General features: G+C 40.0%; 1 long non-coding RNA gene across 2 annotated transcripts; it reads left to right on the top strand.

The window, feature by feature from the left end:
- The first annotated feature begins 11,914 nt into the window (after window positions 1–11,914).
- Window positions 11,915–32,648, top strand: LOC134564304 (uncharacterized). 2 transcript variants are annotated; one of them, XR_010083511.1, is made up of 4 exons: window positions 11,915–12,141; window positions 15,439–15,526; window positions 20,969–22,575; window positions 25,195–32,648. It is a non-coding gene; the product is annotated as an uncharacterized LOC134564304 (long non-coding RNA). The 2 variants fall into 2 exon arrangements; XR_010083510.1 differs by lacking the exon at window positions 25,195–32,648 and having other exon boundaries at window positions 11,916–12,141; window positions 20,969–22,722.
- Window positions 32,649–52,618: the final 19,970 nt, after the last annotated feature.

Below are 52,618 nucleotides of genomic sequence, written 5' to 3'. Positions count from 1 at the left end.
ATACTCATGTCAATTTTGGCCAACTTTAGAAGAGCACAAGCACAAACATGCAAATCTTGCAGCAGAGACCTTTAGCACAGATGTGATTCTGTATCTCTGTCTAATGAAGTTTTCAAGTTGTTTTTGATGTTTACCCCTCCATGCAGCATAGGGGAGGTTTTTCAGAGGCTGTTTTTCAAGTGGGAGATTGCTGAAGAACTTCTGTAAGTATAAACCTGTGAAAAGGTGATTTCTTGTAACAATTCCTAAGGATATTTGTAAAGGTATCACCTTTTTTTCATAATAGTAAACTTTGCGGATGAAAGTAAGGCATTATCACTGAATAGTGTTCACACTGTAACACAGAAATCTGTGTGTTTGGTTTGCAATTAGATTTAATAATTTTGAGCAATTTTTAAAAAACAACAAGAAAAAGCCTTTCTTTATTTCCTATTGGTAGCAGACTCAGGAACAAGCAGTAAATGAAATATTCTGTATCCCATGAAAAGTTGTTAACAGACTTAAAAGCGAGAGTAAAATGGCTTCAAACTTGATTAATTTTCTGATGTGGATTTTAACTTTAACACTTCTGTCTGTAACCTATCAAGAACTCTTACATTGGTATCCTGAATCTTGGAGACATTTGGCTTTGACTTTATGGCCCTGTTCCATCCATAGTTATATGATTCAGGAAAAACTATTCCTATAAAACTAATGGTGAATAGATCTAGAGTTCCTAAAAGAAAAAGGGGCCAATTGATTTGATTTATCATCTCATTGTGCAGAATTCTGTCAAAGCTTTGGACCAGCCAGCTGATTCTGCAAAGTGGCCATAGTATGCTCTGTCAATTAAATTGGGAATACACAGTGCTGCAGAGGAATAACAGGTCCAAAAACACTTAACAGCTGCTTCTGAGTTAACTCAGGAATTTTTCATGTACTGGAGTAAAAGGAGATATAACTTTAAGGTTTCAGGAAAAAATATTTCATTTTGAGAAAGTGATTTCCAACTGTCTTTGCATTGTGCATGTGTGAACAAACGTAGCTATGGCCTCCTCTGTAAAACAGGGAAGTACCTCACAGAAGTAATGGAGAAAGCAGGTAAGCTGGTTTTCCAAGATTGTGTTGGCTGTTTTTAATACAAAGTTACATGGAAATCTCTGTTATGCCTGGGGTTTTCAGTGTTGACCACAAAAACGTGCTTCTTGTTAAAGAATGCACCATGATACAAGTGAATGTGAATTTTTTTTTTTTACGAAAATTCTGGTATTGGAAATGATGCAGATCAAAACTTTCAAACTTGTTTTAATCTTTGTTGTCAAATCAGTGCAAACTGCCTGTATTTGATAAAGATCAGACTAAAAATTAGCTACTGCTGTAGTTTTGTTGTGAATAATACATTGAATCACTCAGTCGAGTTCCTCTCTCAGCTTAGTTTTGTAGTCCATCAGGTGTTCTCTGAGTTTTGAAGGTTTTCACTTGCCTTAGCTTGAATATTTGCACATTCACACCTTGCAGTTGAGTTCACCACTGTGAGAAGGACACTAATTTATTTTTTCTTGAAGTATCATCTGCTTTCTCTGCTTTTACAGTAAGACATTGAATGCACAGTACACAGGGGATTAGTCCTTACATTTGCAGGACCAACTATTGCAAACTGTGTGCTGAATGTTCTCAAAGTTCTTGGAGAAGTTTTGTGTGTTTTGACTGGTAGTGGGAGTCTGAATAGCTGTGCCATCCAAGAAGAGGTGAAAAACAGTATCTGTCACAGCAGCAGGCTTAGAAAGAATTCCCAGGCAAACCAGTTACATAATAACAGTAATACTATTATAAATAATATATAATTGTTACAGATATTATTATTCCTATTGTTATACTATTATTAGTGGTAGACTTGAGATGTTGCTCTTAGATAACAGAGTTACATGCAAGGCAGATATTGAAATTAGTTCTTTTGATAAAATGCACTAAAACTGAAAACCAACAAAACGGTGTCCGAAAAGGAAAGGGCAGGAGAATATTTTTAACATAATGGTGTGGGAGCCCCAGAGTTCCCCACAGAGGGCAGCACTCTCCCTTGGAGGGAGAGTGAATTGTGAATCAAGAGTGTTTCCCTTGGAGTGTCCCCCTGGTTCATGTACCCCGTAGTTAGGGTGACCGCCCTGAAGTAAAAACCCATGAGCCCTTGCCCCCATGCTAGTTCTTTGTCTCCTGTTGGTTAATGTTCCTGGTTTTCTCGCACCCTCATTTTGGATCCTTCCCCCAATAGGTTTGTTCCCCATTCTGTGCTCTCATTGGCCCGAGTGGCAGGCCCTGCCCCTTTGAGTCCCCATGTAAGCAGGGCATTCAGAGCCCTCAAGGTCCTTTGAGTTGACGGATCTGGGGAATGAAGAAGGTTCTGGAGGATCTCCTTGGCTCTCGCCTCTCCTTTCTTGTGCCACCTGAAGGAAGCTGCTGTGCAGCTGAGCATTTTTACCTGCTTCCCTTCAGAGAGCACTGCTGGCCTCTGGGCTTGGTTTCCCCAGCAACCTCACAACTGAGCTGAAATCACTAGGGAGTGCCTGTGCCTCTGGAGCGGGGAGCGTCTTTATCAAGATGACTCACCGTGGAAGGACACGGCAACCCGAACAGTCACCGTAGCTGACCAGAGGTGCTCAGTAGCCTTCGGTGGTCAGCGCTGACCGCGTCATAATGGGAGTTGCTGTAATCAGTAATTGCACCTGGCTCTTTTTGTCTGAGATTCTCAGAGTATTTGCAGAATAGAAGACTTAGAAGGTTGTAATTGTGATAAAGTAAGTATTGTAAGATTTGTTCCATTATCTGATGCACATGAAGCAGTATTGGCGAAGTCCACACATTAATTGCCTAAAGTCATGGGTTTGAATGCACACTTTTAGACAAAGGAAGCAGAAGGAGTGCTGCCTTTTCTTAGATTCATTTCTAGTAGTGAAGTTTCTCTTGCTGTGGAAGAGGAAGTTTCATCATTTTTCCCAGAAAAGACCTCTGTTGCATTTTTGAATTACCTGTTTAATTTATTCTGCTAATCTTAGTTTCTTCTTACTGCAGGTTGTTTATATTCCATATACACAATTTGCTCTCCGATTCCTTCGTAAGGAAGTCCACCACTCACTTTTTTGTTGAATGAAACATGACTGGTTTTAGTCAGAGTCTTGAGTCTTTGCTAGTATAAATCAGTGTTGTTTATTAACATAAGTGAAAACAGCAATTCTTCTGGGATGATAAGGTAGCTCCATGTTTTCATGATTTTATTTCATTTAAAGACAGCAAGTCATGAGAATTTTTTTCCCAAGATCTGCAGAACTCTCTGACACCAAAGCATTGCTCCCATACACTTAATTGAAGAGGAAAAAAGTGTTTTCTTCACAGTTTGTTTTGACTTTTGAGTCATGGCAAAATAAACAAACTGGGTTTGATTTCACATCTAAAAAAAGTTTATTGAAGCCTGCAGAAACCTAAGATTGCAGATTTCTCTTAGTTTTGAGAACTGAGAGTTCAGAAGCTGCCCAGAATTTCCCCAGAAATTAATCTGTCTACTTATTGGCTGTGATCAAAGCCACCCTTCTTATTGGTGCTGGATGAGCTCATCTGGAGCTGAAAGAGCTTAATAAACACTATTCTGTCAGAGCAGATCCTTCCAGACAGTGTTGACACACGGTTTCAAGATGGACTTGAGCAGAATGTCCTGCCTCTGCCGCATCTTTCCAACAGCTGGGTTGCCTAATAGCCTTTAAATGTAGTTTTTAATGAAAGGCATGCTGTTGCTGAGGGTTTTTTGAAACCAAAGTACCTACTCAGAAAACTTCTGCTTGTGTGGGGAGATTCTAGCAAATTTTAATAATCTGGTGTGAATAAAACTGATAAAATACCGATGTTTCAGTGCATATTTTTTCTGAAGTTTGTATAGTAGGAGGAAAATGTTTCTTGGTAAAGGATGTAACTGTGTCTTCTACACATCTTCTTTCTGTGTTTGCACTTAGCACTATTCATAATCGGCTTTAGTGCTATAATTCAGTATTAATTTTATGCATATGCCACGTACTGGGCCGAAAGCATTTTGGCATTCTGGATGTGTAATCCTTGAGTGTGTATTTTCTTCTGGATACTTGTCTGAAAGGGATATGAGCTGCCCTGAAAGCAGTCCTGTAATTACCGATTTGAGGGGTACCGAGGCCAAAAACCAGGAAAGGGAAATCACAAGAGGTGCCAGACTCCTGTGCAAGCTGTGCAGATAGAACAGCTGGGTGTATCTGGTGTGTCTCTGCTGAGCACAAACACCTGCATAAATCTGCTGTGTCCTGCTTCAGCCAAAGCAAAGCGCAGCTCTTCTGCCATTGCACAAGCGGAACTGTTGAAAATTTAAAAATAAACACAAAGCATGTGATATGTCTAGGTATTAGGTGAACAAAGACTGAAAACTTCCTTGCAGTGGGGGTGGTGGACCCCAGACTCCTCCAGAAAGCCTGTTCCAATGCCTGACAACCCTTTGGGTGAAGAAATTTTCCCTAATATCCAACCTGAACCTCCCCTGTCCCAGCCCGGGGCCATTCACTTTCCTCCTGTCCCTGTTCCCTGGGAGCAGAGCCCGACACCCCCGGCTGTCCCCTCCTGTCAGGGAGATGTGCAGAGCCAGAAGATCCCTCCTGAGCCTCCTTTTCTCCAGGCTGAGCCCCTTTCCCAGCTCCCTCAGATGCTCCTGGGGCTCCACCCTGGCCACACTCCAGTCCCTCAATTCCCTGTTGTGAGGGGCCCAGAGCAGTCCCAGGATCCAAGGTGGTCCCTCAGCAGTGCCAGCACAGGGACGGTGCCACACCACGGCAGGGACAGCCCAGGGGCCATTGGCCTTCTTGGCCACCTGGGCACCCCTGGGCTCATGTCCAGCTGCTGTCACCAGCACCTCATGGGCCTTTCCCAGCTTTCCGGTCCCTCTGCCCCAGCCTGGGGCTGCAGGGGGTTGTTGTGACCCAAGAACAGGACCCAACACCTCATGCTCTTGGTACCTCATCTCACTGGCCTGTGCTTCCCCAGATCTTTCAGCTGGGCCTCTTGGAGATAGGTGTCACATTGGCCAACTTCCAGTCATATGGGGCCTTCCTGGGTTGCCAGGACTGCTGGTAAACAAAAGTGGCTCAGTGGGACCTTCCACCAGCTCCTTCAGTATCCTGGTGTAGATCTCATCCAGCCCCACAGATCTGTGGTTCTCACAAGTTAAACACAAGTCACCTAGCACATTACCGACCCCTTCTCTTTGGTTATGGGGGTTTCATCCTTTATTCTATTTCATGAGGATAGGTACCCCACCTCAGCCTTTTCCTACTCCTGTGTCACTGTGTTTCTCCTGCATCTGATTGAGATTCTCCTTGGCCCTCCTTTGGATGCTGAGCTGTTTGTAAAAATATTTTTGTTCATAACAGCAGTGCTCATTAATTTCTGGTTTTGGCCTTGGCCCCTCTAAATCATGAGGCAGAGTACAGGATGGCATAAACCCATGACACCTCTGAGTATGCTGTGCTTGAGCCTCTTCCTCAGTTCTGTTTCTTTACTGATTTAAGTGCTGCCCAGAAACTAGTTTACGGATGCTTCTTTAACAAAGAATCCCCTTGGTTTATTCACCATGGACACAGTCTTGAGGACCCAGTAATTGCTGGCCTGGTTTAAACTGATACTGTTTAAACTGGCCCACCAAATGAAGAGGCTTTAGTTGCCCCACCTGTAGAAGCTTAAGCAAAACAGGGCAGGAATTGTACTCTCATCAAGAAGCCTGGCTGTTTCTATTACTTTGATCACACGCACATACGTATAGACCTTATGTATACATGATCATGATTATTAATTTTTAATGTATTTTCTATAGTATATTTAAAAGTGTATGTATAAAGAAGGCAAGTCAGCCTTCTCATTTGAATGCTTTGCCCTTTTTTCCCTCCTAAACTACAAGAGCTGTGTAGAAGAGACTGTGTTGCAAGAACAGTTCTAAGCTGTAACACACAACCATTCATAGTGCCTTGGGCTTCAAGAAGAAAAGTTTCTGCAAAAGGGAAGGAAAGATGGCTTTGGTGTGCTTTTCTTTTGCTAATCCAGATTAGTAAAAAGTTTTTTGGCACAGCAAGTCCTTAAAAGTGTCAGAGTGGTTTGATTAGGACTTTGCTATATGGGGTGATAATCTGTTTGCTTCGGACATGAAAGATGCTGTCAATGCTTCCACATCTGAGACAAAATATGACAAATGTAGAATTCCTGCTTCTCTGCTTGTTTCTGCATGTTTTGCACTGTGGTTTTATGCATTTGGGGGAGCATTTCAGAATTTCACTTCAGATTTCGTTTCTCCCAACATACAGACCTGATCCTAATTAATTTCCTGTTTAATTAAAAGAGTGCCTGCCAAGGTCACACAGCAAATTGTGGTTACTTCCTGGGCTCTTAATGCTTGGTGAAACATGACCACTGGTTTTCTTTGGTTTATATCTCCACACTGGATGTTTGAGCTGTTGCAGTGAGACAGACCAAAGGGTATCATTTTGAATAAAGTTAGTGTGCTGTTGCTATCCTCAGTAATGGATTCTGATAAGCATTGTAGATGTGCTTTAAAGAAACACTGATACCCTGCTTGTTTGAAGGTCATTTTGACCTCCCTAGAAAACCTGCTGTGCCAAAGCTAAGTGTGTTTGTTCTCTAGCAGGAAGCACGTGAGGCAAAAGGAGTCAATGCATTGCAGCACCTGACATTTGCTAAGAGGACACTCACCTGTCACATGTATTGTTTGTCTGGATGTACAGTTTCTGACAATTTGGAAGTGAGCACAAATTGTTTGACTCCTTTGTTTCTGCTTCTTCACATGGATTTGCCTTCAGGCCAAATCAGTCTGAAACCTATCAGAGTGGAGCTCCTGTCTTAGGTGGGTCAAAATGTCTGGTGACGATAAGAATATCATCTCCCCCATGCTCTATCTCAAGGTTAAATATTTTTATGTTTTTTTGTGTATGTCTGCATATGAGTATGTGTGTATGTGTGTATATTTGTATATGAATGAAAGATAAAACTGATTTCCCTTTTTCTTCTCAGGAAAAGTTGTTTTGTCCTTAAGGAAAGAGAGTGAAAATTTTTGTACCAAATAAACTCCAGTGGATGATGCTTTCAGACCATTTTAGAATATTAGAGGAAAAGTGATTCTGACTGTGTTTTAGAAAAGATTCTTTTATTTTAACACAGGCAGAAGTCATGGCAGCTAACAGTACAGATCTGAGGCATTATTGTGGCTCTTAATAGCCAAGTGAATTTTAACTGCCAAACACCTTATTAGTGTGATTTTTTTTCCCAAGAAAATGGATTTCATTGTTGCAAGATAATAAGCAAAGTAATTGCAAGGTTTTAAGTAAATTTAGTTGTTTGTCCCTAGAAAAAACTTCTCGCAGGAATCCAGAGAGTAAGAATTTGTGTCTCCATATGATGGCACCGGATGTCAGCGGACTAGAGTACAGCCCTGAGAATGAAAAATAACTTTAATTAGCCAGCCATAGGGAGATAATCTGCCTGCCATGTGACCCATAAATGATAGGCATGGTTTGAAAACCTGAGCTCTCCTGGTCAATCATGAATCTGAATGGAAGAGCTCAGTAATTGTAATTAAGAAGTATATTTAGCTGCTTTCAGCATTAGCAGTGCAGTAACTAAAAGATTTTGATGTGTTCCAAAAATCGTTTCCCTCTGGAAGTGCTGCCCTTAAGACAATACCTCAAAGAAAACTGAGGTGTCTGCTTCCTGTACCTTGGTCAACTCCTTGTAAAAAGTACTCCTGCAGTTTGATGGGGCTGTCATAACATCCCAATGAATGTTTCTCTTAATTAGATAGGAAATGTTCAAAGAGTAAGTTTTGGACAAAAGAAACATGAAAATACTGAAAGTATTTGGACAGATAATTTTAATCTGACTATGGAGGTATCATAAGTAAAATTGGCTTAGTCAGTTTTGCTTTATAACTAAAACCAAAAAACTCTAATAAAAAAATCAAAATAATCATTACTCTGAGATGATGCACCTTCCAGTCTGCAGGATATCTCTGAATATCTTATCCTTCTTCCTGTTTCTGAAGATATTTCTTTAATTGAAACATTAACTTCTTTTCAAGGTCTCAGAAATATCTTGCTCCTTTTTTTTTTTCCTTAGGTGGATTTTTTGCATGTAGTTCCAAAGAAAGGAAAAACTCACTAGATCGGCTGTGGTAGACAGGTATTTTTAAACTGAAGAAATTAACTAAAACTGAAGTCCTTTGTATTTCACATTTAACCCACTCAGTGGAGATCCTTAGATAGTTTAAATGCATACAAAAATTGGAGAAGCATAATTACTTCCAGCAGTATTTAGCTAATTGTTTCAGACTTCTGGAGAAAATTCTGGAAATAATGCTTATTTAATAAAAGGTCTTCAATAGAAGCTGTAGCAGATAAAATTCATGCTCATAACTTCCACTAGCCACATTTATCAATATCATCTTTCCCTGTTCGAAGTATGACTCCAAACTATGTCAATGTCAGCCTTGCTGCATTGATAGTGCTTCTTCTTCTGTCAGTTAAATAATCTGAAGAACTCTTCTCCCTCTAATATAGCAGAGACTTCATTTTCTTGACTTTTCAGCTAGATGGAAAATAAAATACAAATTTTCAGCATTTTTAAAAAGAAACATACGGGAGAAAAGATCAGCCTGTTAAGTATCTTAGTTTTGTGGATCTTTGCAAAGACATTTATTCAACAGTGTGCATTTGGCCTGAATGTTCCACTTGATTAGATGTAGGTGGTGATGTTTTTCAGAGCTCAGTTATCAGCCTTGGCTAGTTATTTCTCCACTAATGAAAAAGCAAACATCAGGTTTCTTTCTGTCCCTATCTGTCCCTACTAACCCCATCCCTATTCCTGTTCAGGAATGCATGTCTGGATACAAAACTTCCACTTCCTCCAGAGGGCACATGAACTCTTGGGAAACAACACCAACAAACAAACAAACAAACAAACAAAACCCACCAAAAACCAACCAACCAAACAAAAAAAAAAACCACACAAAAAAACCCAACCCAACCAAACAAAACCACAAAACACCACAAAACCCCCACACAAAACCAAAACAAAAAAACAAAAGCACAAGAAACCAACCACCACACACAAAAACCCCACCCAAACCAAACCAAAAAACAACAATAAAAATATCAAAGCGCCATTTACTCTCATCCTGTCACTGCTGTGGAAATACAAGTTATGGTTCACAAACAGCCACAGTGCAGCCACTGAAACAAGAGGAAGCACCTGCATCCCAGCACAGCTGGGAAGGAAGCATGTGCCTCGTGTCTGTCCACTCCAGTGAATGCTGAGAGGCTGACTGACCTCAGGGTGAGGAAACCCTGTTCCTAACACCATCCTTATGGGCAAAATGTCAGTGATCACCTATTTAGGAAAAAATTTCCCCAGAGGGAGCACCCATGCCCACCAATCCAGCATCTTCACAGTGCCAAATTTTCATCTCTCCACTGACTGCTCTATGGAGTTATAAAATCAGAATAATGTACTATCCTGTATCCTGAATTTTATGTTGCCTTACTTTTTACATATTACTATCAAACCAATATGAATTTCAACCACTTTTATAGGTAAAAGCTGGGGAAATCAGACTCTGGGATCAGCAGAGACACCTAGGATAGACTGTGGAACTAGAGAGGATGGTTCTCTTCTAAAGCTAAAATCGTGCTTGTGCTACTTTATTAAATTAGAGCCATGTAGAGCTATGTTTACACTCAATCATCTTGTGTTTTCCAAGCGCTGCATTCTGTGGAATATGTAAATAATGAAAGATCAGTGTAGAATCTGACAGGGCTTAGTAGTGCACAGCTTTTTCTTGTTTGTTTAACATCTTTTTCCCCAAAGGAATCAGTAAGGATTTAGTTGGGTAATGTTATTGTTCACATAAATATCTTAACTATCTTTTGTTGCTGGGCCCACCCGTGACAAACTTACAAGGGGCTTATGAGACTCTGAGTTTCCTCTGTGGTCTCTAGAGATGGACAGCAATATGAAGGCACATCTAATTAGTCTAATTTATGTGCTCCAAGTCATTATCTGGAGTCCTTGTACTCATCTCCTGGTCAGATGCATACTTCCCTTCACTTTTTAGTCAGTTTTCAGCTTGAAACAGAAGTGTGCATAGCAGGTGTCTGTATTCTAAAATTAAATCAAGATTCAGTTATTTGTGTCCTCAAGTTTACTCACTTCTATAAGACACGGTGTTCTCTCTTCACAAATATCTTTGTGCTCTCTTATTTTATTTTGTAAGTGTATTAAAACTTTTGTATCTTCACTGTTTCTCTTCTATATACAGACTGGAGAAAAAAGTATCAGCATGCTCAAGTTGTTCCTAGGGCTAATGTCCAGATTTATTCTTTACCAAACACTTTGACAGCAAAAGGCCACTGTACTTGCACTTGTCTTTAGTAAGGGCAGAAGCTGAAAAGAAAAAATCACTTCCAATTTCTTCTGTGTTCTTCTTCCAGATCTTTCAGTTAAATCTAAGAGACTTAAGGCCTCAGGTAGTCCGTCCATTGAGAAGGTAAAGCTTACCACCAGCCATATCACATTCTCATTGTGCTACTTCTGCTTTTTTTCCTCCAGGAAGAAAATTCCCTTGGAGAAAATTATTTCACTTGGAGATCATCTTCTTTGTCAGTCCTCCACAACATACTTAGGCTTGGCACATTCTTCTGTAGCACTAGGGCCTTAAAGTCCTTTTTTGTTAAAAGGCCATTTTGTGTTGTGGTCCCTCTTGAACCTTTTCCTGCTCTGTTCCTTTTGAGTCCTAATCTCCATTTGTCAAAATCATAGGATCATTGAGTGGAAGGATCATGGAATGGTTTGTGTTGGGAGGGACCTTAAAGCTCATCTCATTCCACCCACTCCACCAACAACTTGTACTATCCCAGGTTGCTCCAAGCCCCATCCAACCTGGTCTTGGACACTGCCAGGGGTCCAGGGGCAGCCACAGCTCCTCTGGGCACCCTGTGCCAGGGACTCCCACCCTCCCAGGGAACAATTCCTTCCCAAGATCCCATCCATCCCTGACTTCTGGCACTGGGAAAGACTTCCCCCTTGTGCTTTTAGTACATCTTCTTATTCAAAAGTCCCTCTCCTGCTCTACTGGAATCCCTTTAGGCCCTGGAAGGGGCTCTGAGGTCTCCTTGGAGCCTCCTCATCTCCAGGTGAACACCAACAGCTCTCCCAGCCTGGCTCCAGTCCTCAGAGCAGAGGACTGTATTTGTGGTCATGCCTGAGCCTCTGATAGTATTTTAGCTTACTCAATATGCTTATATGGAAAATCAGTTTTATCAGGTACTTGATGAAGGTTGACATATATCCTGCTGGATCTGTATCCAATTAACCTCTCTGTCATGTGCTGCACAGTCCACACTGGGTTGTTTTTTTTCCTGAATTTCCAAGAACCTATGGCATTTTCTTTAAGGATAATACGTTTTCAACATTATAGTAATTTTCTTTTATAATTGTTACTTTTATTCATAAGGACACTGAGAGAACAGATAACCTATCCACAAATGTCTGGCGGATATTTTAGCAGAGAAAACACAGCCTTTTTCATCACAGCATTACAGCTGCACCTTAAAGTCAGTCAGCCAGTCACAGATGTAGTGATTTGTGGTCAGTTGGGCACAGTTCTTGTTTAAACAATTCTGTGAAGCTTTTGTTGGTACTTTGAGGGGCATTTGATGTGGAGTTCAAAGCATTTCCAAACAAACCTGTGTCAGAGGAAGGAGTGTAAGAAAGTTGCACAACATGGTGCCTGTTTTTCTTGGTGGCTAAGGACAGAAATGACAGTGATTTATGACACTGCTCTTCTGAAAACCAGTGCAGCCCCAGGACTGCCAGATTAGAATAATGTGCACAGAGAAGCTCTCAAAACAATGTCGTGTGTTTTCCCTCTGTGTGAGTCAGAGTTCCACTTGAGAGCCTCCAGCTACTCAAAAACTCGCCTGCTTTTCTCTCTCAGCAAGTTCAGGCTCCAGAAACGGTTATGGCCGTTTGACGTTTTAAATGTGACTACGTGAGAATTTCAGCTTCCATTTGGAGAAAAATAAAGATTCTGGCTATCAAAAGGTAGGTTTTAAGGGCAAATGGGACCTAAACATACACAACCATCTGACAGAATGAAGGAGGAGGAGAAGGAGGAGGAGAAAGAGAAACATTCTTTGTTGCATGTCAGACAAACATCTACCAGAGTAATTCTGCTTTAATTGCTTTTGCCCTGGGAAAAACTCATGTTGGCTTCAAATAATGCACTGAAAAAACATTGATTTCAAGTTTTGTTTGTAATGACAAGAATAGGCTCTGGATGGGACAATGAGATTTTCATTCCTATTTTTATGTTTTAAAGAAGACATCACTTTGGTATTTTTAGTTGCTTAATATGAAACTTTTCAAAAATGTTCAGAGAAATGCCTTTCATTGGAAGATGCAGTATCTGCAGGATCAAAATCCTCTGCAGGGGACCATGTTTTTCTGAAGTGGAACCGGTCTCTGAAATTTTTTTACACAATTAAGAGCTTATTGTAAATATCTATCAAAAAAGAGTGTCCTTTCTTGGTGAAGAAGCCCTCTATGCTTAACATTTTGGTAATATGTTGTGCAGAAAATTAAAATTGTTCAAGTCTACCAGCACAGCAGGTTCTTCTGAACTGGAACAGAAAGAAATAAAAGAGAGTGCGATAATACGCTTCCCTTAATGGTTCTGACGAACCAGATGAATGCTGAAAACAATAAATTTAAGCTGAAATATTCAGGTTACCATTTAGAATTCTCTGAAATGAAATACACTTAGGCAAATGGCATAGCAGGATGAAGGGAGAAATAGCTGATTTTGCAGCTGTTCCTAATATTATTGCAGCAGTGACAAAGCAAGGCTGTCTTGTGGTGTAAGGGCATTGCCTTGCTGAAAAAACCAGCACCTTTGCATTCTAGGCACCCTCAGTGCCTCGCAGGTGTGGACGCAGTGCTGATGAACAGGGACTGATCAATTGTTTATAGGTTGGGTGCTCTGTATTAAGCCAGGGTGACTTAAGTGCAGCTCTTTGACACACGTCCTTGGTAGATGCCCAGATAAGAGGATGCTGAGGTGTTTCTGCTGACACAGGCACAATCACAAGTGGTGAAAGCCTGCAGAGGGTGACAGCTTTCTGATGGGACCTGTGCCAGGAGGGGCTTCTGAGGTTGCAAGGGAGTTGGGACAGCAGGGTGAGACAGGTCTGTGCATCCAGATTTTCAGAATGGCTGGGCATGGAAAGGAAGTAGAGAGCAAGGTTAATACATGTATTGCTTTGAATGAGCAATTGCCAAATCCATGGAGGGCTGGTCATAGAGCAGGTCGACCTAGGAGTGGGGAAGCTCTGCCCTTCATGTGCTGGGAGCACAGGAGATGAGGATGTGACACATCACCAGGCACTGTTAGGCTGTGAGTTTTTATTGCTCATCCCTTCTAAAGGAAATATTTCAAATAATGTGTCAGCAGGAAAAAGGTAAACTGGATTTGTTAAATAAACTCTCTGACCAGTGCTATCAGCAGAATTGGCTTGCTGTGTGTTGCTCTGCAGTATATACTCCAATTAATAGTTTAAATTAAAAAACCTGACATCTCTATTTGAAGTAAAATGAGGATTTTTAACAATATCTCTTTTGTCTTACAGCTGACTGGCAATAAAGGAGTGAATTAAAGTTAATGAATCAGTATTAGCTCCCACCAAACCAGAGCAAGTTACCTAGGCAGGCAAAAGAGAAAAGATCTGCCATACCACTGAAAAACCTGAGAAACAAAAATTAGGAATTTCCAGTTCTGATAAGCCATTTTCTCTCTTAAATTTCACAAGTGTTTCTATGTTATTTTATATCTTGGTTTTACATGCATTTCATGTGATACTGATAAAGTTTACTCGTTTGGTAACATTTGCAGTTTTCACTGCTGCAACCTTTAGTTAGAAATCACCCCAGTACCTTTCCTGAACCTGCCTCCAACAAGGCTGAATGTCGAGATACTTGGAAGGAGGTGAAACCACTTTGAAAACCAGTGGTTGAATTAATCAGAACAATTTAAGAGTAATGAAAACATTTTTTCATCTTTATGAAAAAGATCTCCCAGAACAACGCTTATTGTTCCTCTCTTTTTTTTTTCTTTTTTTAAAATTTTGACAGATCAGCTATATCAAACAAGTCACAGAATCACAAGATAGACCAGGTTGGAAGATTCCTTTTGTGGGAAAGCGGCATCAAGGAGATTATCTAGCTCCTTGTTCAGCCCATCTTGAAAACCTCCAGAGGTGGAGACCCCACCACATCTGCAGGGAGCTTGTTCCAGTGTTTGTTGTTCTCTCTGTGAAAAAATTATGTCTTATTTCAAGATGAAATGGTTGCCATTTCTTATTAAAATAATTTAAGAAGGATAGAGAACACGAGGAAGACCTTTAGATATTCCTTTTTATTTTCTTTAGGTGCTTAAACCATTAAAGTGGTTAACCATTAGAAGCTTTAGCTTTATCACATTAAATTTAAAACAGTTCAAGCACCCTTTTCAACCTGCAAGTGTGTGATAGATAAACAACCCCCAGAATTTTGGCCCTTGTTTTGTCTCATGGTCTCACAACAAGAACATAAGAAAGGTGTCTGCTGGTGGAGTCAGGGGGTGTACAAAGAGCTGTGTAGAGAAGTGTGGGTATGGATGGCTGAGACTCATGCAGTTTGCCGTTAATAATCTGCTCCTTTACCAGATATGCCTTTCGTTTATGGCATGATTACAATCTTAACACCTTAATATGTGTCTTCAAGTATGCACAGATCCTCTGAGCTGGTGTTTGCTTGTGGTTTCTTCCCAGGTGTTTTGATATGCAGGAAACTTCTGCCCCTTCCTTTCAGCCATTACACTTTTTTATTGCTCTCATGTACACTTAAACAATGGTTTTGCAATTCTCTGTCCCCCAAATCTTCTCTGCCTTTAGCCTTTTTTCCTACAGCTTCTCCCTATCCCCACCAACAGCTGCTTTTCCCCTCTCTCCATGCTCACAGACTTCTGAAATCACTGTGTCTATCTGCTCCCTTTTACCTTGGTTCTGCTCCCATCCTGCTGCAGGTCTGGTACCCACACTCTGCCACACCCGTGGGTACTCCCCTCTGTTCTAACCTCTTTGTTTCTAAGAAGAGGTGACTGCATGGTCATTTTCCTCCCCAGCTCTGCACCAAGGCTTAGGATGCACTTTAAATCTGCAGCCTAAGCCAAGTTAATAATCAGCTGCTGCTGGAAGAGGCAGCCCTGCTCCTCTGTCTTCAGTTTCCCCCCTCTGTGCCCATCTCTCAAGATGCTAACTGGTCTGATGATAATGTCTTTGTTTTGCTTCATTTTTAATTCCTCAGGTGAATTTTCCACACCTGATTTATGCTGCAGTTGCACAACAGCTATGTCTGATGCAAAGGGAGTGATGGCAGCCTTTGGGGCTGGAAGGTAGGTTGGAAGTGAGTTCACCCCTTTTTGTCACACACACTGACTTCTGTTGGACTGTGAAAAGCCTCCCTCAAACCAAGAAGCAGAGAGATGAATGGCTAGCTGCAGATTTTTCCAGCAGAAAAGGTCCTCTGTTCCTTGGTAAAAGTACCAAAATTTGGACAACCTGGAGGAGGTTGGAGGAAGGAGTGGAAACGGAGTGAAACTTCTCACTGCTGCCTGTCTAAAAGCATTCTAGAGTAGCTTAGGCTCTGTTTATTGGTTTGGTGTTTTTTCACTAACGCTTCAATGCAAAAAAAAAAGGCAGAAAAAATAATGTCATTTGAGATCATTGCGGATTTTTTGAAATATCAGCCTAAACAAAGTGAGGGCTGTATAACCAATTGTATTTCAAAACTGGAATGTACATGGGCTTTATTGGCCTATTAGAAGTTATAATATGATTATAGTTAATAGTTATATATTTTAGTGTATTTTTATTAGTAGATAAAAGATTTTTTAACATGGAAAAAATAGTATACAGTGAAGCTTTGCTTCTTTTGAAATATCTTTTTCAATGTTGCATACTTTTCCTTTCTCTGTCACAGTTCAAGAGTATGCTTCCTTTAGTACAGAATCCTTCAGATTAATTTTAATTAATGTATTGTGGGCCTATCAAAGAAAAGTCATTACATTTATTACTATCTTTTAAAACACAATTAAGTCAGTTGTCCCAGTGATGGAAAATGTGAGCTTATCTTGAATATAAATTAACTGCAGTAGTAAATACCTCTGTCTGTGTTTCTTTATGTGGGCTCACATGCTTTTAGCTTTAATTAAGGACATTAATTTTATTTTTGGAGAATTATAAATTCTATGAGTCAGGACATTAAGTGGTTAGCATTAAGATATGCTAGTTACTATTCTATTTGGAAAAAAGAATTGCACAACTGTTCTTTTGTCATGGGAAATCCTTATGGTCCCAAGCTGAAATGTTTGCAGCCTTTGTTCAGGTAGTATTCTTTACACTGAATAACTGCTTTTATGACCATTTTCCTAAATTACCTTACATTATATTCAGTTATTTCCTGCTCCAAATGTAGTGTTTGACTTTAGACTGGTGACAACAGCTAACTGTGAGGGGAAAAGTCCCAGTTTGGCTGTGTCACCGTGAGCTATTTCATTGCTGGGTGGGTAAAACATTCATCACGGAATTTCCATGGGTTTCACTGAGAAAGCACTGCCACCTTTGAGACCTCTGGGTTAGCAAGCAGGGTGACTTTCATTTCCTTAAGGCCCCAGTTTAACCAAAACAGTGGATAAGAATCACTTGGGCATTACCAGCTTCCTTGTCTAGGATTCTATTGCGCATTGTACAGAAATTTTAGCTGTATGGGTTTATTTAAGCTGCCTCTTCCTTTCATGACACACTCTCAAAGGATGACATCATTGCAAGAAGGGGCACTTTTTTGTAAAGGAAGCAGGATTCTTGAAAGAGAAAAACATACTCATCATTCCAAATCGCTCCAAAGGTCAGCAATTGTGTCGCTGCAACAGCCAACCTTTCTGCTGAGACAATCCTGCCTCACCTCTCAGCAGCAGCTCTCATCTCTGCAAAGTTATTGAAAATCCGTGCAAAATCAAACTGCAGGAAAGCCAGCAGCCTGCTCATTAAGCTTTCACATATCTCTTCATCCTCATTATTTCGAAGGCCTTTATGTTATTTCAAGATGACTTTTAAGGCAAGCTAACTAATGTGGGTTAGGTAGTTGTTATAGTTTCTTACTAAAATCTGTTCAGTGATGTAATTCTAGTTATTTAGTTAGAATTGGACATAAAATGTGTCTTGGCTGACGTTACTGAACTGCATTACACCAAATCACAGTTTCTATATAATGCCTTTTGGAAGTCATCCTTCTTCAGTCTTTAGAATTATAGGAATAAAATTGCACATTGCTTGTTTAATTACCAGTAAGCCTATGGATTAACGATAGATCTGTCTGCACACATTATTCTGCTTTGTCCATGCAAAGTGTAAGTTTAAATCAGTGTTTTTCTGGAGCTGTCAGCCACCAGGTATCTAGTAATCTCTTACAGTGCAGTACCACTCAAATTTTAGTTTATACAGCTACCTGTATAAACCAGCTAAAGGAAGAGAAGCAGAATCTTTTACAACTCTTTATATTTTTGGCAGAAGAACACTACTTGTGCATCCAATGTCACCTCTGAGTTAAGATGATTTAAAGCTGCCTATATCATACTGATGGTTTAGATTCCCCCACCTTGTTGTGTCATCCCACAACTTATCCTTATTTCTTTTTCTTCCTTCCTCCTGCAGCCAGAAAAAACAGCCCTCTCTGCCCCAACATTTGCTGTTTTCACCTTGTTCATAGCCAGATTTTAGGAGTCTCATTAAGGATTGTATAAACACATCAGTCTTGACCATCAGATTATGAATTATATTTACACTGAGTGCAAAACAAAACCCCTCACATCTTTTTCTGGCCAAACAAGGATTCCAGGCTGTCTGCCTTGTGCACAGGCTGAGGCTAAGTTACAGCAGTGGATGTGAAGTGAGATGATCACTTTTGTTAGGACAGGAGAGAAGGGAAGATATAGCCTCCAAAGTAAGCTATATTTACTGCATGACTGTTCCTTCAGAATTCTGAACAGGATTTCTGAACCTTTTTAACCCACCAATATTTTATCCTTCTCACTTTGCCCTGGCAGAGGCACATATTTCATGTCCAGGCTGAGCCATCCTTTAGAAATGCTCCATTTTTTTACTGTTTTCAGATTTACATCCCACAAAAACAAAACAAAACAAAACAATCTGGCAAACTGAACATATGTGGAAGAGTTCAAGCAATTTATGCTGTGGAAAATACTGGCTGATATCTGGATAATAGGGATGAAATTTCAATGTAGAAGTGTGCTAATAGACAAGGCAAGGAAACAGGTTGTGCCATGTCAAGGTTGTCTTCTGAGGTTACCACAGTGGAGCACAGGGGAGCCAGGTGTGCTCCAGATAGTTCTACAAATGAGAAGTTAGGAGTCCTACTGCTCACTTACTACCCAGATAATGTCTAAATTACATTTTGAATGGTTTATGTTAAGGGAGATATTTCATGCACCTTCACACACCTACCAAGGGAAATATTCCCAGAACAGGAAAAGTATCACTGAGAGGAACTTCTGCAGGAAAAATCAGGTTTGCATGGTCCTTTCCCCTCTGAGTAAGGGGAGTGGCAGAGGACCTGCAAGAGCAACACCTGGTACAGAGTGTATGGCACACTGCTGCATGTTCTTCATGTGAGGAGCAGCAATTCAGCACCTCCAGCACCCAATTTAAGTAACAGATTCTGTGGGCAGGCAAAAATAGAAGAACACTAACAATCTGGCAGGAGCGTCTCTTGACTCACAGTGAATGTCTCAGTATTGCAGTTATGGCTTTTAATCAAAATTAGTTGGTTTATTTTTATTTTTTTCCCAAAAGGCTGCCTTTATTTAAATTGTTTGAAATTTGTGTAGAGTTTGGAACTGAAGCACGTCTATATAGTAAACATAATTATCTTCAAGTCTCCATTTTCAAAAAGGGTCAGACACAGCTTCGTAGCAAAGCAAGTCAAGGCTATGGAAAATATTTCAATGACATTGGCTCAGAAAAAAGCTTTCTTTGAGGTGCAGTAAAGGAACTTTTCTGTTAAATACCTGGAGATGCAAATTCACCCCATTACCATTGCTGTAGGAAATTACCTGAAATACCAATGTTTTATGATATTTATTGAAGAATTTGACAATATTTTTATTCAAAGGCATCTGTGGAGCATAATATTTTCAAATCAGATGAAAGTCTTGGAGTTTGCCATCTCTGGAGATGGAAGCCAGGATATGATGCACTCATTGCAAACCCTTCTAGAACTGACTCTATTGCATCTGTGAAAACCAAAGGTCACACCCAAAAACTTCAGATGCCCAAAGCAACCTTAAGGGGACTATATGAACATAACTCTGAAATCCTAAACCCTACCTGGCTAATGACTGCTGGAACTCATGAGACTGTTTTCCTGCCTCCCCCCTCTGACCAGCTTGGTCAGAGGCACCTCAGCATTTTTCCTTCTTATTTCCTGGCTCCTGCTTTAACCTTACTGGGTTACAGATCTAAGCAGACAGATCCAAGCAGAAGTACTCCCTCCTCTGAGGTCCAGCTCACGGTGTGGCAGCAGCATCCATCTTTTACATGTTCATAAAATGGCTCCTGGGATTATTTCTGGTTCATTTTTTTTTTTTAATCCAATGGTTACTTAATATAAAATGCATGTAAGGTGATAGGAGCAAACCTCCCCTTCCTTGGGAGTTTCTTCATTTAAAAGATTTATAGATCTATGGATTCTCACTGTTATACAATAGTTTTCCCTCTAAAAGATTAATCATTCCTTCCCTTTTTGCAGACTTACTGGGTTTCTTACAGCTGAGTGGATAACAATTTCTTTTTTTTCACTATGAGGATTGTCTAAAGGGAAGTTATGATGACGAGTTTCTTCCTGACAAAAAGGTACTCCCTGCAAGAACACCAGCTTGCCTGGATCACAGAGCAGCAGCACTGCAGAAATTACTGAGGTGTTACTGAGTCTGTAACAACTTGGGTGATCTGAGACTACTTAAAGGCAAAACATAAAGTTTCTGTCCAATATTACGAAACCTCTATGCCAGAAATCTTCTGGGAATGCAGTTCAGCATCTTTTGTCAAGTCTTGTCATGAATCTTCCAGACAAGGAGGGGCTTCTAAACCTTGTGAATTATCCTTCCAGAAACTGCTTCCTGTAGCAAAGGGGCCCTGGGACAACCCTTTTTGAGGTCACCTAGAGAAATAGATCCTGAGGAAGGAGAACAAGGAGCTGAAAAATCCTTCCTGAAGCATTTTCCTGCAGAGGTAGAGCTATACCTTGCTGTGAGATTAATGGAATCATAGACCAGACAGCCTTGTGATTTTCCTGAGGTGCGTTCTGTAAATGCTCTGCAAAGAGATGTACAGGCAGCTGAAATAATGGTCATGTTCACTCAGACAGTGTGCTACATCCCTGGATAGCTCTGCCTACCTACAAAGGGCAAGGTTCTGAGGGAGGCGTGAATGGAAGTCTTCATGTGACGGCAGGAGGAGGTGCTTTCCTCCTTGTTTATATTTGTGTGTGATGCTTTGGATTGGCTACCTGGAACAGAGGTAGACTGAGTTAAGAGAAGAAAGTGGGTTTTTATTAAAGGACTTCAATAGATACACCTTAGGTAGCGCAAAAGCCTCGCAGAGGCTACACCCAAAACAGACAATGGTCATGAGTTTTTCAGACAGGTATAAGTTTGGTCTGTTTGAGTATCAGGGTTAATTCTCCAATTACAGCTTCAGGTAATGAAGTCACGTTCCCTCGGTTTGCTCCTCTGTGATTCACTTTTATTTATACTTTTCAGGGCCTGAGGCTGTAGAGTGTCCTTGGTTCCGAGGCCTAGAAGGATTGCTTTGTCTGACCAAAATGTGGAGACCGTAACTAACACTCTATATGGAGTTCAGAGTTATGCACTAATGCAGTGCAGGATTTCAAAACTATAAAAGCTAAAAACTTAAGACATCATGTAGAGCATGAGAAGCCAGCTGGTGAATGGTCACAAGCCAGACTACCCACAGGGTGCACACAAGTGTCCACAGAATGACCATCTCTGCACTGTGGTGACCTGGGTGGTAGCTCTGCATCATTTCTGCAAGCACAGTTTGTCCTGCTATGTGCACAAAACCCCAGTCCCACGCTCCGTGAGGTTGACCCTGAGAGCCACAATGCAGCTGACAGAGTTAACGTTTAAAAATAAAAGATGCCTCCACGGGAAAATCCTCATGGGTCAGAAAAAGGAAGATAGTTCTGGTGAGCTTCAAATCTATTGTCCACAGGAGAAATCTGAAAGAAATATGAGAGAAGAATAATATCCCATATTCTTTCTCTCGTCCCTGAAATTATGGAATATCTGAAAACTGAACTTTGCTGTAAGAGGACAAAATGAATGACCAATGTAAAATCATTTGGGGTCTCTATGTGAAAATATACCTATTTGTCTGCTTTTAAGTAGAAACTCTCAGGAAAAAAAAAAAAAACAACAACCAAACAAACCAAAAAAACACAACAAACCCAAACTCAAAGAACAACCTTACATTTTTTAATCAGTCTATCTGACATTTTAAAACTGACTTCATTTTTGTCATGGGAAAGGGAAAAAGGAACCTTTTTGCTTTAGTCATGTATTTTCCCCTCAAAAGAAAAAGCAGCTAAATTAAGGGCTTTAGGACATGGAAACAAGTAAAGCTCCTAGGGCAAATCACCTAGAGAGAAGTTCAGAAGTTAAGCAGTCAGTGTTACTGACTATACCTCTCTCATTGCATGGTAAGATTATTTTCTAAAAAAAGTACACCATTGGCATCCATATCTTCCACTATATTTTAAGGTAAGAGACTGGGGAATTTGTCTGAAGACCATAAATTTCATCAGGATTCAGAATGACTGATACAAGATGTGTTAATTGCAGTTAAACAAACAGATTACTGGCAACAATCAATAGAGTAGAAGAGAGAAGCAGGTTTACAGAGATATGAGAATATCCTGTGGGTTTCTTCATCTTTTTTTTTGTTGGAGGGTTTTAGGGTTTTTTTGGTACACCTTTTGAATGTTAATATTCTGCTGAAGAATGTTTCGGTCTGCAGCGTAGCTGCTGTACTCGGCCAGGCAGGATCCACTGCAAAGCTGCAGGGCTGAAATTATAGCCTTGTTTCAAGAAAACAACAGCAGTGTGAGCTACTTGCTTCTTACACACAAAAGAGGATTTTCAGATGAGTTTGTGGGGCTTTTTTTTTTGTACAAAATTCTAAGCCTTAAAAATGCAGCTTTTTAAACTTGTGTATTCACCATTCCTTTGACAGTCCCTGATCATTTCTGTTTAGAAATACAAGTGCAGAAGAATGAAAACTAAAGAATATTGTAACTACCCCTAATTGTTGTGGGAAGGGGTTCAAGTTCCTTCAAAACTAGATGAAGGTATATGTTTCACAGACGTTTTCTAATATTCTTCATTTATTTAATATTGTTATTACTATTATTCTCTCTATTATATCCTGTATGGCAGGGCAAAATACTGACGTCAGGCTTAAAAATAGCAATCATTAAATTAATGTGTACTGATTATCTTGTGGTGTATTCTCTGTTTATTTTATGGGAAGTATATTACAGTTCATCTTTCTAGATACCAAAAAGCATAGTATAAACCCCATTTATTGAAATTTTCAGCTGCAAATATTGTATAGGTCTGGATTTATGGTTTTACTAAGTCTTCAGCTTGCTGATTCATCTGAATGTCAGCCATGTTGGTGCCTCTAAAAGACAGCATTTTTGGTTATGTTATTACGAGTACACATTTAAGGCATTTGCTGTGGAGAAGGGCTGCAGTGCTGGTGTCTGCTCTATCTGCGTACCCTGTTTTGAGCAGTGTACACAAAGGAAGAAAACCAGCCTGTGGGGTGCGCATTTCAAACTATTTCACAGGTTCCACTGGTGCAAAAATATCCAATTTTCACAGATTCTCATATCCAGATCTTTGCAGGAGGTATCTCAGAAAGCTGGCAACCTCTTTGGAAAATATAGTGAGTAATTCAAGCTTTTAGGATAACTTTGACTCTTTTTATGTATCCTCACGCACCTTATGTAGATGAATTCAAAATATTTTGTGTGCACATTTACACATTAAAGGGGAGTTTGCATTTTAAACATTCCACAGTGCATTAAGTAAAATGGTATTGGGGAGGGTCTACAGAAAAAAAGAACAGATCCGTTTCTAGTTCTGTTTTATTGTTGAAAGGAAACCCATCGACTTCTTTTAACAATACCAACAGCTCACTGGTGTACCAGAAGGCTCTTTTTGCACACAGAGATCTGTCTTTAAAAGGTGTTTAAAGAAGGGGAATATGTCCCTACAGGAGGAGGGCAATCTCAGCCTGATACCAAATTTTCAAAAAGAAAAGGATGAAGCATAGGTGAAAATGGCAGTGCTGGTGTATCCATTTAGACTGTGCAGCAAAATACAGTACAAGATACATTACAGAGGGATGTAATTTAATTTGTTAGCTTGGTGTTTTCTGTAATCAAGCTTTGTTTGGTTAAGGTAGGTTTAAAATGTCAGTCACAGCAACTGAAGTGTGAGTGCATGGAAACATCTTTGCCCAAATAGTTTGTGTACAGATGTTTGAGCCAGAAGAAACTTGTCATGTGTTTTTGTAGCTAAGGAAGTGAGTAATCAGTGAAACTAGTATGGGTGGTATAGGAAAATCATGCACATGGTCTTGGCACAGATGTGTGCTTGCTACATTCCATGAGATATTTCATAATGGAAAACCAATTGCTCCACTAATATTGAATACCTGAATATCGAGTGTGTTGGGAGCACCCAGAGACATCACGGGACTGGACAGATCCCTCAGTCCATCTCAGGTGAAAGAGAAGGGCAAAAGAAGTCCCTAGACGTTAACTTAAAAGAGAGACAAGAACATCCTCTTGGATGTGTTTATTATTTAATTGTAATTTTTATCCACCAAATTTTGAAAGGCCAAAACCTGTAAGTGGATGTTAAGTCAGCAGAACCATATAAATACCTGCAGTAGTAGGATATTTGAGTCTACTTAGCAAGACTGCAGGCCCCTGTGCCTCAGATGTTTTTTTGTTGATCACGTCCTCCTCCCCTGAACTTGCTTGTTTCAGAGGCTTTTCTATTTTTTGCCTATAATTTACACAGAATATTGTGCAGTGAATGCCCTGTCAAGACATAGCAATAAATAGGTGCTGCCTCACCACTGCTAATGTTTCTAGTTAAAATGTGTTTTGAATTCATGCAAACACATACTGTGTGTGTCACATTTCAGCCTTCAGTGGTTTCTTGAGTTACCAGTATCTCACCACTGCTAATCTGTGTGTACTTCTGATTATATTGGGGCAATTTATGGGAGCTGAAGGTCAGCTCCAGAGCTTCTGTGTGTCAGAGAAATTTGTGGTGTATTGCAGCAACATGGATGGAGTGATACATGAGTATGAATAGGTATTATCCCCCTCATGTGTTTAGCCTGATTCTAAAAGGAAAATAAGACTCCATGTGTTTATCATTAAGTCATTAAGTACATTTATCTTTTTAAAATCAGGTTTCTTCAAAACTGGAAAGACATTGTGTATAAAACTTTGCCTATTCTAAGTTTTGCCATTTAAAATGAGTGTATCAAAAGCTGATATTTCCTGGCACTCACAGATTTTCCATGTGCTGCACTTTTCTCCCATGGCTGGTAACTGCATTCAGATAATGCCTAGAAAAAAAAGCCAGGAAAACCTTTTCTGGAACAGCTTGGTCTGTGAAAGCAAGCACAGTTACTGTCTTGTGTGACTGCAGCTTTAGGAAAGACTTTTAGCTATGTATGTTGTATGTATAATGCTTAAATAACATTAAAAGCTGTGACATAACATATGCTGAAAAGCTTCCTGTAGCCAGAATACCAGAGGTCTTTTAGAATTTGGCACCACCCCCTTTGGCCACAGTGGTACACTGTCTCAGTTTATATCTTTCTTCCTTTTTTAATAACGATTTTATTTATCATCAGAATTCTGTTTTTCCTTCACCAGGTGACCAACTCCTCAGGAAAAAAAGAAAAAAGAAAAAAAGAAATGAAAAATAAAAAAAAAAAGAAAAAAACCAAGAGGAAAAAAAAAGGAAAAAAATGGAAAAGGAGCTTCATTACAGTGGTTATTCCTAAAGTTTTATCTTCTTCTATTAGTTGGTCCTCTGTAATTTTACCAGTTGGTGGCTGAGACATTATTGTTACTGAGGTTTATAAATATTTGCTGACCCCAGTCCCATGAAAGAGTGGTTGTCATCCTGCGAATGTTTCACCTACCCATGCTTCATGCTGCTTGGTGTTCTCTTTCTTTTCCTTCCTCCTACTAACACAATGTTCAGCTGACACAGCACTGTTTTTTGATCACTTTTCAGGCATTTCTTTTCCTAGGAATACTTTGCAGGTAATTTCAGAGGTGCCAATACCAGGCCTAGACTGTCTGTGTCATCCAGCAGTGCCTCCTTCCTGCTTAAAGGAAGATCCAGTGTGCAAAGGAGAAGAAAGCAAAGGTGGGCAGACACCCAGATAGACATTTTAGGGAGCAGACATGCCAGGCAGGCAGTAGCACAGCATATGCTCTGCTGTCTAGAAACAGCCAAGTTGAATCCCAAATCCTGGCAACTCCCTTGAAGTGGCAGATCTGGTGATATAAAAAATATTTTCTTGCTAACTGTGTCTGTAAGCCTGACTCTGGTTTTAAGTAAGAAGAAGAAATGTTTGACATTGAACTAAACTGCTACTTGACTTACTTCAGGCTTCCTTCCAAAATGTTTTTCCAATTTCAAACACAAGTTATTTATGCCTCTGGAAAAATGCTGCAGTGCTACAGGCACTGAGTGCCTGCTGCCTTCCATTGTGGGGGGCACATGAATTTTGTCAGGCTGCAGCAAATCCTGGTCCATCCCACATCCAAACATTTTTGGTCATTGTGTATGAAACCACAGCTACATTTGTTTTTCAAGCCTCTCCCCCACAGCTTAGAGGAGGATCAGCTGCAGTTCATCCATCCCGCAGCAGTGCTCTTGCTTAAAAGACTAGAATTATGGAGGTTTATTTAGCACCCTGATAAAGAAATATCTCAGGATGTTGTTATTTTGTTTCTGTTTCACATTTTCCCAAATACTGCAGGAGTTGCAATGTACAAATATGCACAAAATTATTTTAATTAAATACAAAAGCAAATTAAGCTCTTGAAAGTAGATTAATGAATATTCTCACTGTGAAAAACATAAAAGTTTGTGTTAGCAGAACTCTTCAGAATGCATTGAAACAATATGTACTATATGTGATCTCTTACAAAAAGCTGAGACACTAGAGTGCATAATCTCTTGCACAGACTTTTTACACTAACAAGAGTCTGTAGAGAAAGGTGTAATTTAGCTTTTCAAGCTGCACAAGGCTCTTCTTACTCTATGTCTAAATACAACTGAGGAAGTGTCCCATGCCATAAGACAGAAAGATCTAGAAGGCTTCCAGAAAAAGTCCTACATTTTCCCTTTCCTTGTATTCAACAAGATGCTTTCTTTCCTTGCATTAAGCAGTGATTAATATTAGCAGATCACTGTAATCTTTGCTGCAAATAAAATATGTAATTATTTTGCCTATCTTTGTCAGTTTCTGCCCAACCTGTTTCTACTAAGATAGATTTTTTGCTTTGTTCTTGCAACAGCATATGCAAATGAATTTCAGTCTTGCATGTGTTTCAAACCCTGTGTTTCCAGCATTCACTCAGTTTGTTTATTTGGTTTATATGATGGAAAGATTGGTACTAAGAATACACAAATAACCACTACACACCTTTACCTATAAATGTCTTTGAAAGCATTTGTACAAGGAAGATCAGTTCCTGGAAGTCAATGTAAACAAAAACCTGTCTGCAGGACTGATAACGGAAAGAAAGGTTTTAAAGATTGCTTAAAATTTAGTGGGTCTACTTGTAGTCCAAGTGTATATTTGGAAGCATTGTTGAGCAGCACTGGAACACTATAGCAGTAGCAGCATCTGTTGTCCTGCCAGGAGGGAAAAGACCACACTCCTGCACACAAATGAGTCTTGATACAGTTCCAAGTGATGCCAGGCTTCTTAAACATCATGAAGTGGGGAGGGAAGGCACATGCTGCCTGTTTTCAGGCAAAATTTTGGATGTAGCCCTTTCATTTGTGCTCTAACAATGCCAAGCAGATGGGAGGCTTTCCTTTGTGCTTTAGCAGGCAGTCTGCAAGGGGAGAAAAAGAGCCAGCCCTGGTACAGCTGAGGCTGTGCTGACTCATCCAAGCTGAGGCTCTGGCTCTAGCTGCGGCACTTGGAGTTATTTATTTCCCTTTTCTGCTTGTCCCATCCATCGGGTAAAGGTTGCTGCTATTTCTAGCAAAGGCAGCAAAAGGAGGGGTGGCTCTGAATGATGGCTATCACAGCTCACAGCAGGACAACCAGAGCCCCAAACACAGCTCCCTGATGAGCTCACGTAAAGGAGCTGGGCTGTGACTTGTCCCCACTGAAGTACAGCTCGCTGCAGGGGTGATAACCTTTGGCAGAAGGTAACCTGGGCAGGAGGGGACAAGAACGCAGCCACCTTCTCCAGGAGCCACGAAGTACTGGCACTAGCTGCATATCTATTGGTGCCAGGGCACCTAGATCATACCAAAGTAAAGCTTTCAGATAATTTCCCAAAGGTAGTGACAGTGCGGTATACAAGAAATGTTCCTGCTGGTGCACTAAATGTCACCTAAAGCCATGTGTTGACAATATTTATGAAGGAAGAGTAACAGCATTTCTCCTGCTTCAGGTTCTTCAGAACCTCTGTCAGGTTCTGTTTATTTGAGGGCTCCATTAATCTTATTTTCTTTTAAAAGAGAAAGACATTTCCTAATAATCACACCCCAAAGAGGGAGGTGATGACTCTGATCAAGGAAATGTGGAGCAGTGTTCAAGCAAAGCAGTGATTCTTGTGTGGAGTTTGGAAGTTCCTAACTGAGGACTATTTTGGAGAGCTTGGCTGGCCAGCATCTCTGGTATGTTTGGAAGCATCCTAGGGAGATATTTTTGTAAACCACCGCGATAAGGCAGTCTATTAAGGGTAATTTAATACTGCTGGGCAGTCATTTCAAATCAGCCTATCTGTGGATATTGCTAAATTGACTGTAGCAAAGATAGGAAATTCACACCAGCTCCCCCAGTGCAGCAGAGAATTTTTCCATCACAGTCCCGAAGTCTAGTAGAAGCTTTCTGAAAACATGATGGTGATTCAGTCTTGTGACACCTCACTTTCTCTTTTCTCCTCTTGAGAAACAAGACCAGACTTTGAATGAAGACATTATTATTCCAGCCCTCAGAGGAGTCTCTGGCACATCACTGGGTCTCACAAGGATATGTATTTGCTCTGGAAAGACTGAAATATTAATGAGATTGGAAAGGGAGGGCTTATGTGCTAATGCAGCTGTGCTCAGACAGCTCTGCATCACTCTGCTATGGGCTTTTGTTTATTCTATCAGTTTCTGTAGAAAATTCTGTTCACCCTTTAAAAATTCTTTTAGGAATTAAAAATCCTTGATGTAATTAAAGCAAATATACTATACATGCTGTAGAATTGGAGGGAATATGTGCAAATTTTTTTATGTTAATTTTTTTAATATCACATTTATCTTAGTTTCTTCTCTGTCAGTGCAAGGAGGTTAAGTGAAAGGGTTACTCTCACACTGGAGAGATAAGGCCAAATAAGGACAGGCTAAAACTCTTTATTGGAACACACCAGAGAGCAAAGCTCTTTTACTCCAGTGAGGATTTCAAGAGTTTTATATCTCAGCCATGACCTTTAAATGAAAGTGCTGGACTAACAGCAGGGAGCTGAGACCAGATTCTGTTCACAGTGACGTCTGGAGGGTGTGTGAGAGAACAGCCCTGATGCTGCTTCTGTACTGCAGTCAGTGTTGTCCCAAATATGGGTTGTTCCCTGAGTGCAAGAAGATAAGTAGGCAGATAGACAGATGGATAGATAGACAGATAGACAGAAGATAGACAAATAGATAGATAGATAGATAGATAGATAGATAGATAGATAGATAGATAGATAGATAGATAGACAGATAGATAGATGAAAAAGAAATATTTGTTTACCCCCTGCTCAGAGATGGGTGCTGGGGTAAATCCACAGACCAGCACCCTCTCTGCATGCCAGCTCACCATTTTTACATCCTTCGAACAGTGACAGATCAACACCTCCTCTGCAGAAAAAAATATTAAACTACATTCATTAGCCAAATATTTTGTCACCTTCGTTTAAATACAACTGATTGTACCTGTTATGCTCTGTGGGGAAGGGGATTATGTGACTAAGGGGAATCTACAGCCAATGGGTGTGAACTTTGCTGTGCCAATGGCTACGGGTTAGCACAAAAATTCAACTCAAATTCTTGCTTGGAGTTATCAACTGCTTGTTCCTGCTTTATCTCCTTGTTTGGTGGATTTATGGTGCCATTCTCCTCCACTTCTTGCCTTTTTGGTAGATTTATGGCATTGTCTTGTTCTCAGGTCTCCTAATTTGGACCTTGACCCATGGATCCATATTTCTCTCCTGCAGAGAGGGCAATTTGATTCTTCTCTGTCTTACACATATAGCAAGAGGTTTGGGTGCAACTTGTGTGGGCATGACCTGACTCTAAAGCAGCTCACGTGTCAGGAATGACACACAGAAATCCACAGCACTCTGCCAGAACCACACAGGGATTACTGATGGGTACGTGTTGGGCCTTCAGGGAAATGCACCCATCCTTGCCACACAACTGGCAGGATCTGAGCTCTCTTTCAAAGGAAGGATCCATCATTAACAGCTGACTGGGAGAGAAACGTTAACCTATCTGTTGACTGATGCAGCTGTCAGCAGGGCAAACTTCTCCAGAAACCAGAGATAGGGTTTGTGAGGTTGAACAGACTTTAAATGTTTCCAAAAAGAGGATTTTGTGTGAATTAAAGGAAATATGAATAAAAATCTTGTCTTTTTTTTTTTTCTTTTCTTTTTTTTTTTCTTTTTTTTTCTTTTTCTATGCACTGTGAACTTCAAGACAATGTGTAATGCTCAATTTTGACAAAGTGGTCCATGAAGCGTAAATTAATGATCTTTTACCACATACAGCCCCAAAGGAGGCTTGGTGTGTGGCTGATGGGTGGCTGCCTAGTCTGTGAGCCCGTTGGGCCAGGTACACAAGGATTTTGCTGACTTAGAGCCCTACACAGAGGTATTACACCTACTCACATGAGTTGTGATCTCATGGAATAACTTCAAGGAGTCTAGCTAAGGAATTGTAATTTCTTCTCTGATCTGGAGACTGCTTGGTAGGAATTTGGTTCAAAAAACAACAAACTTGCCTATGTCAATGATCACAGAGAAGCAGCCCACAAACGCTCATGAACTGCATGGAAGAAGATGAAAACCTTTGATCTATAACAAGACTGAGATTGTGGCAGTGACCTGAATTCTCTTCAACACAGAATCTAATTTTTTCCCAGCCTTGTTTATTTAAATATGATTAGCCATATGTCTGTGTTTATGGCAAATGTGCTATTCACACAGATGTCATCTATATTATAAGAAAGCTATTGATTTTCCACCTTGCACATCCTGCTTTCAGTGCTTCTGGAGTTCCTCTGAGGAGTTTTGGATTCTTTTAATAGATAGATTTGGTGAAATTTCTGTGAAATGTGAAGCTCCTATGGCTCCTCTTCTTTTGTTGCCATCACTCTAAAAGCAGCTGACACCAAAGCAATTTCTCTGTTTTCCCCTCTTGGAACATCAATGAACAGTCCCCATCATGCCCTTAAACCTCTGCATCATCATCTCCATGGTCTAGCAGGAGCAGCAAGGAGTCAAAGGTCTTTCTCAAGGCAGCAGAGACCCAGAAGGCTTATAATCAGTTCTAAAGCAGGATGTGTGAAGTGTTGTCCATGTTGAAGTGACCTCATGCTAGTTTACCATAGAAAATGCATCTTCCAATTTTAATAAAATTGTGAAACACAATGAGTCATATCCCTCTTCCTTCTGTTTTGTGTGAATTCTGGTTTTACTGTGAGAGAACCAGTGGGGCAACCACCTTCATGTCCAGCCTCTCATCCACCAGCACCCACAAGCCCTTCTCCTCAGGGCTGCACTCCATCCCTTCTCCACCCAGCCTGTGTTTGCTGCCCCAAACCATGTCCAGGACCCAACACTTGGCCTTCTGGAACTTCATAGGGTTTGAATGGCCTCACTGATGGCATTTTTTGGCATACATGTATGGCTTTTTTTAAAGTTTTAATTTTTTTTTTTTTTTGAGAAACTTCACTCTAACAATTCCTATAAATGCCACAGCGTTGCCATGGTGACAGTAGGCTTTCATAAGCTTTCAGATATAGCAGAACTTATCTTTATTCATGATGTTTGGCTGCTACTTAGTCTTATAAAGCAGGCATTAAATTTACCATTAATAGCTCCACTTCTGTATTCTATCACTATTTTTGGTTAGGCTTTGCAACAGAATGAGATATTTGGGGTTTTTTTGCTTTTTTTTTATTTATTCTTATTTTGTATAGGTTCTTTTACAACTTGAAAATTGTAATTTTTTTCTAAAGAATCTCAGTTTAAGGTTTTCAGAACATTTTTATTGATGCTGTCTGATCATTTTGGATAGATTAAAGCAAAATCTCACTGGTGCAAAGTTTAACTACCTGTTAAAATCTTGCCAGTATTTTCTGTGTTTTGTCTTTTGTGATGAACAGCAAAGTTGGATAACCAGAAAAGAGTGACCACAAAATATTACTGTGCATTGGTCAGTAGTGTAAAAATGAGATGCCTCATCTGTTTACCATATGGATTTTCTGGTGCCAGAGGCCTGCACTACACATTGCTGCTTTTCTTTCTTAAACATGATTGGCCCATGGCAATTTTTTCTCCTCCTATCTTGTCATTTCACAGTGTTATGCTTTAGGTAGAGTTTTATGCCTTAGGACTTTTTTTTTCCCTGTAGTTTTTTCTTCTGTTTAGGATTCCAAGTTCTATCTGCCTGTTGCCAAAGCTTTTCTTCTCCCAGGAAGGGTCATTGTCAGACATCATCAAGCAAGAAGGTATACTGTAGTGCCCTAGGTAACAAAATATAAAATCAGAGCTTTAAATCTGTTGAGGAGTTGTGATTTTCTTTTCATCTTTCCTCTCCCCAAGATAAATTTACAGGCTATCTGGTCAAGATTATTATTTTTAGTCATTGTAGTTCTTACTGTAAATATGGACCAATCACTTCCTTTAATGTGAAATCACATCCATTAACCAACCCTGAGTGCGTTGTGCAGAAAAATGCAGCTTATTTCCCTGAGGTACTCTGGTATGCTGACCCTACACATCTCACTAGCAATTATTTTAATACAGCGTAAATTTACCATATGACACAATAATCTCAGCTTCTCTGAGCTCCTCTCTGGGCCATATAGAGAATTGGTATTATTAAAGTAGCATAATGCTTGTGTAAAGATTAATTAAAATGAAAAGTTTGAGTGGAACACTATATAAAGTTCTGTGGAATTTCATTGATCAGTGTGTGTGTTGCTGGTTACACAGCAGCAGGCACAAAAATAATAAACAAAACCACAATTTGCTAAATATATCCTCAAGATTGACACAGACAGAAAAACTTCTTGCCAGGAAGAAATGGATAATGCAGAAATACCATATACAGCAGTATATCAAGACTAGGAAGTCTTCAATGTGTTTACAAAATAATTATTTACAACTAAAATGTGGAGTAACAAGATTTCCAGTAGCCCAGGTACAGTATGTTTTGTCTCAGCACTGAACACTGATTCAGCAGTCCTTGCTAGTCTCCTTGTCAGGCACTTGGTACTGATATCCTAGATACAGAGTTCACATTTAAATGATAAACTGCACAAAAATCCCCACATAGCACTCACTATGGCCCATATAACTCTCAGAGTAAAAAGTTCTGGTTTTTAATTCTCTTGGGAAGTGTCTGGGAAGTGTGGATTATGCGAACATTAAAAGGGTGTAAGTTGGGGGGTTTTTGTCTGCATATTAATATCAGCATTAGTAGGGGTTGTTGATAAACACATCGAGTCACAAACTCAGCTCACCAAACTTGCTCTCCACAATGCGGAGCAGAGAATTGACAGTGCCCTGGACATGCTAGAGTCTAAGATGTGCTTGGCTGCCTTCACCACAAGGGCACACTGCTGGCTTTATGTTGTTTTATTCACAGCAATACTGTTCAGTCATTCCAAGTGAATTTTCTTTCAGTCACATGGGAAGAAGATCAGCTGCCTGAAGTCTGCTCTCACAGAGGTTAATTTCTGGGGGGGGTTCTTTCATACAGGCCAACTTAAATAATAGGGGGATTTTCACTTTGAAATTCCATCTGCAAGTTCTCAAATTAAAAATTCAGAGAACTGATTGTAGGTAATCTAATTTTCTTTTTTCTCTTTATGGAGAAGTATAAAAATAATTTGATGATTGAGTAATGGAAGATAGGAAAAATAGGAAAACAATACATTGCCTTTTTCTTAAAACACCTTTAAAATCCTTCTTGCAGTTTTAAGTTTTAACTTGTTCCAAGCCCCATCCCGGCAAAAAAAAAAAAGACAAAAAAAGGAAAAGAAAAAAAAAAAAAAAACCCACAAAAAACACACACACACACACAAAAAACCCCAAACCAAACCAAACCAAACCAAACCAAAAAAACCAACAAAAAAAACCCCAGAGAATAATTACAAGATCAAAATAAAAAGCCGTTTTCTGCCATCAATTTCAATGGCTCTTTGGGCATGCAAAAATTGTTCTTTTCTTAATACTGGAAGGCGTACTGATCTGCAGTTCACTTCCCCTTCATAAAGCCATTTCGTAAATCCTTTCAAACTACTTGAATACCTAACTATATTCCTCATTCTAGTATAGCTCACTGCTTCTTCCTATTGTCTGCTAGGTGTGTTTAGACCACTTTGTCACCAGCAACATTAAAGCTATGTAATGTCAATATATTATGTAGCAACTAATGGCAGAACTGACCATTTCCACAGCAGAACAGAACAGTCTCCCATGTTGTGGTTTGATGAGTGTTGCCAACATACCTTTTCATTTCAGGAGCCAGCTTTTGAGAGCAAGGATTAATGACAAATCATTATGGCTGCTGAAACCCACCCAGAAGTAACCACGAAGCTGTTTTCCTCATCCTGTCTGACATCTATTTCAAATACTGAGTATACTAGAGACTTTTGGACAGGTTTCCTGGTTTTATCTAGGCAAAGGGTTTCAGCACCTCCACCCTGGTTAGATTGTATGGATGCAGAGAGAGTGTCTTCCTGTTTTATGTGAAGAGTTACAGTTATCATCCATAGTTTGAATAACAGCTTTTCTAAAAAGAAGGATCTGTACTGGTTAAGACTAGGTCCACATACCTCAATTTTAAGAGAACTCATTTTTTCCTTTTTCCTCTATAGATTCCCAGTATTCTTTTCTCTTTTTTTTTCTTTTCTCAGAGAAAACAAGAACATACAGAAATATTTTTTGAAAAGCTGTCATTTTCTGCTATTTTTCTTTCAGAAATTTGGAATAGGATGGGAAGAGAAAGAGGTGTGTATTTCTCAAATCATTCCCAAATTTCAGAACAGGGTGAATGGAAGTTTTCTCAGTTAGGACTCACCTTCTGCCTCAACACTTGTGAAAACTAATTATTTCTCTGGGAAAGATATTTTGAAATATATAAGCCCTTCGCAGACAAGAAAATCTCATCTCAAAAGAATCATGACACAGAAAGATCAACAGCCAAACAAATATACTCTGAAGCAGAAGTTACTGAGAGGGTGGTATGTTCCTGACCTGTAATTCAATTAGGTTTATTTTGTTAATTGCTTTTTATTGATCCAGAATAATTTCATAGCTTTCAAGTTCCAAAACCAAGACAAGCATGTAGGATCTTGTATTTTGACTTTGCTTCTTCCAGGCCCACATCTGATTTTCACCAATAAGTTATGGATAGAGGAAGTTCACGTAAGGTCAGTTCTGTGCAGCTGAGTTTGACTGAATATATTCTTAGAGACTGCAGTCCCATTGGGGGTGAGGAGCGTGGAGGTAAGAACACATATGGGATTTTCCACAGGGTGGTTAGCAGACAAAATGCATCTCTTGCCAGCTGAAACCCTGCTTGCTGCAGATTCAGGAGCAGAGCTGGACATGCTGGGCATTACGAACCCAAAAGTCACAGCATGCACAAAGCCTAAGAGGGAACATATGAAAGCACCATTTTCTTTCAGATAGCATTGCCTGCCTTCTCAAAAATGATCAAGAGTTGCTCTTTGTAGTTGCAAAATGTTTATCATGAAGGGCTTTTGTATGGTGAGGCTATCAGTGTGTTTTCTGCCAAGGTTATTGTAGAGGTGCGATCACTGACACTGTTCTTCTTGTCCACACATCTGTTCCTTTAAATTGTGCACAATAAAACAAAACTGGACTCTGTGCCTGATGATAGAATCCAAGGACAGGACAAACTGATGGCTTACAGTGGGTACTTGATAATTAAAGCTATGGTTTTGTGTAACCTGGAAGTGGTTGAGCACTATTGCTAGAACAAAAAATCCTTTCTTCCAACTTTCAATACCAGATCAGGCAAGCTCTTTTGCACCTTGATAAATGTAAAGAATCAATTACTTGATTGTTTGTTTTTACTAGCTGTATATAAATAAACTGCAGACATGTTCATAGATCCACCAGAGTACACACAGTACAAACTGCCAACTTAAGGCAGAACATATCAGAAGCAGCATGAATCAAAAAGAAAAATACTTTGAGAAAGAAACAAAAAAGCCTCATCTGACACGTGCATGCAAGAATGATAAAAACAGAGGCTGAGGCAAATACTGACTGTAGTTCTCTACACAGAGTGGACATTACAGAGGTATGAAGGGGCAGGCAGCAACTGTAGACATTTGATGTGAGACCCTTACCTGGAAAAAGTAAACATTTTGCTTTTAGATGACCTAAGCCTGCAGAAACATAGAGCTGCCTTTGATGCTTCATTGCAATGCTAAATTTAATGGAATATAAAAATACATAATTTTAAAAAGCAGCTATTTATATTTTATCTTCAATTAGTGAACTTATTGGTCCATTTCAGGCTATTCATCTGCATCTTTCAGTATACCACGAAAAATCATACAGAGAAAAAAGCTCATCATTTGTGGAAATTGTTCCTGTTCTTGTCTAACATACCAAGAGCTATTCAGTTCAGAGTACAGCTTGTTTTTCCTCTAACCCTCTTCTGAAGCATCACCCTTATTTATCATATCTGCTTCATCCGTGCTGAAGCACAGTATAAAATTAGCTCTAAGCTATAAAATTTCTACTGTAGTAATTCTGCCTGGAAAGTGTGTGAGGCAGATGAAAAGCGTTCTGTGGGATCAGCCATAATGAGGCACTTCAGGTGGCTCAGATGGGATAGTCTTGGCTTGAACATGAAGTGTTCATTTATCCCTGGGGTTTGTGCTGATGGACTGACTTGGCAGCAGGAGAGTCTCATTTCTTTCACCATTAGATGACTTCGTTTGATGATGCAGTTTTCAGAAGACTTTATAGAAAATCTGTCATAAAAATGAAGTCAAACTGGTCAAAGCCAGTTTGGGAGAGAAGGATGCCCTGGAGGGATGATGGAAAAAAATGGACTTTTTCACACTGTATCTATAATCTTTAATAATGTTCCAAAAACTGGTACCTTCACAATGTAAGCAAGAGAAAAACTGTGACATTTTGTGAATACTTGTATGAACGTTGATTTAATTTCTGCATGTGAGGTTTTGAAAACTGAAATAAAGTGTTTTGTTAGTGAAGTGCTTTTGCTCCTCCCCTCTCCCAAAAAATAGAATTAACTTTAAATATTACAAGTAATCTGCAAACCTACTGTAATACTTGAAGTGCTTATTATAATTTCCTTTTGAGTATTAAACATTTGATAAACTCATTATTAGTAGTATTCAAGCAGCTTCTGTGAGTTATTTTGTATACCCAGTAATTTACTTTTTTCTACTTTTTAAAAGTTGTAAATAAAACAGATATTTTCACATTCGTAACAACTTGGAAAACAAGATGTAAAAATTTCCAGGGTATCTGATCCATTTATCGCTTCATCTGGTGCTCTCATTTAATTCATGTGTTTCTGCTCCACATTATGATAGTAATTCACATCTGCAGCATATGACTGTGCTAGATATACCCGTAATAATCAGATAATGTAAAATTGAAACTGAATGTAGCAAATCTCCCCAGTGAGGGGTTTTTGTGTATTTAGTGTCTATCTTTAGAATATTGTGTAAGGATTGAAAATATAAATACAAACCTATACTTTTAGCAAGTTGCCCAAGTTTCACTTGTCACAGTAGTAGATTTAAAAACTGGGTGTTGCTTGCCAATTATTCTGACTTTCCAATATTTGGGATTGGAGCAGGATTTGATAAAATTAAATACACAGTTCTAACATATGTGAGGCTGCTTCAATTATTTCCCAGCTGATTCCTGTGGAAATGCTCACCTTGGTGTAGATGTCAAAGACTCTTCTGTGACCTTGTTATGACATGGCTGACTGCCATTCTTCTTTATCACAGTATTTCAACAACTCAAGATTTATCCTCTAGAACCAAAAGTATTTTAAGACATATAATTGGATCAGTGCTGGCTTCTCTTTGCTTTTCTACCTCATTATCTGGCTAAGAGTTCCTGAGCCTGCTTTGTAGTGCTCACCACAGTTTGAACTGAACCCGAGGTGGATAACACCAGTTATTTAAGACTTGTTTTGCATCTTCCTAATAGTGTGACCCGCTGGTGTCTCCTTGGTGCACAGAAGTGTAGCAAGACTGGCTCAAGTTCTCCATGACTCTATGCAGCCCCGAGGAGCAATTTTGTCTGTCAGTAGCTATGTCAACAGCCTATGCAATACTGCATCAGCTGTGCCTCACCGGCAGGCACACACCTTCCTCTCGAGGCTATGAGGAAAGTGGTGAGAGCCTGTACGGCTGCTTAATCCTCCTGAGCCCAGGAAATGCCATGAATCAAACATGTCAGGCCTGGATCAGGCCCAGGAGGCTCACAGTTGTTATTAGAGTCATGCTCCTCTGTACTCATTGCTAGTGAAAGGATGAGCTTGAAAACATGGCCCAGAGAGTGGGAGGGAAGACCTGCAGGGACAGGTCAGGATTACTCATGTGGGAACTGAGCAAAGACTGACCAAGTTAAGCTCAAAAAGGGAGGGTTTCAGGCCAGATTCTACCCCTGGGATGGTGAACCCTTGATGTATGGACAGATAGGAGAAAGAGAGGCTGGAAAGCAGTGCCAGGCAAAGGGACTGCTGGTCCTGGTCAGTGGCAGTGCCCTGGAGCCAGGAGGGACATCCCTGTCCAGGGGCACCAGGCCCAGCATGGCCAGCCAGGCCAGGGAGGGATTGTCCTGCTCTGCCCTGGGTCAGGTGGCCTCACCTGGAATATTGTGTACAGTTCTGGGCATCACTGTGGAAAAAAACCATTAAACTGTTAGAAAGTGTGCAAAGGAAGGTCACGGGCATGGTGAAGGATGTCGCGGTGTGCGCTTCTGATGTCCCACGGCGCAAGGCAGCAAGGGGTGCGACACCTTTCCCCTGGGGAGCTCTCCCCTCCCCACCCAGGGACTCCGATGTTCTGAGCGATTGCTTCTCAGGGGCACAGAGAGGAAGCAGAAACGAGACGTGTCTTTGGGTAAACTAAAGAGGTTTACTGAAGATATTGACACCTAAGAAGTAAAGTCCCAAGAGTGTTGAGCAGGGCTCGGACAGTGGGGTTTTATGGAAGGGGCGGCACAAAGCAAACAACCAGTGAGGGTACACTTAGGGAGGAGTCTAAGGTGGGGAATACAGAACTCAGTCCAATGGGGGTAACAAAGGGAGGGGAACAATACAGGACAGCAAATGATACAACAAGTTAGGGAAGATTGGCAGGGAAGGCTCTAGAAACAGGGGCAGGGGTGCAGGGGATTGACAACTGGGAAGGGAGCAGATTAAGGAAGGGGCAAATGCTTGAGGGCCAATAGGGAAACTTCTAGGGAGTGGCTAGCTGACAGGAAAAGGAAGTGACATATAACAGTATGCATAACAATTAGGGTACAGAACCTAAGAATAGAACAAACGAAGGGCAGTGCCTGTCTCTAGGAGTGGGGGAGGATGGGTCTAGGGGACACAAGCTGCATGTCAAAAAGCATAATTTAAATCACAGCACACAAATGAAATAAAAAGCTGGCCAGGAAATACAAAGCAAAAACACGCACCACAACAGAAGGGCCTTGAGGGGAAGCCACGTGAGGGCACTTAGTCTATTGAGATGGAGGAGACTGAGGGGAGACCTCTCTGCAGTTCTGCAGCTTCCTGGGAGGGGAAGAGGAGGGGCAGGCACTGATCTCTGCCCTGTGGTGACCAGGGACAGGGCCCAGGAAATGGCCTGAAGCTGTGTCAGAGAGATTTAGATTGGATATTACTAAAAAGTTCCTCCCTCAGAGGATGGTTGGGTACTGGAAAAAGCTCCCCAGGGAAGTGGTCCTAGCACCAGACTGGCAGTGTTCAAGAAGGATTTGTACAATGCTGTTGGGCACATGGTGTGATTCTTGAGGGTGCAGGGTCAGGAGTTGGACTCAAGGATCCTTGTGGGTGTCCTCCAACCCAGCATATTCTGTTCTTCTGTGACTGGAGAGCAGGGCAGTCAGGAGGACAAAGCAGGCATGTCACTCCTGCCATTGAACTCTGGAGGGAGGAGAACTGTGGCATTGAAAGGAATTTATTTCAGTACTTTCTCTGAACATTCATTTCCTGTAATCTGAGTTCATGCTGGGCTTTCTATTGTCTTTTTAAGCTTTATTGAGGACGAGATAAAACAAAATTCTTGAAAGGGAACCTTGGCTTTGATGCCTTAAATTTTAGCTTTCATGGTTTTCAGATTCTGTGCTGCCTAGGTGTGTAGTTCTGAGCCTCATATTTAAGTGTTAGTAAGCTTTCTCCACAGAGTAGGTAAACAGAACAAATCCTCTTCCAGTTTGAGACCAAGGACAACCATTACAAGTTTCAGGCCCAAAAGCATAAAAAACAGTGGACTGAAGAAAGAAAACAAGGAATATGGGACTTCATAATCTGAAGCTGTAATTGGACAATTAAACCCCAATATGCAAATGAACCAAACCTTATAAAAGTGTGAGACCTCATGACCAATTGTCCATTTTGTGATCATTTTGGGTCCACCTTGGGTGTAGCCCTGGCCAGGCTCTTGTACTGCCCAAGGTGTACTCTTAAAAGCCTTTTAATAAATACTTATTTTATTCTCTCTGTCCAGTCTTTGTTCCAGGTCAGCCTTCTCAAGGCATCAGCCTCAGGGACAAAGGCAGCAGGCATCTACTACCACAAGTGAGTACATTGTCCGGGGTAGTAGCATTGTATATGTGCCATTACTGGGAGATTTCTCCTCATGATATCCTTAGTTTTCAGCATCTCCTTACACAGTGTAAAACAAATCATGGCACATCTGGGCTGCAAGTATGGGCTATTTAATGCTCTCATTTAGGCAGAATTTCTTTGCCAGCTTTTGACATTTACGAGACTAACTAATTTTCAGTCTTTCCTGAGCAGAAAATTCCATTGTCAAGCCCAAATCATTACATCAGAAGTGCAGCAATTTCAGTAAACCAAATAAATCTGGCTTTGTTTACCATTCAGGTAAAGAAAGGATGTTAAGCCTCTTACATTAAAGGTTTATCTTACGGAAAAGTTCCTGCTTGGAGGTCTCCACAAATGTCACTCAACAACTCTATGATATCAAAGAGTTGTTGAGTGACAACAACTGCAAAGCTCTTGTCTGAAGTGGCACATCTTGGAATTATGGATTCATGGAATTATCAAGATTGTAAAAGACCATTAACTCAGCGCTACCATTTTCACCACTGAACTATATTCCCAAGTGTGTCATCCATGGGTTTTGAACACTTCCAGTGTGAGAATGGTGATTCCACAGCTTCCCCAGGCAGCCTGTTCCAATGCTTCACCACACTTGCAGCCAAGAAATTTTCCCTAATATCCAATCTAAACCTCCCCTGGTCCAGCCTGAGGCCTTTCGCTTTCCTCCTGTCCCTGTTCCCTGGTAGCAGAGCCCGACACCCCTGGCTGTCCCCTCCTGTCAGGGAGATGTGCAGAGCCAGAAGATCCCTCCTGAGCCTCCTTTTCTCCAGGCTGAGCCCCTTTCCCAGCTCCCTCAGATGCTCCTGGTGCTCCAGATCCTTCCCCAGCTCTGTTCCCTTCTCTGGACTTGTTGCTCTTTCAAGCTATGTGGGGCCCAGAGCAGTCCCAGGATCCAAGGTGGTCCCTCAGCAGTGCCAGCACAGGGACAGTGCCACACCATGGCAGGGACAGCCCAGGGGCCATTGGCCTTCTTGGCCACCTGGGCACCCCTGGGCTCATGTCGAGCTGCTGTCTCCAGCACCCCCAGGGCCTTTCCCAGCTTTCCAGCCACTTTTCTCCCAGCCTGGGGCTGCAGGGGGTTGTTGTGACCCAAGGGCAGGAGCCAGCACTTCCCCTGGTTGTAACTCACCCCACTGACCTCATCCCATGGATCCAGCCTGTCCACACCCCTCTGCAGAGCCCTCCTGCCCTCTGGCAGATCCTCACTCCCACCCAGCCTGGTGCTGTCAGGAACTGACTGAGGGGGCCCTCGATCCCCTCATCCTGATCCTCATTGAAGAAATTAAACAGGTCTGGCCCCAGTACAAACACCTGAGGAGCCCCAGGGTTGCCCAGTCCCAGCTGAATGTCACTGCACTTCCCACCACTCTACAGCCCCACCATCCAGACAGTTCTTTACTCAGAGAACATTTCCAGGTCATGAGTAGCCAATTTCTCCATAAGAATCCTGTGGGAAAGGGTGTCAAAGGCTTTAATAAAGGCTCCAGAGCCTTTCCCTCATCTATTAGGTGGACCACCTTGTCATAGGAGGAGATCAGGTTAGTTGAGCGGGACCCACCTTACCTAAATCCAAGCTGTCTGGGCCTTATTCCCTGGTTGTCCTGCCCTGGTTGTCCTGGTTGTTAGCACATAAGCTGATTTTACCAGCTGCTAGTCAGAAAAGTATTAAAAGACATGCCCAGCCTGACACAAAAGATTTCTAATTAAAAAAAAAAAGTTCAAATAAAGGGTAGGACACACCATTATCCTGCTGAGAGGAAGAGAGTGAAGGGAGATGTGTGGGTGGCAGGGAAACACTGACTGACCCCATGTGAGGTTCCCTAGAGCTGGAAGGGTTCCTATGCAATGGTGAGGGCTCATTAGGAAACCTGAGAAAAGGGTGTAAGAAGGAAGTATCCTCTTGTAAACAAGAGTATATAAGAGCTCACCACCACAGCTGCAGTGGGCTCTGGCTGACCAAAGTCTGTGACTCACAGCCTTGTTGTTTTTAAGCTAGGACAATGTCATATGTCTCTGATTCTTAGCAGAACATCTCTACTCCTGGAAGGACAGAGGGAATCATGGGTGGCATGGGCAGATATCTGCATGTATACTGAAATTTCTGGTATTCTGGTTCTTTGTTCATGGGTCTGCCCACTCAAAGTAGGCAGCTGAGGAGAAGAAAAGTTGTTTTGGTATGCTCACTGCTTCTAAGAGGGAATCTTCTTAAGAAATGCAGAAGTGGTTTACAGATGCTTGTTGGTTTGGTTTTTTTTCTCATAACATCATCAGAAGAGGCAGGTTCTAGAAGAAAGTACAGTTCCAAATTTGCTGCAGCTTAAGGGTGAAGGTCACAGAAAGTGGCACTTTGTGGTAGACACTGGTCAAGGTCCAGCTCTTGGAAGAAAAAGGCTGTGGGGTCTTGAGATCTGGTGGGGTTTGCATGATGTTAGGATACTGAGTGTATGAAGGAAGACACCAAACTGAATACAGAGATCCTGTGGGACATATTCCACTAAACAGAACCAGGCTTTGCCCAGCTGGAGATGAAAAGTGGTGCCCTATACCTCACAAACTCTTACAAAAGGTCTGCTGTGCTCTATGTATAGCCAGAGCTGATAGAGCTGATCTTCTTACTGCCCCACTGAGACCTGTATTTGGCTGTTCTTTTGCCTAATCATTTCAGGTTTGTTTGCCTCCTACTTTTGTGTGCTTCACACTTAATTTACAAGTGGCTAAAAGCCAGTTCCTGTGAGAACTTAGTCCCTTTGCAGACGTTCTCAATTATTTATGCCCTTTTCAACAGTGAATCTATTGTTCTTCTGCATTGTCTGCAATGAATGCTTGTCTCTCTCCTCTGTGTGAGGAGTATTCTGTTATACAAGGATACTCTTTTTTTTTTTCAATAGCTGGTCTCAAATTACCAGACAGTTTTTGTAGGTGATGATTTAAAGAGATCTTATTTGGAGCACATAACTATGATGCAGTGGGCAAAGTAATAACCTTTACAGAAAAGAACGTACGTGGGGGAAAGGAATGACTGATGCTCCACTAAGCTGCAAACATTTGCTAACTAGACTATTCATAGAAATGGATAGGGTGGTGCAAATCACTGTTGTTTTAGGAACAGAAATTATGATTCTATTTTCTTCTGCTTTTACCTGTATGCAGTATCTGTTTTCACTTATCCTCATAATATTCTCCACAAGTGACTAGGCCCCTACCTTTTTAAATTCCTTTAATTAGTATTTTTCCTTCTCTTGTCTTGAAAATGTTGAGTTTTGTTCAGGCCGTTCTGTCCATGCCTACTAGCAGGCAAGTTTGTTATTGGTCACACATGGCACTTCTGTGACTTTTTCTCAGAATTGTCTTGAGGTTTTGCTTGATCTTGTTCACAATTGATTTCTACATGGTGCCCTAGTTAGATGTAAAACATGCCTCTTAGCTGTTGTATTACAACTTCTCCCATTTCCTTCTTCTCTTTAAATAGTTCTTTTAGTCTTACGAATCTCATTCAATCTGATCTCATTGCTTGTCTTCAGATAACCTCCTTCAGCTACTTTTTAGCTTTTATTACAATTTCTATAAAATGTCTTCTTTGTGATTAAAATATTTATGGAAATTTTCTACTCTGTTCACATTGAGTCCTTATCTAACCAAACCATCCTTCCTTCTTCTGTCCTTCTCAGATTGAAAACTGAGGGAGATAAAACTTAATAGAATATTTGTTTTTTCACAAAGGATTTAAAAAAAAATCATGTGCATGTTCTACCGGACAATGTTGTGAGTCATCCTAAGAGAGCTATAGGCAAGGAATAGTGATACAGATGGCAGAAGGAACAACAAGGATCACAAATGAGCACAAAAAACAATATTTTAGGTCAAAGGTTATCTTTTCCCCTACATTTTTAATTTTATTTCATGAGCTGTTAGTAGTTGTCAGACCATTTCTAGCAGGGAATCTCCTATTTGTTGAATTCTGCATGTTCAAGGGAATATGCTCTATGGGTCTCTTGCTGGGTATGCCTTCTGTCTGTAAATCTCTAAAAATAATTATGAGACCATCCTTTTTCTGCAGCTATACTAAGTTAAGTGAGACTTACATAAATAAAGCAGAAGGGGAAAAATATATTTTGTCCACAGTCATCAAAACCAGGAAGAATTCTTGGATGTGTGTATACACATATGCTTAATAATGGGGGGGGGGGGGGGGGGAGGGGGGGAGGGGGGTGTGGTTCTTGCAGCTTTTGAAACCAGTAAAGTTATCCAAGAAGCAAACTTGGTTCAATCTCAGTGTGGCTCATATTGCAATTCTCCATCTTAGCATTCCTAGTTTGCTTATTTTGCCATGTAGAGGGATGAAACTGGTAAATTTGAGTGAGAGTGTATGTGTGTTTAGTAACCCTTGGCCTTCCTCTCTGCCAAAGCACAAAATTAAAATGAACAGTCAAAGCACCATGGAGTAAGGAACCAATCACAAATTATGTTAGGATGCTTCTCTAAGAGTTTGACTATTTATTTCTCAAGGTTGGACTATGGATGATCAAACTCTTAAAAATCTCTGCTCTGTTTGAAGACTAACAGGTGACAATTTTTAATTATAGTGTTCCTACATATACAAGCTAGTGTAACAGAACACATAACTTTCTAAACCTTTCGATTTTATTTTTTTTTTTACTTTCTGAAAGCAGCCATGCTTGACTGCAATATAATTCCTTCTGGGATCTCTGCCCATTGAAATGAGCAACAATTTTTTGTGATTTCTTTCAACTGTCATGGAGGGTGGTTCTCTCACTGCCCACTTGTGGGTCTATAATGTGTTGGTGCTTTGCAAAGATGTGTTTACAGTGTTCATAAATACACTTGTTAGTGAAATGGAAGAGCAATGGCTGCCTAGAGCTGTGTCTGAATAAAACTCTGTCAATAGGAAAAACCTTGCCCACTGGTGAAATTACTGTGTCAAAAATGTTTTCAAAGGTTGAAAGGGCACTAACAGCAATGTTGTAAAAGCACTGATATTAATGTATGATATTGTTTTGTCCACAGCAAATAAGTTGTGAACTTGCTATGGTAGGCTCAGTTTGTTTTGCTGCTGTAAACTGTTGGGTTTTAGCTGCTGAAAACCTCATGGTGAAAAGTTCATAAAATGATGACATACCAAAAGAGCAATGATGTGAGTGTTGCTTTGTCCTAAGTAAGTGAAAGTTTCTTCTTCAGAAAGTTTCTTCTTCTGCACCACTAGGTTTCTATTTCTTTCTAGTAATTTAGGAAACTTAGCTATGAAAGCAAGGAATTAAAAAGATGGGATTTTTTTCCCCTATAATCTCAATAAAAGATTGATCCTTTAACCCAGACTGTAGATTTGTTTCAACTGCAGTAAAAAGAAGCCTGCATGCAAGGAACCTTGAGATCCCTGTGTTTCAAAAAGTCAGGGAGGCAAGCTGACCGTAAGAGCTTCTGATTCAGACACTAGCTCTTCAGAAAATTATATAAATTGCCCAGGTTTCATGTATTTTCTGTTATATAAATCTCTGTTTTGAAAATGTTCTTCAGCCTGAAGAGGTTGCCTTGAAGCTGGGGGGAGAAACCATTAATTAGCAAGAGCAATGTAGTAGAGTTTAACAAAGTAGTTGATGAGATATTAATTCATTGAAATCCAAACAAAACCCCTGTAATGTCAACCAAAAAGGGGTGGAAAGGGGTGGGAAAGGGGGGAGGAACAAGGCAATGATTTATTCTTTTTGCTATAAAGACATGGAAAAATACCATGCCCAGTACACTCACTCAGCAGAAATCTCTCTTTAGACAGAGACACAGGGGAAAAAATGTTGTCTGTTGAGCTAATACATTGCTTAATCAAGATTTCGTAAGCAGAATTCCTCCTTGCCACTTGGAGAGTGATTAAATTTTGACTGAACACATCTGACTATTGTAGAAACATAAGCTAAAAAACTAAGCTTCTGCAATTATGCGACCTGTCTCCCTCGATTATTAAGACATCTTAAACTTTCTGTGGATTTCAAAATGGGGCCAAGAATCTTGTAGATAAGTTTCTATAGAGACAGAGGTAGAAGAAAGAGGGTGCTAATTACAGTATCCCATTTAACATCACATCAATCTGAGTTCTTTTCGAGATAACCATCAGCAGGACTTAATCACAGGTATGTCGATCTGAGAGAGATGTAGATCATTTAGATCAACACTCCGTTACTGTCTTACCAACATTCCCTTGCTGTCTTTTCATCTGGGAAGGGAACTCTGAAGGAATAAAATAAAAGATTAAAAAAATGGTGGTGGGAAATAGAGAGTTACAATTTAGAATTCCTGAGCTGAAAGTGAAAAAGAGAAGTACTGATGGCTCACTTAGTTTTGCTGTCTCAAATACACATCTCTTAAAGTCAGTCTTTTGCATGTAAAAACAAATTATAGATGCCTTTACAGGTTTTAAACTGCTAAAAGAACTTTAAACCTGTTTTTGGAGACACTTTTGGCCTATTTGATCTCATTAGATTATGAACCACAGCCCATGTTCTCAGCTGGAGCTTCCAAACTCATTCAATGAAAACAGGTAGCACTGGGAAGATCAATCTTAGGAAACAATGAGTTTCACTCATGACAGAAATCCTAGCAATTGTCCCTTATTTTCTAGGTTCACAGAGAAAACTTGCTCTCTCTCTCTGAATGAGGTGGGATGGGGAACACTTTGAAAGCAATCAGTTTCTCATTGCTAACATCATAACTAGCAACTAAAATGAGTTAGAAACTTCTTTAGTCCCTGTTCATATATCACCTGTAATAACATGACCTGAGTTTATGTAAATGCCTGGATTCATTAAATAGAGAAATAGAATTCATTTATCAGAAAAACTAAGGGTGTACAGCCCTGACTCACACATGACAAGCAATATTTGGCAGACACAAAATGGATGAATATAGCCATCATTTTTGAGAATAAAAGAGTCTGAGATGTAATTATTCTCTAATGTTCTGGACTTAAAACTGCAGAGATTCAGAATGGACTCCTTGGCAGGCTAGCTGTTTTTCTAATATTCAAAAGTATAGCTTCCAGAAAAGTCAGTGAAACACTTAAGTTTCTTTGGCCATATCTGCACTCTTCAAGCATTTTTTGGATATTCCAGTGTCATTTTTGATTTGGGAAGTTGAGATAAATTTTGCATGTGTCTTGATTTATGTTGTCAAGTATAATTTAGATGTGTAAGCAAAATCTGAAAATTTCAATTCTCTCTCAACCATCTATTAAATACTCTGTGTTTAGTCAGAGCAAGCTAAATAATCCAGATCTTACAGTACTGCTGCACTTTTGTAGCAGTGTTCATCATACCAATTCAAACACAGCAAGGTTTGAAATAAATGTGTTTGTAAGTTAATATGTTTGTAAGTAAATATATTTGTAATGTAATAGAGCTAATAGAAATTTCAGAGATGCTAAAGAGACTTGATGGATGATGCTTCTAGACTCTAAATGCCATTTAGAATGCCAGTCTTGAGCTTACAGTTGACCTGCTTGTCTTGTGTAAGCCACAGATGGTGCCAGGATGTCACAGATAACCACCTTGTGTCGGAGCTGGGATCATTATTGGCTCTTGTCAGGTGGTTTTCATCCCGTGTCCCTGATAAGTGAATGGGCTTATCAGTGTGCTGTTCTGACAGCATTCTCTTGATAGAAATTGATCAAAACACTGTGAATAGTGGATGATACTTTGGGCATTTGGGATCTATTTTGGAGCAGCATGATGATCAGCTTGGTGACAGACCACTAAAATGTTTGTGAGAGGACATTCCTGAATCAAAATTTCACTTCCTTTCTGTGGAAGTAGAGCTGTAACTGTACTGGAAGACTCTTTGGTATGACGGTAAGGATACACCAGAATCCCCCAGACAAGCTTGGAACAAGCATAAAAGGTGCCAGAGGAAAGCAGGGGTAATAAATACTGAAAGCTCTGACATCTGCAGCTCATTGTGTTCCATGAAAACAAGGCTAATCTCTTCACCAGAGAAGCCACAAAAACTGGATTCCATCATGTCGAATTTATGGGACGTTTCATCACTGCATTCAGTGGGAAGAACAAGTAATATTGCTGAGGGCTTTCAGTCTCTTAGAGTCTCTATTTCTGTCCAAATGTGCTTGGTGGAGTTGAGGTGATATAGGCAGGCATGAGGAATATTCTGAGGGGCATATGGGCTTGTAGCCTCAAGTGGAAAAGTTAAAACTTTATGGTCTCTGCCAGGATTTTGATAAGTGACTTACCCCAGGGGAACCTGAGGACATAGTAAAGTCCTCTGTTGCAAGTTTACAGTTACATCTTGTTGAACATCAAAAATATTAGACACCAATTTTGCCTAATCTATGGATTTTTAGTGGTGCTACTGAATTCATAATAAATTAATAAACTCTCATGAACTCTTTGTGGGTTTTGAATCCATTTTTTGCTGGATTTATAGAATCATCTTATAGAACAGAGGTTCTATGCCCTCATACTGCTGTATGTTGTTTGATTTCAAGGCTGTGAACTTGTCAGCCTATTTGTTTATTAAATGTCAAAAAGTGTCTTCTCAAATAGTTTTTTAATATGCTGTCACTTCACATTCTTGTCAGAAATTATGAGACTGTGGGAGGGAAGTCTATTATCTCACAAATCACTGTTGTTTGGCAATGTCAGTGTTGATCTGCCATAGAGTATTTATTTTGAAAGGCTGAGGTTATTGAAAAGCATAATCCAATTCAAAATGCTGCATACTTAGCCGTTTTCTAGGTTGTGATATCTTATTTGATTTTTCAACAAACTGCACTTCTACCTATGACTTACGAAATATGAAAATCAGTTTGATTTTCTGGGAATTTGGAAGACTGGGATACCCTTATGTAGAATTTTAAACCCAGTCAATTCAGAATTATAGATATAGATATGCCTTTGCAAGTGCAATATTTGAATTTAGAGCCTGTGATCAAATCCAGTAGCACAGAGAGACCTTCCTTTCCAAATCTGGTTTCCATATAGGCATTGTTCTGCTGAAAGTGGACTGTAAAACTCCAGGCTCTCAGCAAACTCTGGCACTATGCCCTAGTCCTCCATTGCCACACTAATTATGAGTTACTGCTTTTAGATTTTATCTATGTCACATTTAACATTGGTGTGGCATCTAGGTCAGCGGAACAGCCTTGCCCACGCAGTTTACCCCTTTCCCAAGTCCCTGTGGCATCCGGTAATATATTTTTTCCTCAAAAATGCCTAATTCTCTCTTTCTTTTTTGTTTTTGCAGCCTGTAGCCACACAATTTAAAAAAATGTGTTCAGAAAACAGAGGTTTGAATTACTTAGGAATATTAAGAAATATTTTTTCAAAGCAGAAAATATTAAGAAAAAAATATTACCCCATTCCCAATCCTACACTAAGTTAACACAGATCTATAGTATTGGTTTGGAGAAGGTAATACAACAGGAGTGGGATGAAAAATTTAATATTTGGGTAAATGTATATTGCCTTTTCATTGTGATCTGCTTTGAGAATTCTTGGGCTGCAGACCAGTGGCTGAATCAAATGGGAAGGCACATGCCTCTGATCAGCCAGAAAGAAGGCTGCACTAATTAAATATTCAATTCCAAGTAGGATCTCCCCGAAGGCAAAATAATATAAATGCTGGAGCTGAGTGTGTTTACCAGCTTTGCCAGCTATGAGTGAGGGGGGGGCTGAACCATGACAGTTGTCCTCATTGTTATGAAAGCTCAAAACATTTCTGAAGAACTATTTTCCATCATGAAAATTGATGTTTTCTCAGTGTCTTCTGTTGGCAAACCATCAGTTTTGGTGTATTCTTCCCATGGGTTAAATTTTAAATAAATCATGACACTTTGTCAGTTGGCATCAGCCTTGCTTTCAGGGTTCGTGTTTGGAGCTGCATTTCTCGCTCCTCATACCTTTTCTCCCACGTTTTTACCTGCAGAATGTACTCCACAGAGACACAATGCCTCTTGTTTCTGCTCTTCTTTCTTATTCATTTCCACCACATGGAACAGAATTCAGTTTTTATTACCTTTAATAATTATAATAATAATTAATAATTTATTATTACAAGAACAAAAATATTTTTTCAACTGGCCTAGCTGTTGTGATCTTGTCCTTAGAAATGCATGGGAGATGGAGAGAAGCTGAGACATCTGTGAGGTTGAAAGCCACAGCCTGAACTGATTCCCTCCTGTTTTTGAACAGATGGGAGGTAGTTTCTTTGCAGGCTCATGGAGCAATGATTCACACAACTTGCCTAATACTAGAGAGCTTCTTTTAAAAATCATAATCCTTTTTAAACGATAATTCTCATAAAATCATTACTCTTTCAAAATCATAGTCACATTTTCTTTTAAAATCATAATGTCAACATAATTGTCCACAAACCCATTGTGGACGGTTTGCAGTAAAAATGGACTGTAAAAATGGCAGTATTTTGAGACAAAGAAAGCATATTGTTCACCTTCAGAAGCCACTTTGATTAGGAGAGCAGTCATTGGACATGGAAATAATATTTTAGATTTTTTTTTTTTTTTTGTGTAGGAGATACTGAGGCTACCAGGGCAGTAAAAGACAGTTTTCTTGCTGAATGTTTAATTATCAAGAGGCAGAGCTTTGTTTTGGCTGCATAACAGTTGCTGTCTCTTCTTAGAGGCTGTCAAGGCACAAGATTCTAAAATTATGTTAGAAGAGAAGGTGAGTTGTTAACCAGACAAGGCTGGCAGTAGCTGCATGTGACAGCCATGGGAACTGCAGTTCCAGCATGAACAGGCTGTAGGTCACTATGGCACTCACATCAAAAGGAAAGGAATTATAGAAGGGTTATACAGAAGGGTTATAAAATGGTTAGAGAGTGTAGTAATAATGCATCTACTCCAGTCACTTGGAGAATGTGGTACTCATAGCAAGGTACTGTGAATGAAGGATTTTGCTGACCATATTGCTAGATATGGTTATTTTATATAAATACAAATATTCCTATTCCTACTTCTATTCATATTCAGTTATATATTGAAACATATTTTATATATATTAAAATGTATATAGTTATAATATAAAAAGGAATAATTTTAACATGTTACAGAAGACCCAGGAGAGAAAGGATTGTCCTAGGCACCTCTGATGTGCACATAATATACTGTGCATAAAATCAGACTGAGCTAAATAGTTGGGTTCTAATTCCACTGGATATTGCCATGCCATGAGGATCTGAGAACCCACAAAATTATTTTTCTAAGCATCCAACTGTTTCACATAATCTAAAATATCTTTCTAGTAAATTAGACATTTTTAACGTTTTTTTCACTAGTGCTTGTGACAATGCAAAAGACCATTGATTTCATGAGATATCTTGTTGTTTTTTTCTTTGAAACAGGCTGTAAGGTTGTCCAGCTAACTGAGTGCTTTACCCAAACCAATCACACTGTGTGTAATATTTCTCATTTATCTTACTGGCAGAAGGCTTCTATGGCTATAACTGTACTATTCTGGGACACAGAAGTTTTATTTTTAAATGTATATGGAAAAAAAAACCCAAAACAACACTCTTTATAATTATCCCTTCAAAACCTGAAATTACATCTTTGTCAGCTTTCACTTTTCTTTTACAGAAAACACAGAAACAATCATTAAAACAATTTCCATGAGAAGTGCCTGGGTTTAGTAAATGAATTTCAGGTGAGAAAGAAAATTGCTTTCATGGTGATAGCAAAATGTAGAAATAAAACCAAAAAATTGAAGTCCCTGAAATTTGGGTCAGCATGTGCAGAGTTATACCAGCCTTACAATTCTTAATTTTGTAGATAGGTATATTTTATTTTAATTATTTTCTTGAGCTGTTTGTACCAGTGTAAAATCAAAAAATGAGAACTCAGTAGGAAAATAATTTTTGGATCAAGACAATTCATTTACATTAGAAGTTTTATGAAAAATTGGAATGTAACCATTT

This window comes from Prinia subflava, chromosome Z, assembly GCF_021018805.1.
Source record: "Prinia subflava isolate CZ2003 ecotype Zambia chromosome Z, Cam_Psub_1.2, whole genome shotgun sequence".
NCBI classification, from domain to species: domain Eukaryota; kingdom Metazoa; phylum Chordata; class Aves; order Passeriformes; family Cisticolidae; genus Prinia; species Prinia subflava.
The sequence above is the reverse complement of the archived record's forward strand: the minus strand, read 5'-3'. Positions and strand labels throughout refer to the sequence as shown.